Raw genomic sequence first — 50989 nt, forward strand, 5'->3', positions numbered from 1 at the left:
TGGAGCTCCACCGGTAAACGGTTGCACAGGTCTGGCGCGCCCACAGAGAACGCCCTCCCCCTGGGGGTCACCAGTCGGCATTCTCTGACCGGTGGCACATTTGTTGTGCAAATGTGTTTCTCATCCCATTGCAGCCTTTCTACACAGAAGCAATCGAGGAACCAAAGTTCAGTGTACAGAGATGTATATCGGAAGATCCAAATAATGATTAGCACACATAGTTGAGATTACATTTGCGCTGCCTTTTGGTTTTCAAAGTGGTATTTCCTTTATTTTAAAATCTGATGCTTCATCTAGTTTCAGAATATTTAAGCTGAAAACAGAACCCACTGAAGGATGGTCTCCTCTTTCCCTGGTTTGAAATGCTATACAGTAGAAATTTTAATTATTCAACATAGTTGCCATGTTTCAGTTTGGGATATTACTGTCATGATTCAGTATAATGTGATTGTTAAGGTGTTGAACTAGGACTGGGGCAATCAACCCAATCTTATTGGGTGTCTTTGAGACAGTTCCTCTCTCTCTCAGCCTAATCTTCCTGAGAGGTTTGTTACTTAGTAGATAACTTGAGGGTTTCATTTTGAACTCTTGGAGAAAAGGAGGGTGAAGTATCTGGTATTTCTGGGGAATGGTCAACGTGCTTTGGAACAAACATTTTTGCAATGAAAATATATAAATTGCAATATATAAACTGCAATAAAAGCGTTATTAAACCTTCATTCTTCCGCAGCAGAAGGATTGCTTTGATAAAAGTGAATTCCACTCCCAGTTCTCCCAATGTAAATAACTGCACCATCCCAAGTTAGATCAGGGACTTCTGGCAGTAAGTCCCCAACCTTCATGAAACCAATGGCTAATAAAGCAGACCGCGAAAGGAGTGACAGCCCCGTCTGTTTCTCGCCCCTTCCGCAGCCCACGGGCACGAGTGACAGTTGTGCAGAGGAGAAAGTGAGGAAGGTGTTCGTTCTCTTGCTCTGCCAGTCTCTCTCTCTCTCTCTCTCTCTCTCTCTCTCTCTCTCTCTCTCCCTCCCTCTCCCTCTCCCTCCCTCCCTCCCTCTCTCTCTCTCCCTCTCCCTCCCTCCCCCCCTCTCTCTCTCTCCCTCTCCCTCCCTCCCCCCCTCTCTCTCTCCCTCCCTCCCTCTCTCCCTCCCTCCCTCTCTCCCTCCCTCCCTCTCTCTCCCTCCCTCTCTCTCTCTCTCTCCCTCCCTCTCCCTCTCTCTCTCTCTCTCTCTCTCTCTCTCTCTCTCTCTCTCTCTCTCTCTCTCTCTCTCTCTGTGTGTGTGTGTGTGTCCCCGAGTGTGTGTGGCCATTCTACCTTACCCAGGGCGTGCTCAAGGCGGCAGCGCCTTAACTAGCCAAGAACCGCTTCTGCGGCTCTCTTGATGCAATGAGAGTCCTCCCCCCACTACCACCACATCCTAACGGGAAGAGACTCTTTGGACGTCATGGCAACATCATGGACACACATGCTGGGTTACCTTCTGGCCACCTCTCCCCAGCAGGCACAAAACTCCAAAGGCGGCACAAGCAGCTCTGTCGCGTTTTATATTTGCCACCCCCGACCCTTGCCCGTTATACGCTCTTGCTCCTTTCCCACTCGGCTGCTCCTCTTCCCCTCCGGGATCTCACCCGTGGGAACGCTTGGCTCCAACCACGCATCCACACCAACGCGCGCAGCCAGCGGGGGCCGAGCCCGCCCTTCCTCCTCTCCGGCCTCGGCCCCTGCTGGGCCTCGCTCTGATCCCGCTCTTCTCTCGTTGGTCCGCAGGGCCGCCTTCCCTCCCTTGCGGGCTGGATCTCGGGACCAGGCGGCGGGCGCGGCTTCCAGGTGGGCGGGTGTCAAAGCCGCCGTCAAGGCGCTCCAGGCGGAGGAGCGCACGACTCGGAAGCTGAGTGAGCCGGTGCAGCCGCGGCTCTCCGAGAGATCCCAACCGCGGACCATCAGCCACCTCCGCCACCACCATGCCGCCTCTGAAGGTCTGCATTATCGGATCCGGCAACTGGTGAGGATTACGGACGCCGGGGAAGGGGTGGGGGGTGGGGGAGGGCAAGGGGACAGACCTGTTGAGAAACACCCCCCCCCCGCTCCACCTGCGTTTGCCACTTCCAGGGAGCTCAGCTTGAGGTTTTCCGGTGTGTGTGTGGGGGGGGGGGACACGGCGGAGAAGGATCGCCCCTGGTCTCTTTATTTTTAATTTTTATTTTATTTTAATCCCATTTATATCCCGCCCTTCTCCGAAGACTCAGGGCGGCTTACAAGCTTAGCAGTAGTAGCTTTCATTCTATGTATATGCCTGCTTATTAGGGCTTTCACACACACCCCAAGCGGCATTATTACAAAGTCAGCTTAATTGCCCCCAACAATCTGGGTCCTCATTTTACCTTCTCGAAGAGCGAGAAGTGATCCCAGCGTCCCTGTCAGCAGATCGGAGGGAACGACGATGGTATCTTTTTTTTTTTTTTTATAAAGGGAGTCGCAAGTTATGTAGGCGGCCAGTTCTTGGTCAGACCGTTCAGTCGTCAGGCAGCGCCGGTCTCCCCTGGTATCATTACACAGCTGAGAAAATAGCGACACCCTCCCTACAATTCTCCTGGCCACTGCCACCCCCCCAGTTACCACGTAGGAGTAGCGTTTGGACAGCCTCCTGCGGGGTCCAAGGAGGGTCTGTTGTAGTAAAATCACCCGTGTTTTGTGGCATTTTAGGTTATACATTTATTAAGGCCTCTGCTTTCCTGGATAGGATGACTGACACCTGTCTTTGGGGGGGAGGAGGAAATAGGGAACTGAGGGGGAAATGAAATGTAGGAAGTAGAGTCAGGTATTAGCTAACTTAGAAATTGCAGCCACTCGAAATATTTTATTTTGAGGATTCACACATTCTCACCCACTCGCACTGAGGTTCATGAAGGCTTCTGCCGCTGCACGTTTTGTTTTTTTAAGATATTCCAAGACTTCTGGTAGTTAAATTATTCTTTGAATACCCTTTATCTACTATTCCTCAAAACAGGGCACTCAGGAAATAAATGTTCTTTCTAGCCTGGTGATCAGCATGGGGTTTTTAAACTTATTTTGGAATATTTCATTAAAATATATAGTAGTGTCCACTTTTCCTTCAAAAAAAATCAAGGACTTCTCTCATTTCTTCATAATTTTGTAAATTCAATAATCACATGAATTGAGTGAAACTGAAAAAGAAGTATTTGACACAAGATCACAATGAACTGGAAATTCAGTATAATGATATATATGGTAATGATACATAAAGACACTAGATAGAGATAAATATTAGATTTCCTCTTAAGGTGTTTGCAAGGATTGGAATTGTATACCAGATAATACATCAAATATATTCTTAAATAATTTAAAGAGAAACCCAGAGGAAACTGGAATGCAATCTTAGCTGTCTAGTCATAACAACATTTTGATAAAACTTCTTTTGCAAAAGTCAATCCAGTCCACATGATTTATGTAGGCGAAGGAAACATTGGTTCTGTTTTGGATTAACAGTGCTATTCATCTAGAAATACATGGGGGGGGAATCCAAGCAACTGAAAATTTACAATTTAATTTACAATTTTTTAAAAAAGGACAGGCAAGGATGAAATAAAATAAGAAAAAAAATGGACCATACTAGTATCCATAATCTAAGTCTCCTAAATATTAACCAGGCCCAAGCTTTCCTAGCTTCTGAATCCAGAAGTATGTCTTACTTCAAAAAAGGATTAGGAGGGATATGGTTGATTTGTTTTGGAGGGGGCTAAGTGGATTATTGTCAGCCACGATTTATATCATTTATTTCTTTATAACCTTACTGGTTAATTCTTAAAGTGAGCTTTTGAAGTTAGTATCTTAATAGAAAAATAATAGAGGAGTTCTAGCATTAGACAGAGCGAGGCCCCTTTCTCTGATATCTGCTTGTTGGCTCAAATTCCAGGTCCTAAAATGACTTGATTATACACTTTTCTCTCCCAGGCAACAAACTCCCCTGGGTTGACACTTATTGTATATGTTCAGATTATAATACCTGATTTACAAGCTGAGACTCTAATAATGTTTATGCTGATCAAATCCATTTTTCTCTTCAGTACCCCACCCTGCTTGTTTCATGAATTGTCTCTGTTAATCATCGTTCAGTTTATTTAAAGCTTTACATTTCTATTATGCAACAGAACAGCTTTGTTAACCAGACATCCAGTTTGGCCATTCTCCCAGAAATCCACATTCTGAAGGAAGCATTGTTTTGCTTGAATGACTTATTCAGTCTTGAACTGTATGCATTACGGGTGGCCGAAGGCTTTTGCGCAGCAGTTGATAGAATTTCTTGATCTGATGATTGCATATTCCAGTTTCCTCCAGTTTACCTGCTCCATGTTCTTCCAGTCTCAATAGTGATACCAGCTGCAAAGCTTCCTTCTTCCTTCTTTGGGTCTTTTCTCTTAGAAGCAGATTTCAGTACAAACTGAAGAGGCCGTCAGTGAAACCTCTAAAGCTGGCAATCCCTTGGTACAGCAGACAAGATCCATTTTAGAAGATTTTTAGAAGTTTCCTGAATGACAGAAACACACTGTTTATCACTGAGGTCATCAGTAACAATGAAGGGAACTACTGAGAATCTTTGCACAATCCTCAGGTGTGCAGAAGTGATTAGATTCTAGGAAAGTAAAGACAAGTTCTCCCTTGAGTCGAACAACTTCATTAACGCAATGATGCAATTTCCCTACAATCTCCAAGCATTGGCCAGGCCTAGCTGTGCTTCGCTTCCAAGTCCATATAGCACCAAGCAGGTGCTGTCATCTACTAAAACTAAATTCTGGAATGTACTTTTAAAAATGTGTCTGTACATTTAAGCACAGCATTGAGTGGTCTGTGGCCATAGATTCACATACTGTCTCTAGCCGATTTGTTCAGCAGAAACCATTGAATCATCTTGGGACCCAATTTTGGTGTTTGTTTGTTTTTTTTAAAAGAAGATGCATTAATAAGCGCCTTAGATTTCTAATAGTCTTAAGCTATTTTAATAAAACTCCCAAGCCCTCCAAATTTGGTAAAGAACTAAAGACTCAAGGGATGTGGTGGCTTAGTGGGTTAGGACGCTGAGCTTGTCGATCAGAAGATCGGCAGTTTGGCGGGTCGAATCCCAAGTGCCGCATAACAGAGTGAGCGCCTGTTACTTGTCCCAGCTTCTGTCAACCTAGCAGTTCGAAAGCACATAAAAATGCAAGTAGAAAAACAGGGACCACTCTGGTGGGAAGGTAACAGCGTTCCGTGCCCCTTTGGCGCCTAGTCATGCCAGCCACATGACCGCGGAGACGTCCTCGGACAAGCGCTGGCTCTTCAGCTTTGAAACGGAGATGAGCACCGGCCCCTAGAGTTGGAAACGACTAGCACGCATGTGCAGGGGAACCTTTACCTTTACCTTTACCTTTACCTTACTAAAGACTCTCCTTTGTCTGCTCAGGTATCACTGCCATCAGCTACTCAGTTTCAAAAGATTTTTTTCAAATCGCATTATCCAGGCACAAATTGGTGGCTTGCCCTTGAAAATTAGCATATGAAACTCTGTGGCTTTTATTATCTTGTCTTTAGGGAACAATCTGAACTTTTCCAGTAATATATAAAAGCTTAAGAACCAAGGTAGTGCAATGATGAAGTTGGGTCAACCTGAAACTAGTCCTAAATAAGCATGGAAGCTAGCTTGATGACTTTGGGCCAGTCACTCTTCCTCAGCCTAACCTGAGAAGTCATTAACAATCTATTAAACTGCACTGGAACCAGCATAATAGATTGCAGCCCAAAACCTTCAATGCAGGCTCTTCATCCTACAGTGGATCAACTCAGGCCGATTGTAATAATATACCAACAAGTGGATGTTTTGTGAGCTGCATTGAACTGTTCTAGGAGCTTTTAACCCTGGTCTCCTGAGTCTCCCCACCACCACCCCAAAGAAAAAAATAATGTGGCATGGAAAGATCATGCCTGATAATTTATTATCAGGGATAATGAATTAGTTAAAAATGAATCTGATGTCGAGTTTAATAGCCAATATTTATACATTGCTTCATGGTTAAATAATTAGCAGGAATACTAGAGTCAACCAGCAACTGTTTCTGAATATGAAATAGCTAATCTTGTATAAAGATCACGAACTTTGCATATTGTACCTTTTTAACAAGAGAACAGCTATTGAGAAACATGTGCAGGTGTCTTTGTGCAAGACAGGGTTGTTGTTGTTTTTTTACAACGTTTTTGAAAAGATTACTCAGCTATGCACTCTAACATAAATTTTGCTGGTTAAAGAAATATGGTTCCGATTCCAAGACATAATAAATTGGTGCATAGAGCTTGAAGTTTAGTTTCTCTTCCTCAGTTCCAAAAACTTGGTGTCCTTCTATTTCCTCTGCTCAGAAGGACATGATCTCATGAAGCTCACCCCATGAGCCCTGTCAGCATTTCCAACTTTGTAAGTTCACACTCCTCATTTCTGAGAGACTTTGACCAACAATCTTTTTGTATCAAAGTGGTTTCAATTATATGTATCACACTTGTCACCCTGACAAACCAGAGATTGGAGAGCTCACTTTGGTTTTGGAATGGCAAAAGAAATAATAAGAAACAAATGATTATTGTAACAATGACACAATGAAAATTATGTTGCTTCCTTTGGAAGTTGTTCTCCCCCCTCAGAAATCTGGACTTTCTTGAAAAAGAGGTCATAAATTTTACATATTGCAAACCGTAGAGCTTTCACAATGATACTACAAATGTGCTTGTGTAACAAATCCTTGAAATCTGGCTGTCCTATTGCCCAGTTTTATTTTGTTTGAGACATAATAGCCTTTGTTGAGAAATAGTTTTTGCTATTGGAAAGAAATAGATCAGGAGACTAACTTTTGAAAGCCAAAGGTTAGGGATATACTCCTGGGATATATTATGAACAACACGGGTGTCCTCCTATGCAGTTTAAAAAGTCAAGATGGCAGCCATAATAGTGCCTTAACTTATTTTTAAGCCCACTGTCAGAATTCCTCCAGGATATTGTGATTGCCATCTGAATTATTTTGACAATACCATGTGGACAGCCATGCCAGGATATTGCTTACTCAAGAAATATACTACATTTAATTGAAGGGAAAACTAATTTGTTCCCTAAATAATTTACTTTTAAATAGGAGAATTGTCTTAGAACAGTGAAGAAAGCAATAATCAAGGCAGATTTTTTTTCCTTTCTCTCTGGTAATCATTGGAGCTGATTGCCTGAAATTCAGGATGATTTTTCCATGCAATACAATGTTAAAATATGAAGAAGAAAATTGGCAATCTTGGAGAGATTCATTTCTTACTTCATTAATTCCTTCTCTATTATAACTGTGCAAGTTGCAGAAATTCAGCATAACACCGAAAAGCATCCATCTATAAGATGCTTTCCCCCCGCCCCCTTCATTGGTTTTGCATCATCATTCTCAATTACTATCCTCCACAATTCCAGATTCCTGAATTTCCTTTTCATTATTATCATATGTATAGAAGTTTCTCCTCAGAGGAGGACATAATGAAACCTAATGGGATTAGACTTATCCATTTAAATCAGCATTGGGGATCTAAAGCCACATATAGTAAAGCAGTGAGGGTGTCAATTTGAAGAGGGGAAAAATGAAGGAGGGAGAGAACTGTTTCCTTGCCAAATTTCTGTTGGCATCAGTGCCTAGTGGTAAGAAGTGCTGATGAGAAACGGAATGTATAAGGGACATCTAGATGAGAGAAGAGTTACGTAGATTCTTGGCCTTTGAATGCTTTGAAAATAATTTCAAAGAAGTTATTCAGATGTTCTGCAAGCTTAGCAACCCTTATATTAATCAAAGCAACCCATCCTCATTTTCACAAAAGCCTGGGGGAAAAGGGGAACAGTGACTCTTAGATTCACATAACTTTAATGATGGAAACTTTCAGATGGCATCCCTGATAGTCCTGGCTGAGGTGCCACAGGACCGCTCCAGGAGTTGTGTCTAAATCTAGGATGTGCAATGACATCAGAGATGCTTATTAAATATTTTGGAAATACAAGAATATTAAGTACAATTAATTCAATGTATTTAAATTGTTGTTGTTGTTAGCTGCGAAGTTGAATCCGACCCATTGCGACCCTATGGACAACGTTCCTCCAGGCCTTCCTGTCCTCTACCATCTTCTGGAGTCCATTTAAGCTCACGCCTACTGCTTCAGTGACTCCATCCAGCCACCTCATTCTCTGTCGTCCCCTTCTTCTATTGCCCTCAATCTTTCCCAGCATTAGGCTCTTCTCCAGTGAGTCCTTCCTTCTCATTAGGTGGCCAAAGTATTTGAGTTTTAGCTTTAGGATCTGGCCTTCTAAAGAGCAGTCAGGGTTGATCTCCTCTAGGACTGACCGGTTCGATCGCCTTGCAGTCCAAGGGACTCGCAGGAGTCTTCTCCAGCACCATAGTTCAAAGGCCTCGATTCTTTGGCGCTCAGCCTTTTTTATGGTCCAACTTTCACTGCCATACATTGCAATGTATTTAAATACACTTTATGAAATCAAAAGAAGGTTTTTTGTTGTGGCTTCCTCTACTTTTTTATTTGTCGCTCGCACTTTTTCAAGCAGTTCTGCCTGTGTCTACTACTTAAGTAACTAACAAATAAATATTGAAGTGTTTGCATCAAAGATGATATAAAGAAAAATATATAGTATTTAAAGAAATCACATCTATTAAATCTTAGTCTAGGTGGAACTTTTATTCTAAAAGTGCATTAAAAAAAAGGATCCACTTTGGATAGCTTAAAAAAAAACACCCTCAAAGGATATGTTTAAACTCCGCAAGTTGAAAATCCTTCCCCATCTCTGTCTCAGGCTGTTATTTATTAGAGTTATGTGAGTCTCATATTTTCTCCAGGAACAAAAAAATAGCTTACATGGCATTTCTTCCGCTGTAATTTGTTTGGCAAAAAGCATTTGCAGATTGGAACTTGTAATCAAAATGACAAATTTTGGGGTTGCATTATTGCAGTACAAAGTTCGTCCCTTTGGTACGTGCATCTGATAACATAATACACCTATCAAATGTTTTGTGTGACTGTTATCCAGTGTTCTTCCATGGCTCAGTTAAGGCATTCCAAGAAGTGAATATAAGAATAATCCGTTTCTTAGCCCTTAAGGTATAAATAGCCTGAACATTTCATCACCAGATTATAATACTAATAAGCAGAAATCATGTGTTTTCTTCCAAAATCCAGTTAATTGAAGATGCTCTGCTACCTTTTGAATGTGGAGAGTTCTATCACCAATAGTTATTGATTGATCGAGGAGAACAAGCTTTATGTTTCTTTTATGTCTGTTGCAAAGTCAGCCAAAAAAAATTCAAGTTCATCAGGCAACCTAAAATTCAGACTGGTTTCCAAGACCAGGGAAAGACTTAAACAGAAGTCCTCAACCCTTTTTGGATTGATGGCTTCATTTGGCATTTTGGCTGGGACTTTTGTTGTTGTTTTTAATGTTAAAAAATCAGCGGGTCAACCCTTTGAGGCAGATCAGGTCAAGAAATAGGCATAGCAAGGATTCCAGGAATACAATTTTATTGTTGTAAGGGTACACAGGTCGCCCTCCACATACAACCACAAAGGCGCCACATCCAAACAGCATTTAGATTTCTTTTTTCAATATAATCAGTCTGCTATATTTTTTTGAATTTTTTTTGTTTTGCACATGGCTGCCTAATTTATTACTCTGGCTATTCATTAAATATCTATTATGTTTTAGCTGTCTGTGTATAACTTTAAAGGGTGTCTTAAATTTATAGCTATTACCCATATATTGTCTTCAAGCTGACCTCTAGTCTCCTGAATCCTACTGAGGAACCATGTATAGGCTAAGCTTATAAACAAATCAGTTCTATAATATAAACATTGTAGAATCTGAATTCCATGATAAAAGATTTGATATTGAGAGTGGGGTCCCTAAATCTTTCAGTGTAATCTATTTTATTGTTGAAGTACCTGGCCTCAGGGGCTACAAGAAAGGTTGTCTCCATTCCTCAAAACTTTTGTCCTTTTTCAAGACCAAGGGTCAACTTGGCAACTTTAAGACTTGTGGACTTCAATTCCCAGAATTCCTCAGCCAGCTATGCTGGCTGGGGAATTCTGGGAGTTGAAGTCCACAAGTCTTAAAGTTGCCTAGTTTGAAGATTCCTAATCAAGATTGTTGCAGCTGGAGTGCCTCTATTCCACTCACACTCTCTTCCCCTTATAGGCACAAATGAGGCTGGGCACCAACTATTCCTCTTGGTGTTTTGTTCATTCCATCTTTTTTTTTCTTGAAAAAGACAATATATGGGCCAATCTATTTGTTCAGAGCATCTCCTCTGTTTGAGCAGAATTCAACCTAGGGAGTGAGATCATGCGTTCAATAAGTCCTCCTCCTCCTCCTCCTCCTCCTCCTCCTCCTCCTCCTCCTCCTTCTCCTCCTCCTCCTCCTCAAGGTTATCTAGATCAGAAGATGAGGCCGGAGCTTGGATTTGCTCCTGAGTTCAACTGAGTTGTGTGCCTTGTTTTAAGAGATAGAGCAAGTTATCATATATATTACAAAGTTCAAGTGGGAGGTAATAACTAATTAACGAATATTTATACTCTTCCTCATTTATGAAGCAAACTCTGGTTACATTGCTCAATCTGGCTGAGAGACAGAAGAAAGAGCCATAAAGAAAGAGATTTAATTCTGATAAACTTTCCTTTCCTTAGCTGAGATTTGCACTATTTGTCCTGAATTCTTCCTATCTGCCCCCTTAATGTATTAAACACATAAAATACACCAATATCTATCTGTCTGTCTGTCTGTCTGTCTGTCTGTCTGTCTGTCTGTCTGTCTGTCTCTCTATCTATCTATCTATCTATCTATCTATCTATCTATCTATCTATCTATCTATCTATCTATCTAAAACAAACTCTTTTATGACAAAAACAGTTTTAAAGACATGTAAGATGGGTACAGTATTACCTTTCTGCAACAGCAATTATTTTCACCATTCTTCTCAGCTTTTTGCAATAGATTTTTTTGCTAAAAGCTTTATTTTGTTAAGCTTTGTACATAGCAAAAAGTGACAGCTTCTACCTAATTTATGGGAATTCCATCAATTGCTATTGTTTTTTTTCCTTTTTTTACATATGCACCTGTAAAGCATGTGAATATTAATTCACCTGAAAGTTATTGAATAGATCATGTAAAATCTCCTTCTAGTTTTGCTCAGCTCCTAGTGATTCTAGCTAGATATGATCTATTATAGTACAGCAGACATGAGGAATGGAAAATGAGGTGCAACTCAACTGGCCAAGTGATTGATTAATTTTGGGGCATCATTTTATTTCCCTATGATGCTCTCTCCCTAATTTGGTCTTTTACAGCAGGGCTTTTCAACCTTTTCACCCATTGTACCACTTTTAGGATATGGCAACATCCGAGTACCATCAGTTGCCTAGCTCTAGCCATCTCTCGCTTAGGCTTGTGCGGTGCTGCCACCAATTCAGCTCATTCCCTTCGCCCGCTACCACTTTTCTAGGATGGTCGTGTACCACCTGCCAGGTACCAATGTACCACAGGTGGTACCCGTACCACTGGTTGAAAAGCCCTGATTTACAGTGGACTCATCACCACTGTAACCAAGTTCACCTTAATGCTATTCATCAAACTGGACAAACATAATTGTTATAGTCTATAGTATGGATGCTTTATAGAAAAGGTTAATGAATATAAGCTTGGGTCTCCTTCATAATTCTTTCTTTCTTTCTTTCTTTATTAAATTGCTCTGCTGCCCATTTAATTATGCAAAGTGATTCTATATTCATAAGAACTGAGTAATAATAAGGTGTCCTAGAGTCCTAAAGTTAGAGGGAGCCACCAAGGTCATAGAATGCAACTCCTGATCAATGCAAAAATTGAAATTCAAACATTCCAAAGTAGTTTCTAAGTCTTTTCTTTCTTTCTTTCTTTCTTTCTTTCTTTCTTTCTTTCTTTCTTTCTTTCTTTCTTTCTTTCTTTCTTTCTTTCTTTCTTTCTTTCTTCTCTCTTTCCTTCCTTCCTTCCTTCCTTCCTTCCTTCCTTCCTTCCTTATTTTGAAAGTACATCATATTGTTGGTAGAGTTGACTATATACACTTTTTTATTTAATACAATCAATTAACTTGTAAGTTAATTGAATGATTGTATAAATAGTTGCAATTTCACATTTTTCTCTTTGATTTTCTTTTTAAGGGGATCTGCCATTGCAAAAATCGTAGGCCAAAATACGAAAAGCTCCAATCAGTTTGAACCTGTTGTTAAGATGTGGGTATTTGAAGAACTAATTAATGGTCGAAAACTCACTGAAATCATTAACCAAGATCATGAAAATGTAAAATATCTCCCAGGGCATAAAATACCTACAAATGTGGTAAGTGATAGCAAAACATACCAGAATGCTTTCAGTTTTAAATTATATTCCAATTAAGTTCAAAGAAATTAGAACAAATAAGTAACTTAGATGAAAACAAATTACAGCTCCCAAATTCATAATGTGACGCTGAAATATAAAGGATATAGATGAGATGTTGCCAGTGGGCCCAATTGACTTAAGTTTATGGCCAGAATTTTTTAAAAAAATTCCAAGCAGATTGTGCCATAAAAATAAAATAAAATAGTACTTTAATTATTCATTGTTCTCATAATGTACATTCAACAGCAGCACCATGCATCTGATCTCTTCTCAGCATGTTACTTTATCTTATTTCATTATTTTAAACAATTTACACTACAGTATATAGCTATCGCACAACAGTGACTCTAAGCAGTGTATATTAAAACCAAAAACACCACCATGATGAAGGTAATTTTCTACTCACAGCCATTTGTTTAATGGCCATTTGAAGTTACAGCAGCACTGGAAAAAGTCACTTATGATTTGGTCCTTGTACTTACAATCCCTGAGTATTCCCACGGTCACATGATGAAAAATTGGGATCTTGGCAATTGGCATATATTTGTGATGGTCACCTTGTCCCAGGACCACACAATTGCCATTTGTGACCTTCCCAGCTGGCTTCCAACAAGCAAAGTCAGCGGGGGAAGCTGGATTTGCTTAACAACTATGTGACACGCTTAACAACTGTAATGATTCACTTAACAACCATGGCAAAAGTCATAAAATTAGGTGCAACTCACTTAGCAATTCCCTTGTTTAACAATGGAAATACTGGTCCAATTGTGGTCTTAAGTCAAGGACTACCTGTACATATGAAAATTAACATTCAGAAAAGAAATGATGGAAGTGCGAGATAAAAAAACAAAACAAAAAACCCTTCACTTCTAATTCCAAAAGTGGAATGAAACACATCAATAACTGGACTCACCATTTTGGTGCCCAAAATGGAGGAGTTGGCAATTACTGGTTGAAAAACAGGCTTGTTTTCTGCTGGCAAGAAAGAACCAAAATAAAGCGCCATCACACACACACACACACACACACATACTGGCCCACCAGAACTATAAAGGGCCTGCCTGCCTTCCTCTCACTTTGTTGCAAATCCCACTGACATTAACAGAACAATACACCGAGGTGTCTCAGGCCATTTTCTTTGGTGAGATTTAACTCTGCCTGTCCCTAAAGAATTTTGTACAGGTAGACCTTGACTTATGACCACAACTGAGCCCAAAATGTATGTTGCTAAGTGAATCCCTGCAGTTGTTAAGTTAGTAACACCATTGTTATAAGTGAATCTGGCTTCTCCGTTGACTTTGCTTGTCAGAAGGTCACAAAAGGGGATCACATGACCCCAAGAAACTGCCACTCTCATACATATGAACCAGTTGTCAAGCATCCAAATTTTGATCACATGACCCTGGGGATGCTGCACTGTTTGCAACTGTGAAAAACGGTCCTAAGTCACTTTTTCCAGTGCCATTGTAACTTCAAACAGTCACTAAATGAACTGCTGTAAGTCGAGGACTACCTGTATTGTCAATATAAAGCTCTGCAGTTTTTCTCTCTGAATTAACTGTGAGAGAAGCCCTTCCTTCTTTGTGGCAAAAATAGAATTCCGTATGGAATGTTCTTAGATAAATTACTATGTGGTCCAAGCCTCTTGTTTTGTTAAGGAACCTGACTCACCTGTTGCAATTGGAACAGTAGGAAACACTGGTGTTATGTGAACAAACACCCATATACAAACATCCAATAAAGGGCTAAACATCCAATAAGTTGGTGTTATGTTTAGATTCTGCCAAGCATATCTTCCAGCTGTCTGCATTTTTCATTTTTGTGCATACTGTTGGCAAACAAATATTTATGGCTTGCTATATGTTTTCTGCACCTGATTGTTTGGTTGTGGTAAACATCTCCCGCAGTGCTTTTCTCCTTCAGTATTCGGTAGGAGAATGCAGTAACCTGTTTTCCCCTCAGGTTGCAGTACCAGAAGTAGCAGAAGCAGCAGAGGACGCTGATATTTTAATATTTGTTGTACCTCATCAGTTTATTCCCAAAATTTGCGAGCAACTTACTGGTCATGTAAAAGCAGGAGCAATTGGGATTTCACTCATCAAGGTAAGGAATGGCGTTTTCTTCTTTAAGAGGGAAAGATATTTTAATAATGGTCTTTATTTGAAGTACATTTTAAAATATCAGTATAATTTTGTTATTTTATTGCTAACCCCCTTAAATGCTACTTCTGGGAGAAAGCTGGAGTATACAGTGATTAAAAAAATAAACAGTTAAATACCCATTCCCATTTGAAAAATAACTGATGCAAGTGCATGAAATATTGCTCAGTTTACACACTGCATTAAGCCATAGTTTTTGTAACCATTGTTTCTGGAACAAGTCAGAGTTAGCTGAGCTTATGGTTTATGCAAAATATAAATCACACTTTAAAAATCACAGTGGCTGAGTTCATATTCTATTCTAATCCAGAAAACAGAAAAACTACATTCTGCCTTCATGTGTGAAATTAATTCATGTTTAGTAAAGGATTTGGCATTCTGTATAACTTTTTTTTTTTAAAAAAAGCATTGTTATGCCTCACTGTAGAGGAACACTTTTAAGAAAGGAAAATACCATACTTTTACTCATTTTAAAACTCAGTCGTGGCTTTACAGAACCATAAATGTATAGACAACTACTTTGTTTCTTGAGTGCTGACCTATAGAAGATCAGTTCGTATACATATCAGAATTAAAGTAACAATTGGCTTCAAGTGAGCTATCCAGGCTGGTTTAAACATTAAGATTTTTTTTTAAAAAAAAAACCTGATTGGTGAGTCAGGCAGCAGATCACACAGTTCTTGGCCAAAGGTCACTTCTCCTTCCTCGGGCTTACTCAATGTATATGTACCATTTCTGTTCTTGTGAAGACCTTTCACCTACTTCAAGAAACTATAATGATGCTAATACAATTAAATTAGCAGCATATACAGCAATACCATGCTGGTATTGGTTGACATACGAGGTCTGATTAATTAGTTACAGCCAGTGCTTTTTTTGTAAAAGAAAAAGGTGCCGGAACTCACACATGTCATACAACCCACCTTGCCTACCCTACAAGGTTCCATCCAAAAAAGGTGCCGGAACTCCGTTCTGAGCGTTCTATGAGGAAAAAAGCCCTGGTTACAGCTAAATGGAATATTTCACTCTGAACAGAATTAGGAGGTTTACAGCACTCTCAGGGCAGTTTACGATGTCAGCATTATTTGCAGATTTCCCCCAACAATCTGTGTCCTCCCAATGGTGCTTTTTCAAGAGGCAACTGGACTTTCTTGTTTTTCTTTGAAGACGTTTCGCTACTCATCCGAGAAGCTTCTTCAGCTCTCATCCAAGCTTCCTGGAGGGGAAGCGAAATGCCATCAAAGGAAAACAAGAAAGCCCAGTTGCTTCTTGAAAAAGCACCATTGAGACAACCATGACCTGGGTGAGTGAGGATCTCCACAGACAACCTGGGTCCTTATTTTACCGACCTCGGAAAGAGGGAAGGCTGAGTCAACCTTGGGCCCCGTCAGGATTGAACTCCAGGCTGTGGGCAGAGTTTACCTGCATTACTGCACTTTAACCCCTGCACCATTATTCCACAGAAAAGCACAAATTAAGAGACTGTGCCGTGCCAAGCTGGATGGAGAGGGAGGAAGAAGTTCAGGATAGCCACATCCTAGAATCTCTCAGGATGTCTCTCAGGGTTGAGAGTTATAGCTTTAGTTTGGCAGGACTCTGTCCATTAGATATAAGCAGATAAAGGATTGGACTCGACTGGATTTTGCATCCTTGCGTCCGATGCAAACGAGTGCTGCATTGCTACAACAAATTATGGCCCCAAGCCCTAGAAACGAAGATGCTATGGCTTGAATGGATTGGCCATCTTTTACGATTTACCCTAAGAGAAGCTTAACTTCTTATTTTAAATGAAACTGAAATGTCACGCTAACTGAAAGCTCCGTGGAGGAAGGAAGAAAAAGCCTACCTGTTGCAACATGGGTTCTCCGGCAAAAAGGGCATCTCCATGTCTTCATTGGCCCAATTTTCATAGAAAACAACCGGTTCCATAAACTCATCTATTGCAATGCAGTTCAGCGTGGCTTTGCTTTGCTTTGATCCCTCTTTTTTCTGTTAAGTAGGGTATAGACGAAGGCCCTGAAGGACTGAAACTCATCACGGACATCATCCGAGAGAAACTGAAGATAGATATGAGCGTGCTCATGGGTGCCAACATTGCCAATGAAGTGGCAAATGAAATGTTCTGTGAAACTACCATTGGTAATTGACTCATAAATTATTGCTCTGTCTTGCTAGGGAAATAAATCTGCAGTGAACAGAAGGAGTCAGCCAGCTTCTTTTTATATCCAATCGTATCTTGGATAATAGTTGTAGATTTTTATCATCCAAGGCTTCACGTCTTCTTATTCTTTGCAGCATTACTTACACCCGCTCATCCATCTTTTAAATTCACATCCTGATTTTTGTTCAGTAAGCTGAAGGTGGTGGATGTGGTGCCTTCCTACTCTTTATCCACCCCACAGCCTGCTGGGAGGCAGTAATTAGTCAATGTCACCTGGTAAAATTCATGGCTGAATAGTCCTGAGTAATATCCGGCACTCTTAAATTAACTGTGGTTTGCTTAATTTTAGTTTATTCAGCCCATTTTTCACAGACAACAGGAGTCACTGAATCACAAACTGAATAGCTTGTTTATGAAGCCAGTCAGTGTATTGTAGGGATGCAGCTAGTCCATACTGCAGATCCAGATTTTTCTCATCATCCCTGTGTTTGCAGTGGCACACTAAATTAGTTTTAATCTTGATCTCCCACCATACAGCAATTCCTGTAAAAACTAGCCATTTTTTAAAATTTTCTTCTAGAGTCAAGTTGAAGTTCTTTTTTCCTTTAAGCAAATGCAGGAAGCTAATCCTGTAGGAAGTCTAGTCCTCTTGTGTTCCCACTATGATAGTTTCAGTAAATATATCCACCCCCCACTCCACCTTCCCCCAGGTGCTGCCATAAGACACCACACAACTCTTCTGTATTCATTCAGGGGCTGGTATTAAAAGAAAAAAAAATCCCATGGCATAATTATTTTTATATTAATATCTCACCACAGTTCAATTGACTTTGGGCCATTTTACCATTAAGAATATAATATAATATAATTGTGCTTTTTTTTTCTAAGAAAGTCTATTTCTGTTTCATACTTATTTTACTGTCGTTTTACCAACTTGGAATATTTTTCATTTGATAGTTAATTTTTACAGGAAAATTGTCTGTTTCAAATGTTTTCTGCATATTTTTTGATGCAAATGTGCATTTAAAAGACAAATGATACAGGAAATAATTCTATCAGGTCAAATACTTTTTTCTGTTGTCAGTTAAAATCCTAACACCTGTGCTTCTTTTCTTAGGTTCTAAAAATGCTAAAAATGGGAAGATCTTCAAAGAATTAATGCAAACTCCAAATTTCAGAATTACTGTGGTAGATGACTGTGACACCGTGGAGCTCTGTGGGGCCTTAAAGGTTTGTTATTCCAAGGAAGTAGTTGTGTTCCTACGATCTACTAAGCTAAACTATGCTTAAGTGTAATTTACCAAATAATATTCAACAAGCGAGAAGTATACTACACACTAAACCAGGCATGTCAAACTGCTGGCCCATGGGCTGGATGCGTCGTCCTGAAACTGCGCCCACCCCATTGCCGGCAATGGGGAAAAAGTCGTGATACGTCACGCGACGTCACGTGACGTCGTGTGTTTGACATGCCTGCACTAAACCATCAGGCATGATTTACCTACCTCATTGGCTTCATATAACTCAGACCTATAAAGAAAGTGATCACATTTTAGTGTTTGTGTGAATCCTACCATAGTTAGGCCAAATGCAGGTCTGCAGACTGGGTTTTCTGCTTAGTTGTTAAAATAAAAGCTTTACATACTGATTTTTAATTGAGTGTATAAACAGTAAATAGAAACAATATATCTTTACATTCTAAGTTAGAGATTAATTAAATACACCTATGTGGTCTGTCTCGGCTGTAGCTCTAATATTAATGAAAAATGTTCAGCTATAGTTACTAATTGGGTATCAAAACTGCATGCTTTCTTTTTTAAAAAAATAAGGATAATTTTTCATGATATTCTGCTTTAGCATCTTAATCCCTTAGTTCTGGCTAAGAAAGGTGAAGCAGAGGCCAAAGTTGTCTATTATTAGTATAGTTTTCTCTCCAAGTGAAACTTATCTTGGGCATGTTTAGATCAATTTGAGAATACATAATAAATTCAATCCTGAAAAGCAAGCAGTCCTTGACTTACAACCTCTACTGAGCCCAGAATTTTGATTGCTAAGCAAGACGGTTGTTAGGTGAATTTTGCCCCATTTTATGACCTTCCTTGCCACAGTTAAGTGAATCACTGCAGTTGTTAAGTTAGTAACACAGTTGTTAAGTGAGTTTGGCTTACCCTTTGACTTTGTCAGAAGGTCACAAAAGATGATCATATGACCCCGGGACACTGCAACCGTCACAAATACAAGTCAGTTGTCAAGCAGCTGAATTTTGATCACTGGACCACAAGGGATGCTGCAGTGGTCGTAAGAGTGAAAAGTGTTCATGTCACATTTTTCAGTGCTGTTGTAACTTCAAACAGTCACTATACAAATGGTTGTAAGTCAAGGACTACCTATAATTCAAATTCAAACTGAAGTGCACTGAAGGTGGCACCTCGGAATAATCTATTATTTTTATCCCATTATATTTTTCAATTAAGGCCAAAGCAGAAAAACAAATCAGATTATTGATCTGTAATATTGGCCAAATTTTTCTATGCCAATGTTTTTTTCAATAAATACATATTTTCTTTTCCTCTGGATGTTGATCTGGGCCATGTGGACTAGGAATTATGGAAGTTGTAGTTGAACAGAACTGGAGGTCAGCAAATCAATTTACATTGTCTGGTAGATATCTTTTATATAGAGAATGGTTCTAAACTGGCAATGCCAGTAGTTGATACAGGAATATATACTACCACACACTTCTCCCAGAAGAACGAAGCTGAAGCCACCAGCCTGAGGATGACGGATGAGATTTCGTCGAAACGTTGCTCTTATACCTTCAATTCTACGTGGGAAAAAACCCGAATGACCAAAGATTATATATATATATATATATATATATATATATATATATATATATATATATATATATATATGAATAAATAATCCTGTATCAGATAATCTGATTTATTTTGCTGACTACAAATTTATTGCCAATCTTAAGCATTGTTTTTTAAAATAGTTCTTTATTATTTTTCCAAAAAAATCCACTATTTTTATGTTTTCCTTTTTGTCCTAACCTTCTGAAACAGAATTATTACTACAGCTGAACCATACATTTTTAGCACTAATTACACTAAGTAGAACAGTTTAAGCTGTAGTATGTTCAGCCATAGTTTCAGTTAGTTTTTGCTAGCTGGGTTTGTATGTATTAAGCTATAAACCGTAATTAACATTTGGACTAGCCTGGCAGCTTGGTGGGCATCAAAGTGATAGTTATGCGTTTTGTGTGTGGGGAGACCCAACATCTGAGGGGTCCTTGGTACTTCCTGAGCTTGGTTGTTTTCTTGCAGACGTTCCATTACGCAACTAGGTAACGTCATCAGTGCTAGTAAGGAGTGGAGTTTGCTTTCAGTTATTAGAACCCAGTATTATTTCATGTCTTTAACTGTTGACTTGTTTTTTTCCTTTTTCCACTGGATGTTAGAACATTGTGGCTGTTGGAGCTGGTTTCTGTGATGGGCTGAGCTTTGGGGACAATACCAAGGCAGCTGTGATTCGCCTAGGCCTGATGGAAATGATTGCCTTCGCTAAAATCTTCTGCAAGGGCACGGTCTCGATAAATACATTTCTGGAAAGCTGTGGGGTTGCAGATCTGATTACCACATGCTATGGGGGACGTAACAGGAAGGTGGCTGAAGCGTTTGCACACGGTGGAAAAGTAAGGGCATGTTTTGCTATACTGCATGAGGAAGAGAAGTTGGCTGCATTTTTAAGATAAAATTACACAGTTCTCTAGTAGAGAACAATTTATGGGAAGTAGCCAAAGATGCTGCTAGCTGATGGGGGAAGGGTCAATGTGGTTTTGAGCTTGATTTGACATGTCTGTTAATATCCTGTGTATATATACACATGTCTGGACAAAATGGTAGGACAAAACATTTTCAACCATGGTACCTCAAGTGGGCTAACTTACAGAAAGCATCCAAAACCTGGGACCCACGACTCCTACAGAATTGACATTTGGTGAATTTTATAAAACATGTCATAAAATGATCATGAAGCATTTCATGACCTCATAAATTTATGACCATTTCCTGTGGTCCTGTTGTTCGACTGTTCAACATGAGCTACTTTCAAGGTAGATATATCTCTGACTATTTCCCTGAATTTTAAAGACGTTTTCAACTACAGGTAGTCCTCGACGTATGACCACAACTGAGCCCAAAATTTCTGTTGTTAAATGAGACATTTGTTAAGTGAGTTTTGCCCCATTTCGCGACCTTTTTTGCCTCAGTTGTTAAGTGAATCTGGCTTCCCCATTGACTTTGCTTGTCAGAAGGTCACAAAAGGGGATCACTTGACCTTGGGGCACAGCAACAGTCATAAATATGAACCAGTTGCCAAGCATCTGAATTTTGACTACATGATCATGGGGAATGCTGCAAAGGTCATAACTATGAAAAATCGCATAAGTCACTTTTTTCAGTGCCAGTGTAACTTTGAACAGTCATTAAATGAACTATTGTAAGTTGAGGACTACCTGTACATTGGAATCATATCTGATGGGATGGCTTTTGTTGTTACAGCTTTTTTTCCTAAGAATTATAAAAACTGCTAACTGCTGTATGAGTCCCTCCATTATATTTAATGACTACCTTTACATATTACATTATGTTACTGAAAGCAGTTGAGCATATTGTGCTCCCGCCAATGTTGTTTCTAAAAGCCTGGTTAATGACTTAGCATCATATACAAAATCCTAGCAGCTGTGATTTATTAATTAATCATATGCCACCCATCTCTCCTATAAGGCGACTCTGAATGGCTGACAAAGGTAAGAAAGATAAATATAAAAATAATTTAAAATGTTTAAAAAGTATATAAAAACTAGAACCAAGGAGACAGATTGTACCGGGACGAGATCTTCTTACCCTGTCAACCATCTCAAGTGGTGGAGTGCCTCCCTCGGGGCCGCAAGCCAACCAGCAAAACCAAATTTTGATACCCTTCTAGATGTCAGGCACAAGCAACTAGGAGTCGGGACAGAGTTCAAAAGCACTGCGAGTTTATTCCATGCAGCCTATACAAGAATCTGATCTGCTAATGGTCAAAGTAAATTGGTGGCAGATGAAAGTCAATGGACTTCAAGGAGGGTTAGACTTAGGTCTTTTTTTGGGGTGTGTGTATGTAAGGATTCCAGACTGATGATGCATTTGATCTCACCCTTGGGCTGTCTTATCTCCTACATTAGAAGGCCAAAAGGGTGTGCAACCAGTTCTCACCTCCATTGATAGAGTGTTCCATAAGGTTGGGGCCACAGTGAAAAAAGCTCAGCTCCCTTGACCCCACCATCCAGAATTCCTTAGAAGACCCCTTCCGCTGGAGGTAATGGGATGGGCTAGTCCCACTGGAGTGAGATGACTCCTCAGAAGGACCCATGTCATATGACTAGGACCCATGTCGTATAGGGCTTTAGAGATAATAATAAACACCTTGAATTGGATTTGGAAGAAAACTGGTAACCAGTGCACTTGCCCAACAGTTCCGCATGGGCCTACCCTTGAAGAGTATTCAGAAGCTAGAAATGGTACAGATACTACATATGTGCCACCCTAGGTGCTTCCAGAACTGGGTGAGCCGCTGCAATCTGTACCATTTCTAGCTTCTGAATACTCTTCAAGGGTAGGCCCATGCGGAACACATTGTGGTAATCCAATCAAGAGACGACCAGGGCACGAGTGACTTTGTGCAAGGCTTTATGAACTGAATAAAGGTTCAACTGGCGCACAACATGAATTTGCAGAAAGGCCTCCCTAACCACAACTGTCACCTGCTCTTCGAGCAGGAGTCATGATCCTAGGACAGGCGTGTTAAACTGGCAGCCCGCGGGCCGGATGTGTCACACGCAGGCCATGGCTGCCCAGGCTCCACAAAGGCAAAAAAGTCACAATATGTCACGTGACACGATCAAGATTGATACCCATGGTCTAGGAAAAAACCCCAGGTCGCACACCAGGTCTCTCTGGGGGTAGTGCAACCCCATCCACAATTAAAGGTGAGAAATAATTGGATCCTGAGGCCCCTTGAATCCACAGCCATTCCATCTTACCAGGATTCAGCTGGAACCTGTTGTCCCCCATCCAGATCCTTACAGCCTCCAGGCACTGCGAAAGGGCAACTACCACACTGCTTGGATCACCAGGGATGGAGATGGAAAGCTGAGTGTCATCTGCATGCTAATGATATCTCATCCCATGATATCGGATGATTTCACTCAGTTGTTTCATGTAGAAGTTACCAAGGAGTGGAGACAGTACTGAGCCCTGTGGCACCCCACAAAAGAATAGCTGTGGGCTGCACCTCTCACCTCCTATTAACACTGATTGGGACTGGCTTTGGAGAAAAAAGCTGAACCAGCACAATACTGCCCTACTCAGCTCCAAATCCAACAGACAGCCCAAAATTCAAGATTTGGTAAACTCGCATGATTCGTTTTTCTCACCATGCCTATGTATACATCCTAACTAGACTGTGTTGTTTCTCTGGGCTGCGTGTGTGTGTGTGTGTAATTTATTTTATTTTTTCATGTTTATGCAGTGTATATTGGAGGTGATTACTCTCTGAGAGCTGTATGCAACAAAATCTCATTTTAATGTATGCTGATTAGCGTACATTTAAAGTGACAATACAGCTATTCTATTCTTCTATTCTATTCTATTCTATTCTATTCTATTCTATTCTATTCTATTCTATTCTATTCTATTCTATTCTATTCTATTCTATTCTATTCTATTCTATTCTATTCTATTCCCATTTATATCCCGCCCTTCTCCGAAGACTCAAGGCGGCTTACAATCTAAAGCACAAATCAATGTGCTTAGCAATAGCCTTCATTCTATGTATATGCCTGCTTATTAGGGCTTTCGCCCCCCCCCCCCGCGGCATTATTACAAAGTCAGCTTATTGCCCCCAACAATCTGGGTCCTCATTTTACCTACCTCGGAAGGATGGAAGGCTGAGTCAACCTTGAGCCTGGTGGGATGCGAACCTGCACTAATTGCAGGCAGCTGGTGTTACTTAGGAAGGCATTAGCCCACTGCTCCACCAAGGCTATTCTATTCTATTCTATTCTATTCTATTCTATTCTATTCTATTCTATTCTATTCTATTCTATTCTATGCTATGCTATGCTATGCTATTCTATTCTATTCTATTCCATTCCATTCCATTCCATTCCATTCCATTCCATTCCATTCCATTCCATTCCATTCCATTCCATTCCATTCTATTCTTAGGATACCATGGTCGATGGTATCAAAAGTCACTTCAGGAACCTTTTCAGCTAAAGGAAAACAGGAAGTAATTAATTTATTTAGAACATTTGCATCTTAAAACAACTCTGGACAGCTCATAAACAGTAAAACTACAAACACCATAAAAGCTATAGAGACGTATTAAAAACTCCAGAGCCTCAGTCATCCAGGATGTCCCAATAACTATTCCCAAGTTCTCACCACTCTATCCCAGGGTCTGATTTTAATGGCTTTCTGGAAAACTACAAGGGTGGGGGGCTGCCAGATTGCCAGGAGGAGTGTTCCCTAAGGGGCTGATAGTATGCAGACTACAGGCTGACTACCCATAGCAGTCGCTGCATACCTACACTGTGAAGGGGTTAGCATAGGTAACATAGCTACAGACAGGCCAATGCAAACACCTCCCAAATCCCAGCTGTGCATTATGTGGAAGTACATGTCCCAAGTGTTGGTTGGTGGATCTGATTTCCGGTTCTGTTATTTGCTGTTTCAGTTCCCCCTACATTTGCAGAAATATAAATGGGATACCTATCCAACCATCCCTGAAAAACAGACACATACTTTCCCTGAAGTGCAGTGCAGGAGAAATATGCTTGACCCCTTAAAAAATTAGGATTTTCATCAGCCTCCAAAGTCTTGTGATTTCTTAAAAGTCAGCCCTTATACCGGTAATTGAAAAAAGAAACCCTCATCTTTATGAGTTTGAATTTAGCCTGCTTCCCCACATTGCACATTCCCACAGGGAGAATGCATCACCTCCTAAGCAGATTCCCCACTATTCACTTACAGGGTCTCCTAGCGTCATCCAATTACCATTGAATCCATATTTCAAAAATGAAAGATGGGCTTTATATTGTTTTCAACGAAGATTGAGCAATGTTGGAAGACACAGTAGGTCTCTGAAGGTAAATTAATTTGGTGTACCCAGCCAGTTGGTTCATTCAATGGTTAAGGTGTGAATGCAAGTTTAGCATCACATGTAGCTTAGCTCTAAATTATATCATAATAATTTCACAATTTTTTTAAAAGAAGTGACCATTAAGCTCAAAAGTTTAGAAATTGCTCCAAAATCCTACTTACCGTATTTACTTTATATGGGAAAGTTCAAAAGCAGGACAAGGGTGCCATTTCATCGCTAGTTTTAAGACATTCGGATTTGTTCATCAGTTTATATAAAATTTAATGCCATTTCCTTTCATTCTAAAACAAGCAATTCATACTTGGCTTATTTTAGACAATTGAACAGTTGGAAAAAGAAATGTTGAATGGGCAGAAGCTACAAGGACCTCAAACATCGGCTGAAGTCTATAAGATCCTGAAGCAGAAGAATATGGTTGACAAGTAAGTAGTTTGTTTTAGATACTAAATACATCTGCATGAGTCATGAGTCATTCAGAACATTTCAACTATAATCCTGCAGGTTTTCTTATTTTTGTTGGCTGCAAAAATCCAGAGCAATATTTTCACTAGATAATAGTGGAGAATCAGATAGGTCTCTCTTTCTCTCTTTGCTGCTCTCTAGCGGTCAGAACTTTTGCAAACCAGTTATGCTGGTCCTTATTTTTGGCATGATTATTATTACTTATTAATCTAAAATTTCAAGTGAAATGACACTACAACTCAAGCTAATAAAATTCATTTTTTGCTGTTACCCTTATTGGTAAAGCTATTTAGTTGTAGAATGTCCAATTATTTATACACCCAGTGATCATATTTGTACATGCATGTAAAAAAATATATATATCCAAAGATACTCACAAAAAGTACTTTTTCTCACCATTCTAACTTTTCATTCTTTTTTAAGTAGTGGGAAATTGTATTCCAACACTTAATTCCACACTTGTGGTATAAAACAACTACTTTCAAAAGATGGACCATTTCTAAATGTTTTAATTTGGTTTTCGTTTCCACGTGATTATATTATGATCGATCGTGGGTAAATTGATAATTCGAGTTTGTCCACAGAAAGGAACTTAGGACTTCAGTCTTTTTAGATGGCCATTCATTGTGAAGGACATTTAAGTGAACATTTTCAGTTGACTATAGCAATTTGTAAACAAAACTTGTGAAACAGTTTCTAATTTATACAACTTGTGCCCTTCAATCCTAACCAAATTGCTATCATCTATTCATGAAATAGCAGATGTCTAAATCGCAAGATCAAACAAATTTCCCAAATTATCTATCTAAACAGTCTAGTTTGAACTAGATTGTTAGATAGATAACTTGGGAAACAGGGATTGACTGCTTCCTTCTATAGATTCTTTTTTCATGCTTGCAACTAATACCTATCCAGCCATCTATGGCAGCTCCCAGTGTTTTGATCATAAGTATTTCTTCTTAAGGTGACACTACACTTTAGGGCAGTGTTTCTCAATCTTGGCAACTTTAAGATGCCTGGATTTCAATTGCCAGAATTCTAGCAGGAGAACTCTGGGAGTCAAAAGTCCAAACTATTTTAAAGTTGCCAAGATTGAGAAATACTGCTTTAGGAGTAATTAAGCAGCAGTTCCAAATCACGGATGGGCTTTTGGTTCTCCATCATTACGAGTGAAGTGGTAGCTTCATAATGTCTAAGGCAGGGGTAGGCAACCTTGGCTCTTTTATGACTCGCGGACTTCAACTCCCAGAATTCCTGAGCCAGCATAGCTGGCTCAGGAATTCTGGGAGTTGAAGTCCGCGAGTCATAAAAGAGCCAAGGTTGCCGACCCCTGGTCTAAGGGGAGGACTGCCTAGGTGCAATCTACGGCAACGATTCTGTATGCTTAAGAGCTAAGTAATAACAGAAATCCAATAGTTAAATCTGTCATATTCTAATACAGCAGGTTGAGAGAAAAACTATCTGGCTTCGCTATTCAGTGATGGATAATAAATGTGATGCTCTTTAATAATGCCTCAATTATAATTTCAATTTTCTCTAGTGTTTTCATTGTGAAACCAGTTCCTCTATCGGTTTTAAGATCAAGACTGTGACATGTGAAAATAATCTTTATTACAGCCACTTCCAGGGTATTAAAAAAATCTGAATGCTAAGGGCATCAAAGCTAATCTCAGCAGTTGATCTTGGTCTTGTACATTTAGGCTAGCAAAAAACATCGTACTGTTTTCCTCATAATGCTTCTCTTTGGGTTCCTGTTGCTTTACAAAGAAGCATTTATCTCTTTTTTTTTTTATGATGTTCAAAGGCCCTCATCAGATTTATGGGTTAAGCAAGCAGGAAACTTATAAGTATAACTTATACTTATCCTACGCTTATTCAAAAGTGTACTGGACACAGATAAATGACCCAGGTGCCTGGTGGCCTCCAGATATGTTGGATTATGAGAGTTATAGCTCAGAGTAACTAGAGACCACAAATTTGGAAAAGGCTGTTCTACAAAAATAAGTGTAACATGCTCATTAAAAGAAGATTGCTAGTTAAAATTACCTTAGTGAAACAGATCCTTGCGTACACATCAATGATTATATAGGGTACAAAACAACATACTGACCGAAGATTTACTTCAACTGCATTTCTCCTAGGTTTCCACTATTTGTAAATATCTACCTAATCTGCTACCAAGGAAAGTCAGTCAAAGAGTTCATCACTTGCCTGCAAAAGCATCCGGAACACATGTAAGATCCCATACTGCAACCCACCAATATAGTCTGTCAAGATTTGTCAGCCTGACATGGAGAATAAAAGCAAGCAAGCAAGCAAGCAAGCAAGGGTTCTGTCAACTTGATAATGAAGAATTAAAGCAAACAAGCAACATGCAAACAAACAAGCAAAAAAGCCCCTGGTATTAACTTCATTGTGGTCTTAAGGGAAATTACTCTGTATGCCTTTTTTTTTATCCCATTTATATCCCGCCCTTCTCCGAAGACTCAGGGCGGCTTACAATTTAAAGCACAAATCAATGTGAGTAACCGTCGGCACCGAGTGTGAAGATAAAATGGTATTACGCGTTTCAGTATTGACTTCAGGAACCAATTATAGAGGATTCTGAAGTGGGAATGTCATTTTCATCACTCACGTTCCACACAAAGCTGAAACTGCAGAAAGTCAGTCGTATCAGTATAGCTCTTGTGAGAATTGTTCAGACTTTTGTGCTGAACACCTGATAATTGCATAACTTGTATTACGAGCCACATTTCTTAATTCAGATTGAGTGACGCAGAATGTAAAACTAGGTGTTTGTAGCCAAAGAAATGACTACAGGTAGCTCTCCATTAAGACCGCTTATTCAGCAACCATTCAAAATTGTCTCAGTGGTGAGCAAGCAGACCTTGAAGTTCTGGCCATCCCAGCACTCCCAAGATCACATGAATGCAATCTGGGTGCTTGGTAACTGGCTTGCACTTGCAATGCTTGCAGCATCCCACGGTCACTTGTTCACAATTTGTGACTTTCCCTGCTGGCTTCCTATGAGCAAAGTCAATGGGGAAACTGGAAGAGAAGGTCGCAAATTGCTCTGGTAAGTCATTCCCATTCCCACCACTTTTGCACCCTCAAGGATTTTCTATTCCACAGTGTGTTTGTGTTGGGCTGTAGCAGCTGCCTTCCCAACTTCTTGCCCCTGGCAGCAACCATCCCCTACCTGGCAACATTGTGCTGCAGCAGTCACTCACTGGCTAACCCAGGGGTAGGCAACCTTGGCTCTTTTATGACTCGTGGACTTCAAGTCCCAGAATTCCTGAGCCAACCATGCTGACTCAAGAATTCTGGGAGTTGAAGTCCACGAGTCATAAAAGAGCCAAGGTTGCCTATCCTTGGCGCTAGCCTCTTGTAACCTCCTGATTTTGCCTGTGGGAAACTGGCATTAAGTCACAAGGAGGTCCTTACAACTGTCGCTTAATGAGAGCAATGGGACTGTTGGGATTGCTGTTGCTGAATGATGCAGTCATGTGACATTGTGCTTTAGGACCACATTGTTTGGGAAATTCCAGTCCCAATTACCTTTGTTAATGGAGGACTATCTGTAGTTGGTTAAACTCCATATTTGTCTCAGTTTATAAACAAGTACATAAGTAAATGTGTGCTTCATTTAAGAGAAAACATTAACACTTTTTAGAAATAAGTTTCTTTAATTGACACAACAATGTTCCCATGATATACAGTACACTAAAAGAACTTTCCATATATTTAACATACACAACGGAAATATTTTGAACATCAAATAATTCATCAGCTCTTAAACCAACTCACAAATAAATAGAAAATAATTCTGATTTACATCTTGTAGCAAATATTAATTTCAATAATCTGAAACAAGTTTCAGTTTGAGAAATGAGAATTACACATGTAAAAATTAACATTTGTATTTCAGAGCATCAAACTACACACACGTACAAAGTGATCTGACACACAGCATTTTCCAGAAATTCAGGGAAAATAAACAATCTCAATAATGTTATACTTTATTTGGGTAGACATGGGGTTTATTATATAAAAGCAACATTTCTGAATTGGTGAATCACTTCTTTGTTTTTCCAAACACATAATTACAATAGCATGAAATACTGAATTAAGGTTAAATTTAAGTTTCTTCAATTGAGTCCAAAATTCTGGGAATTAAGGATGGTGTATATTAAGTACCATTCTAGAGATTACAATGTATAACCAGGGAAGAGGTATATTATCATAATTTTTAACTGTAATAATTCTATCATTTAAAGTGATTTATTGATGGGAATTCACACACAATTTATAACCTTATTACATTTCTATGCCATTTTTATTCTTGAAGTCCAATATGGCGTACCTAATTCTAATTACAGTATTTTCCATTTTACTCTTAAAAAAGCCCTGTGGGGTTGTTTAAGGTAAGAGATTATGTGTAGCCCAAACTCATTCACAAAGCTTTATAGTGACCTAGTCGATTCCTCTATAATCACTATATGCCAAATTCTTTTTCACTTACATCCACTAATGGATTATTTCTGTTTTGAAATCACCACTGAATTAAGAGTTTGCTTTTCAAAATTTGATTACAGTTTTTTGATTTGTTACCTTTGTTCTAAAAAGGTAAAGGTAAAAGTTTCCCCTGTCCAGTCATGTCCGACTCTAGCGGGGTGTGTGTGTGTGTGTGGTTATCTCTAGCGGGGGGCCAGCATTGTCTGAAGATGCTTCTGTGGTCATGTGGCCAGCATGATTATATGCTGAGGCTCACGGAACGCTGTTACCTTCCCACCAAAGTGGTACCTATTTATCTACTCCCATTTGCATGCTTCCAAACTGCTAGGTGGGCAGGAGCTGGAGCAAGGAACGGGAGCTCACCCTATCATGTGGCGCTCGGGTCTCAAACCTGGGCTGCCAGCTTTCCAGCTGACAAGCTCAAGGTCTTTAACTCCTAAGAACTTCAAATAATCAAATATTCAGTGCAATTATTCATTTTAAAATCTAAGCTGCCCGAAAAAATTGATGTGCTTGAAGCAAAGTTGGCAATTATTATTAAAATGTTGGCTTCACTGTAGGAAGCCGTTAGTCTGACGAGATATTCAACTTATATAAATTAATTCCTTCTTTCTCCCACCCCCCCTTAAAAAAAGCCATCTCTTATTAGACACAGCACTGTTTTTCCACATGGTCTCACACCTGGTGACACTCTGGGGCAGGATTTTGAAAATTGTGTTTTATAGTACTTAAGCATTCTGTGACTAACTTGAAGGGGTTCTGTGAGAAACCAAGAAGGGGAAGAAATCCACTTAGTACAGCAGTTTTTTTGCTTTTTGGTCAGGGTTTAGGGATATTTGTTTTTTTTTTAAAAAACATACAGGTAGTTTTGACTTACAACTGTTTGTTAAAGATAGTTCAAGTTTACATCGGCCAGGGAAAAAGTGCTTTATAACTTTTATTTGCCCTTACGACCATCCCTGCAGTCACATGATTGTAATTTGGGTGCTGGAAAAGCAGCTCATATTTATGACTGTTTGCAGTATCTTGTGGTCACATGATTGCAACGTGCAACTTTTTTTTAGCTGGTTTCCAGCAAAAAAAGCATCCGTTGGAAAAGCCACACTCACTTAATGATTATTTGCTTAATGCCTATGGTAAAAATGGTCATAAAATTAGATCCAGTCACATGATGACTCAATTTTATGTCTTCCCCGATTTAAGATGGAAATTCCAGTCCCAATTGTGGTTATAAATTGAGGACTACCTGTAACACCTTTGCTGTTTGCTGGAATATTTCTAACGCAGGAAAGTGGTTTAAGTTTGGGATTGGAACATTAACTGCTATCATGTTCTCGCTCATACAAAGAATCTCAGATAAAAGCAATCACATGTCTGTATCATAAATTGTATCGATATACCCATGTTTACATATAAGAGTAAAACAGTTGAAATCTCTTTAAATGTTGTGTGCTCTACATTATACTTTCTTCCTAGCCATTTCTCAAAAGAATCAACTAGAATCCAGCAACAAATTAATCATTTCTCAGTCAAGAATGCCATGGCATTATTTTCATAGCAACATTACATCAATATAGATATAAATACTTACAAAACCAAAAAAAAACCCCAAATGCAGTGCAATTGTTTTACTTCAAGACAGACAGGGAAAAAAGGTTCAAGTATTTAAAGCATCCTTTCAAGGCGCTCTTTAAGTTTTACATTGCACATATAAAAATAGTTTCTCTTCCTTATTTTTACAGACATGTTTCACACTAAAATTGGAGCTGTGTAACCATTTAGATTAGAAAATGAACTCCTATTCCTCATTCAAAGTATACACATTTCTCAATCCTAATATTTTATTGCTATGCTCAGGACTTTCATCCCACCCTCCTTCCCCTTTATTTAAGGCTAATCAGGGTGTGTAATATAAGCAAATTCTGTCACGACATTCTTCAGTCAGCCTTTGCATGTTGTGGAGCAGAGGTCCCCAACCTTTCCGGCTTGGCAGCCCAGCTGGGGTGGGAGGGAAGAAGGGATGGTTGGCGTGAGTGGTAGGGGAACACGCAGCTCCATTTCTGCAAGCAGCAGGCACATGTGCCTGCCATTCCTGCAAACGGAGGTTCGCACGTGAGTGCCTGCTGCTTGTGCAAGTGGAGCCGCGTGCGTGCACTCGCCCATCGCTCGCGCAGCCCGGTTCTGAATGGGCTGCGGCCCACTAGTGGGCCACAGCCCAGAGGTTGGGATTCTCTGTTCTGGAGAGAAGCCACTTAATTTTCACCATTTTCTTTCTAAAAATAAAGACTACTGTAGAAAAAATGTCATCCAACAGGCACTATTATAGATTTTCCTTTAGGAGCCACTATACTCTGCTTTGATAGAAGAGTTCTTAGGATGGGCCCCATCTAAGATTCTTATCTAAGTCCCATGGTCTTGCCTGCTTCTACTGGAACATTTCACCAGAAGCTTTAGGAGCATTCCTAGTCACCACTTCTTATTAGTCACAGCTTTCAGTGAATATGAAACATTATGACTACATAGCATTTGCTCCCCAATCTGAGAAAAAAATAAAAAATACCACAACTAGGTCCTTGAACATTTTTCATTCTCCAAGAAACTGGAATATAAAAGTTATACACTACATTTTTATATAATATGCAGTTTTCTGTGACACGGTAATTTATCTGTGCCCTCTAAAAAGCATATTTAAGATCCAATAGAAGACAATATACATAGCCGGGGTTGAACTGTGAAGTCCTTAGTGCTCCCTGCGTTTGGTTGTTTCTTTGCAGTTGTTTCATTACCTGATTAAGTACCATCATCTCTGCTAGTCAGTGAGGGGTTTGCTTTGTTTACACACAATGTATGTGTAAGAATGGTAACAGCCAGTATGTAGGGCAGACAGGTAGAAAACTAGCAGAGCACATCCATGAACACCAACTAGCAATTAGAAGACATGATGAACACTCCTTAATCTCATAGAATATGGGCAAACTCAACCGTGGTTTCAACTGGGAAACTCTGAGCATCCCAGAACCATCTAAAATCCCAAAGGACCGGAGATTTCCTGCATGCGTGGCATTCAAAGCCAATTACATTTATCCACATTCAAGACAATAAAAAAGCTAAAAAGGAAGCAACCCATCCATGAACACATCCTTTCCAATAACCAACACCCGTCTTATAAGCAGGAATTAATACCAGACAAACAATAAATACCCTAATCAAGGAACCACACCCCCACAAACCCTTGTAAGGCAAGATAGTGCTTATAAACAGGGAGAAAACCCCATACTCTTTAGCATTGATGATGTTATCTAATCAGGTAAGGAAATGTCTGTGAACAAACAACCAAGTTTACAGACCACCAAGAACTCCACAGTATATTTAAGCCCTTGTATTCCCTAACATAAATTTAAGGTTAACTGTTCTTTCATCCAACAGCCAAATGGGGTCGCTTGGTAATAAAATTGTATTTTTGCTACAAAGGAATCTATGCATTATCTCTAAAGGTTTCCAATTTTTATTACCTTTTCCTTAAGTATTGCGCACTACAATCCAATGGCGAAATGTGTCATCATTTCAATCTTGTTTTAAGTCAACTGGGAAGGGGCAGGTATAGATTACCAACCTTTGCATGTTTCGTAACACAAGGAAAATATCTATGAAAACAATTAAATTACTCAAATTACCTGGTAAGAAACAAAGTATGTAGCCCAACCAAATTAGGTACTCAGAAATACTGTACCGTAGGTTCAACTGAGTCCAAGGAAGCTTACATCCCAGCAAGCATACTCTGTTTCTAGCCTTTGAAGAAAAAAGCCATCGAAGAATAGTTTTGCTTACTGTTAAAATGAAGATATAAACGTTTTCATTCAAATATTCTAAAAGTGCATATTGTGCAGCTGTTGAAAAGCTCTTTCATATTTTGAGCAGCAAAAGCTTCACAGAAGAAATAACTTGGGATCACCAGTCTACTGAGTTAACTCTGGAAGCATCTTAACACCAAAGCCAAGACGCTTTTAGTTTCGAATTCTACGCTTAATGCTGACTTGTTATTAACAGTAATGGCAACTGATTTTTATGGCTTTTGACTTAAGGAAACTGAGGTATATCTCCGTCAAAAGAGGCCAAAACAAGAACCCAACTACAAAATTATATCATAGAGAATTGCACGTAATAAAAAGTTCACCCAGAAGAGTGGCAACCGAAGGCGTTAAATTACAGTGGCAAATCTGTTCCTCCAAATTTGTTATCAATCTGAAAATTAGACATTTCGATCAACACTAGCTCGTCATTGAGATAACCTTCTAAATATTGTCTCTATCTTTCTAGAAACCTTAGTCAAGACATTCCTAGTTGGACTCCTTGCAAAATGTAGACTGCCCTTCTGGGCGGCTCCTTCAAGAAGGGATTAGCTGTAGGGGACCTTTGACAAACCTTTGACACAATATGCACGCTTTAAGTCCATGCACACAGAAGAAATCCAGCTAGTAAAGGAAACAAATTCACCATCAGTAGCCATAGAGTTATTACCAGGCTGGGAGAACAGGAACACAGATCTGAAATAGAAGAAAATAGTACAAAAGACAAGATAAATAGTAATTGTACAGATGCTCTTCATGTACTCTGAAGAGCATTTAAAATATTTCCTATCACCCACCCCTCAAAAAAGAGTCGGAAACAGAGATGTTTCACGAATTTAGGAATTAATTTATCAAATGAAAGAATGGAAAAAATCATAACCGATTATTTGTGTGAATGTGTCATAAATATTTAGAGCATTGAAGAATAGCCACAATAGTTCTTATCCTCTGCCTAAGTGATTGAAGCTTATGCCATTATTTCTGTTAAAAATCAGAAATAAATATAAATGGAGCAATTCTAAAAGTTTTATTCTGATTTTTACTTACCAATAGGTACAACTCTTGTTAAATTAGCAACTGGAGGGGGATCTTGTTCAGGTGGACAGAAATTGCAGAAATCCAAGCACGCTGGGCAAATCAGATTCCCCATATGTAGCCATCCGTTCATCTGAATGTTCACTGTGAGAATTTGTCCTGAGTGACTACACAAATATGCCATGTCCTTGACCCAAACAGTCAGTCCACGGGGAGAGCAAGAAACCTTTGGAATAAAACCAAATATGATATGTTTACAAAGTAGATTGCACAAAGAAGCTATTTTATTACAGCAGCCTCTTTTTTTAAAACCTTTCATGATGTACTTTGTTTACAATCTCATTGTGTAAAGAAAAATGCAAACTATATTAGTACTTTCCAAACAATTACTCCTAAGAACAATGATGAACCTGCTCTATCTTTTCACCTTAGTATTAGTAGCTACTTCTAAATTCTTGCCAAGGTCTGATGATCCAAACATGTTATCTCCACATGCATTTGGTAAAAGGATTATGAAGGTTCAATGACTACGTAAATCTATGTGAGAAGAAAATCTTTTACAAATTTCTTCATCAGTAAATTGATAATTGTGTAGTTTTTTTTCCTTCAGCATTCTTAGAAAAGTCTAGTCATGTAACACTTGCCTCAGTATAGAAAACATGCAAATAATTAAATTAGTAATCTAATTATTTTAATATAACAGCAGTACAAAGTGCAAAATTAAATTGTGGTTCAGTTACCTGATAACACCCACTACCCCAATCAGGATAACTCAGTTTCTTTCTGCACTGTTCCATAATGAAAGCTGACTTTTGAATGAGGCAAATGGAATTTGGCCCGTATTTCTCTGCACCATAGTTTCTGAAAGGATCTGCAAAAAATAATAATTAAAAAATGCAGTTTTCTGCTAAGATCTATCAGACTATAGAGACAACAAAATTATCAGATATTTACTAGGACATTTACATCATAAGCAGAGCTGGCAGTAAATTATTTTCCTAACTTGTTCACCAACTTTATCATTTATTCAGTGTATATGGCTGTCCACTAGGCAGGCAACTCAGAAAAATGTGACATTTTGAAGAAGGCATACATGATTTAAGACTGGCATGTAGCAAATTTAAAATCAATAGCACTGAATGGTTATTAAAACAAATATATTCCCATGGTGAGCCATATGTTCAGCATGGGCAGGCATTTCTATGTAATGATGATCGATAGCCGTTGTCATGTTCTCTGCGATGCTTGCACTAATTGATAAAACAAGTTTTAGTAAATGAGCAAGCAATGCATAAGCATTCAAGATATAAATGCATTTGTTCCAACTTCTGTTTAGAAGGCATCAAGAAGACATACTGTTTTCTGCCGCACCTTTATATAAAAAGAATTTTAAATAACACAGATTGGTATCAGACAAATACTATTTTCAATTTATACCATCAGTGGTGCCAAAAGGCAGAAGCTCAGAAGCCTTGGTGGAACAGTGGTCTAATGCCTCCTTAAGTAACACCAGCTGCCTGCAATTAGTGCAGGTTCGAGTCCCACCAGGCTCAAGGTTGACTCAGCCTTCCATCCTTCCGAGGTAGGTAAAATGAGGACCCAGATTGTTGGGGGCAATAAGCTGACTTTGTAATAATGCCGCTTGGGGGCAGGGGGCGAAAGCCCTAATAAGCAGGCATATACATAGAATGAAGGCTATTGCTAAGCACATTGACTTGTGCTTCTTAGATTGTAAGCCACCCTGAGTCTTCGGAGAAGGGCGGGATATAAATGGGATTTTAAAAAAATGACAGAATGTGATATAACTTCAGCCCTGATGACAGAATAGCTGTTTAATCAGTATGCATATATGAATTGGGGTATATACAAAACAGGGAAAACCCATCACAAAGCATAATGCATTCTGTGCTTTTGGGGACCAGCTGTCCTCTTAGCCACCATGAAATTTCAGCATAGCTGCTTCCCATAAAAAATAGACTCGTTCGATTCTGTGCACAGAGCAGAATACCTGATTGCCTCTTCCAATTCAGGTCACCCAAATCCAGATATTCTACCCACATAACAGCTCATGCATGGATAATTTTGCCCTTCCCCACTTATGGAATGGTTAGGACAGGGTGAAGGTGTGGGCAAAGCAGTGCTGGATAGAAGAACACCTCTGCCAAATCCTAAACATTTCAAAAGCAGTACTGGTAAAAGAAATCTCAAGTAATATTTCAGGGAAGGAAAAAATATTAAAATAGTAGGTCCCCTAAAGATCTATGCAGCCACCATGCACTGACCATAAAACACGACTGTTACAATTCAAATAGCATATATATTTGAAGTTCTTGCTGTCTTGTAGCTCTAAGGCTTCCTTCAGGGTGACCTGGGATCACCTAGGATTTTGTGTTAAATTTGAGTCAAACTTAAGCTGCTGGATATGACCAAAGGTGGAATCAAGTATAAAACCAACTGACCTGGTTGGTTTTCCAGTATCCGACAATCTGAACTGCGCTGAAATTCACCGCTTAAGTGCCAGCTAAATTCTTGACTAAAAGGGCAGTAGTCAGCAATTTCAACCGATCCACCATAATAAGGCAAATCTTTTGGCAACACCCCATTCAGACTATCAAAATACTGTAAAGAAAAAAAAAGTTATCATAAGGACAAGGAAAAGTTAAATTACAGTAACAACATTTCTTTATTCCTAATGGAGATGTTATATTCACCTGCAGCGGTTTCAAATTAAACTAGCTAATACATTGTAACTGCAATTGTTACTAGAATTAAATCTGTCTCGGGATATGCTTTTTGATAGTAACGGCTGTTGACAAATACATTGTATTCTGACTTTAAATATGCAATTAAAAAAATACAAAAGAGAACAAAAACATTTAAAAATGTAATATACAGCTAACAAATACATTGTTATACTACCAAAAAAAAACAACAAAAAAACAACAACAAAGGAACAAACAAGTTCCCCAAGAAGTAATATATTGAATTGACATATGTATTTAACATTATATCAAATTACACATAAAATTTTCTCTATTTTTATAAAATAGTGTGCAATCTATGCCAAAGGAAAACATATTGTCATATTTTGATTAGTAGCTAAAATGATCTTTTTAGTAATTATTTATGTTGTGACATATAAGCTTGTGCTGTTGCAATGCTCTATGCTTAGAAAGTGACATAATTTGTTTACTATCATCTCATTAACACGTTTTCAAGAAAAATATCAGGAGTATAACATTAAATTTATATACAGTAGTACAGTGTGATATTATTTTACAATACTGTACGGTGCTCCTGTTCAGTTTGCCCAGTCTGTAACTGTATGCCTGCTTATTGTGAAAAACATCTAGAACTATGCTAATTTCAGCAATAATTGTTTTATCAAGGCTATTACATTTGTGTTTCCCCTCTGGCAGGGAGGTGCAGCCTGAGACTTATAGATTAGAAATAGCCCCAGAGCATGGAGACTTCACTGCTGAAATGCAAAATATCCAATTTAAAAGTGTTTTCTAAAGCTAAAGAGGAATGAGGTTTGAAATAAAGGTTCCCTATTCCATTTTTTTTACTTTAAAACCCTTAAAATTGGCCCAAATTAAGCATGTAATGTTGAAATCTAAATGGTAATATTGATAAAAAAATCTTTTCTCTATTAAAAGCTATCTAAATAACAGATTATTAACTTTAAACACACTATACAAACAACAGTGTATTGAAACAACATGATGTACTAAGATTTATAACAACATAACAAATGGGGGGAGGGGAGAAGAAATATTTCTACCTCTTCCAGTAATATTGTTGTGCCACCCAATGACCTGCCAGAGCCCTCGAAAAGTTTGAGAAACTGAGCTACCTATCCCTGATCATATATTCCATTAAATCATGTACTGTTTAGTTAGGGTTTGTTGAAGAAGAATGAAAAAGTGGATTCCTTTCACAGGATAAGTCAAACCTAACAAAGTGCAAAATGGTTTAGCACAGACACGTCAAACTTGCGACGTCACGTGATGTCGTGCAACGTATCGGGACCGTTTTGCCATTGCCGGCAATGGGGTGGGCACGGCTTCTGCGTGACGCATCCGGCCCACGGGCAAGCAGTTTGACACCCCTAGTTTAGCACAATGTGAGAATTCAGCCAAATGCTGTATATAATTCTAATCATGCTCGGTAACTCCTACCTTACCTCCCTCTATTGCTGTTGAAGCTACAAGAATGCTTCCACAGCTGGCTGACCTTTAGATATGATTAACTTCTACTTAAGATGCAGTTTAGCTTTAATAAGATTAAAAGCTAATGGATGATATATGTTCGGTGGAGAGGTTAAGACATCAGGCTAGAAAACTGGGAGACAATGACTTCTAATCTTGCCTTCGGCACAAAGCCAGCTGGACAAACGTGAGCCTGTCCCTCTCTCTTTCAGGCCTAACAAGGCGGCTGTGGCAAACCCTTCTGAAAATCCTGGCCAAGAATATTTCAGGGACTTACTTAGGCAGCATACATATATATTCAAATGTTTAACTCAATATTATGATGCTTGTAAGCTGTTACTTTACTCAGTATGTTTCATTTTTTGGATTTTTTTTCTCTTTTTCATCTTTTAAAAGAACAGTATTTTTTTTAAAAAAAGAATGCATTCAATTTAACTTCATTGCCCATGAATAAGATTCAGCTGTTTTCCTTCAAATATAATTATGCAGATTTCAGTTCCTTTTAAGTTCAAAAGAAGTAAGTTGGATTCATTAAAAAACACTGATCTAAATCTAAACCCTTTTTTTGCTATGCTGAAAGAGTAGCCAAGAGGCAGGGATGGTAAAGATAAAAGATGCCATCATAATATTATTAGAAGACAAAGGATGTCCTTATAATATTAAACCTGGATTCACACAAACACGTTGAATGAGGATGCATGGCTTTTCACACTGTTTAAACCTAATCAATATAGTTTATAACAGGAGATGGTTATGATCTTCTTAGGACTTACTATTACCTTTTTTCTTCCTGCTCTTTAAAGCAACAAGGTATCTCTCTAGGATGTTTTATTTCCTATTTGGGGGATTTAGGTAGTTTTAAGAGGCAAAATGGTTATCTTAAGTCTTGCAGAACCTTAAAGCATCTATCTTGCCTCCTAACCCTTCCCCACTTGACAGAATCAGTGCAACTATGAGTATACAGAAGAGCACTAGGGATGCTTTAAGCCTTTGCAAGACATGAGGCAATGATAAAGCCAAAGTACCTATTACCTAATACAATCCTGGCATAGCGCATTGAGGGAATACTGCCTTTGGCTTAACACCGCTTCTGAATAAGGTTATTAATTCAGAAGAATGAGACATGCTTTTGTTTCATGTGTCATATAACATACCTGATATTCCTGAGGCAACTGTTGAGAGAATTTCTGTAAATTGCACACTGCTACTGCTCTTTGGTCCTGCCTGCATGTTAATTGTAATGGATTACTTCTCAGAGTGTCACAATATGGGGCTACTGGTTCTTTTCTTAAGATTAAAAACAGAACAGCAGTTAACATATTATGTATATATATATGTGTGTATATATATATACATACTTCGGTGTGTTAATAAACACTACTTATTATTCACAACAGTTAATTTGTAAGAACAATTTCAGGGCCATCACTGAACATGCAGCGCACATATATTATGCTTACATTCTCCGTTGCTGATTGATCCAAAACTTGCAGCTTTTCATCACAAAGTCGCAGCCTTTTCCTCGGCCCCATTCTAGTTTTTCTGCCAAACTATAATTGGCTTGATACCAGCTGCAAAAATAACAAGTGGAAATGGTTCTTTAGAGTCCAACTTTCTGAACTATTAACAACAAAGAATCAAATGACAAACATTAGTTTGTCTGTTTTTTTGAGCTATGAACCAGAGTTGCCAACCCCTGGGTCTGTGGCCGGGGGCTGGGCTGCAGCCCGTTCAGAAGAGGCCACGGAAGTGGTGGGTGAGTACACGTGTGCGTGAGGTTGCATGGTCTGCTGAGCTGGAAAGGTTGCTGTAATTTAGAAAGCACTACACTAGTGTCTAAGGAATACTGTGTAAGTACAATGTATCTTTTTTACCCAGTGTCTTCCATTAATGCCAGAGTAATCCGGGAGAAGACCCTGTTCTGTGTTTGTGATCCAGTCATTGCTTCATTCTGGAATTAACCAACATCAATAATGGTTAGCCGCAGCAAAGAAAGCAAACAGAGAAACAGCCTGCATTTCATGGGAAGCACACTACTTTTGCCAATAGTGAAAACATATTTCATTACTTTAACAACCACAGTGAAATTAGGAGTTACTCTTGGAATGTCAGGGAGCTATCTATAAATTACATTCATGATTATTTTCTTATAATAAGAAATAGAACAATAGGGTAACTAAATGGAAGAATGGAGAATCTAAATTTACTGTAATTGCTACCATGAATTATAAAATATAAATGAACCTTCATTTCTGGCATGGTATCTTGACAAAGATATCTGCGTCTTTCCTTTGCATACTAAACAACCAATTTTGTATTATTTACAGTCTAATATAGAATTCTTCTCTACCACCTTCAAAATAAAGGAATTAACTAAGTCCAGGTATGTAGGAAAAGAGTACAATATATTCTCTGGTGGCTTTTAGTTTTTAGCTAATGATTTATACCTATATTCACTCTGGCTGTGTTGATCAATAAAAAAATCATTCTAAACATCCTTGAGTTTCTCTATTACTACTTGCTAAAGACAAAACCAGTTGAGATTCCACAGGATAACTTTTGTATTGAAACAATGCTATGTATATCTATATATTAATTGACTACTAACCTCTAATAATCGTTTCTCCCAGTGATTAAGCTCTGTACCTATGCCTCCTTGATTTTCCAGTTCCATTCCTTCTAAATTTGGACAGTCAAAGTGTTTTCTTGCTTCCTTCTTTAGAAAGGTATTAGACAAATCTCAGCATTGTTTATTTCAAAATAACACCTACTTCATTTTACACATAAAGTTTACATGATATATAAAATGATACTTTATCTAGGAAAGATTTTTTAATGAGAGAACCCTAAGATGCTTTCATACTTCAGTGACGTCAAGAAATTTCATTTAAAATTAATAGCACTTGGAAACCAGCAAAAGGGTAAGTACTTCTGTGACATATCATGCAACCTCAACCCTTGCAGTACATTATTATGGAGCATTAGCAATGATTCATTTTTTTAAATCATTACATATTTTAGAGAGCGGGGAAAAACACAAAATATTTTAATAATTTAAACACAGTTGGAGACTTCAAGAATTCCCCATAAAGTGGAAGAAGAAGAAATAGTATGGTACCCAGCATTGGAAGTGGAAGAATTTTCCCAGAACCGTTTTCAGACATAACAGTGTGTGGCAATTTAGATATTACTGAATTTAACTCCCAGGAGCCCTAGGCAGCAGAGTACGATAAGGGATAGTAGCCAAACTAAATTAGCAACACCTAAAAGACTGAGAAAGGTTGAGGGCAAGAGAAGAATGGAACGAAAGAGAATGAGGTGGATAGATGGAGTCACTGAAGCAATAGGCATGAGCTTAAATGGACTCCAGAAGATGGTAGAGGACAGGAAGGCCTGGAGGAACGTTGTCGCGATGGGTCAGACACGACTTCGCAATTAACAACAACAAAAGACTGATAAATTTGCTTGTTCTGCTTTAGAAAATTGAGGGGGGCAGAATATTGAGGCATTAATGTTCTTTCACATCCTATGGCAGTGTTTGAAGGGCACTGGAGTTTGGAGAATATGCAACTATAGATATATTTCCTGGTTTATCTTCTCTTGTCAGTCAGAGGACCCACTAACTTCACAGGAATTGGTCTGCAAGCTAAACTGGTTTTGGGAGTAAACTGAAAATATGAGGAAACATTTTTGTCAGCAGGGCTGAATCTTAACATGTTGAACATGGCTTCCATTTTTATTTGCCACTAAGGGTCTAAACAACCAGATCAGATTTTTGTGAAAGAAAATAAAAATAATACTTACAACTACCTTAGGAGTTACCAAAAGGAATACATTATGAGGCAAAATGTTATTATCCCGCACATCCCATAATCTTACAGCTTTACGTATAACTTTATCACTCCACTGATACACACCAAGGCTGAAAGGAAGACAATTCAGTTGTTACAACTGGGAACCAGGATCAGTTCTTAATATGATCAATAAGCTGAGTCTCAACTATTGAATATACGAGTAAAGTAGCTATTGTATCTTCAAGACAACTGACTTCCAATGCAATTACCACTGAAAACTAGGAAGTAATTATGCAATTTGCATAAAAAACTGTGTTTAATCATGCCCACAAGTACTGTTCAGTGAAATCAGTTTTGTAAAAACTGCAAAGATCAGTATATACCTTTCATTAAATAGTGGCAATCCATTTGCATATCTAGGAGTCAAAGGATTTCCATCATCATCACGATAAAATGCAAAAAGTCCAGCGGAGAAACCCTTAAATAGAACCCCAAAAGTAGTTTACCTTATGTTTATTTAGCCCACAACAAGTTCTGATAGAAAATTGCTAGGAAAAGAGGAAGAAAGATACAAACCCACATCAAGGTTGCCTTCAATTGGGATCGCTAATAGCTCCACTAATGACATGACTACTAAACAAGACGTCACTTGACTGCACTAAATTTAAAATCCAATTTTTGGCACTACCATTAAATGAATCATCAGTCGTAGTCCTTAAATGAGAACTTCACACGATCGCAATTTGCAACTTTACTAATAGCTTTTTTATTGCCTCTGTTGGTTGGACGCTAACTCTGAAGCATGCAAGTGGCAATCACACGACTTATGACGCTGCAGTAGTCCTAAGTGTGAGGATCAGTCATAAATTTACGTTTTCAGCATTGTAACTTTGAATGGTCACTAAATAGGGTAGTCATTAAGTAAGGATTACCTGTATATGAAATATTCACAAAAACACAACCATCACAAAAATTTTAGCATAGCATAGCATCAAGATAATATGACTAATATGCTAAATTCCAAAGCAAGTATTAGGGCAATGCCTTATTTAGCCGATCTCAAAGACAAGGCATTGAAAAAAACGGTGAAGGAGAAAAGGTATAAAGACCAGTTAGGGAATTGGAGAGGACCACAAATACTAACAATATGGAAGCTTAAATGTTTATAAACAGTCTTGATCTGCACCCTTTTCCTGTGGTGAACTACTACCATCTTTTCTTCTTTGTCTTTTAATATTGTGCCTGCTATAGAGATTTAGAGATTGTGATCTTGTATACTTTATAGGTTTTTTGAGCCCTACTACATATTTTTATAATTTTTTAAAGAAATTTTTCTTCAGGATTTTAAAAAAACATAGCATCAAATACCAGCTCTTACCAAAGCATGAATGATTTCATGTTTCACTGTAGACAACATGCCAATAAACTCCTGTGGTTGACTTGAAATCATATTTGGACACAGATTAGCATATCCTGCAATTGGTCTGGAAAAATGGTGATACGTTATACAAAATGAGGAACTTAAAAATGTCAAGCTTCATTATTACATGTAAATTCTTTGTATTATCATAGTCTACAAATGTCCTATGTACAAAAATGTCCCTGCACTAACCTTTTCTCGTGCAAATATTAAATCTGTCGGATGTAAACTCAGAAAAGGGAAAAATGTTCTCTCTCAATTAGTGGTACTTATGCACGGACAACTATAGTACCTGTACAGATTTATCTACGGACTTTCCTATCAAATATCCATTTTTTTCCCTTAAGCTCACTTGAGATACCGTACTCACTTTTTACTGTGCTGAGAAAAACCTCAATACTAGTCATATAACCAGCAACAAAGGCTATACAGAATATCTAGGATTTTCTCAGCTACGGACACAGCCTATGATCCCGAGATGACAACTCTTAGGTAAAACATTTCTCTCCTCAGACTACAGATCTTTAATAATTAATGTGTTAATGTCATGTATTTCCTCAAGAAGCTTTAAATAGTTTTCACACATTCATTTCTGATTTATTTTTCTCATAACGACTCAATGAAGTCCAAGTAGGAGACCACAAACATATCACTGGGCCTCAAACGTTTTGGTCTGTGGGAGTCTTTAAATATTGACATGATATTGTTACTTTTGCAACAGAGTAACCATAAGTAAATTGAGCTTGTGGGATATATAATGCTACCTGAATATAGCCTCGCCTTGCAGGATACTCCTTATCACTTTTGTCTTTTCTAGGCAGATAAGCGTATTTCTAAACAAAGACTGTGTTGCAGCCAACTATTATGTATACAGTATCCATCTGAGGGCCAGCAGTTTCTGAGAATAAAAATTGGTCTACCTTTTTGTTAAAATGTTTTTTTAAAATGTTTTGAAAAAACACCTTGGGATAGGAAGCATGAAAGATACCACGGGAGACTCTGCAGGCCAACTCCCCTCCTCCCTCCTCCGGAGCATGACAAGGGGAATCACTGTGGCATTAAATTATAAAATGTGGCTTCCTATGTAAGCCGTTTAGACCATTGCAGGGATATCATTCTCCTATTATTCTAACATGGGGAAAAACTCAGCCAGCAGGACTCACTTGGAATCCTGTTTCCTGCTGCTCTCTTCACTGAAATTCTGTGTGACCTTTCCTGCAGTGTAATCACAGAACAATGCATTATCAACTGAAGATCAGCATGGAAGAAGTGATTGTGGTAGGATATTTATGTCTTTCTGACTCTTTGGCCCACCCTTCCCTCTCTCACTGCTTAAAACGGAATGCATGCAGATAAATCTTCACTGGAAATACTTGAGGTCTGTGGCTCCCCACAGTTCACCTCCTGAGCCAAACTTTCTGAGATTGGGAAACAATGACTTTAGAAAAAAAGAGCCAGTTGTGAAAACTAGTTGTGCCGTCTAATGACAGATCATTCACTATACTTGCCCCTTGGGAGAAATCTGGTCAAACCCTGGATGGTAAATAAGCCTTTTCAGAACATTTCATCAGATTAGTTAAAGTTAGCTTGGAGATTACCTGTCCATATCTGCTTCTAGCTGACAATATGCTGCGTATGCGATGATGTTTTCTTGGCCACATCTTTCAGTAGTCAGAGCACTAATATACAGTATAAAATCAGCATCTCGAACGCCTTCCTGGTCTGCTTTGCCAACAGTTTGACAATTCCGTCCATTTGTATTACATACCCTACATTGCTAAGACATTACATTTCAAGAAATCAGGGTCATATAGTCTTCAAATATTTATTTAAATTATAGTCTGCCTTTATGACTTTTATAAATAACTCAACGTGAGGAACGTACCTTCCTGTTCCTATTTTCCCCACCCTATCAGGTGGGTTGGGCGGAGAGCAAGAGAGGCTGGCCCGAAGTCACCCAGCAGGGTTTCATGCCTAAGGAGGGACTAGAACTCATGCTTTGCTGGCTTCTAACCCGATGGTTTCACCACTAGACCAAACTGGTTTCTCTCTTTTAACTCTGAAATGTACACATTTCCTACTTTCCTTTCTTAGGCTGAAGAAACATTTGAATTAAGTTTCTATACTAATTATTTTTAAGGTTTTATACTACTGCTTGTGGCACAGAAAGAGTTTGATAGCTTTCAAAATATTCTAGAGAGCAACATTTCCAAATTCTAAAAGAGCTTTGAAAGGACCCAAAGTTCATAAAGAAATCTGAAAAAGAAGGAATACAATATTCAAATACAGATTTATCGCATTTTTTTTCTAGGTTTCTGGGGTTTTTTGTAAAAAGAAAGCTTTAAAAGTTTCAGATGTCATAACACAGCTGTCTTCCTTTTGTAAGAGTAAATTGCCATATTACAGATGTTTAAAGTGCATCAGGCAAATCAAATTGATATAATTTTAATTTTATTTTATTTTATTAGATTTATATACCGCCCTTTCCCAAAGGACTCAGGGCGGTTTATAGGTGCTTTAGCATTTCTTTAGCAAGTTTTGCCAATAGAAGGAAATGTGGTGACTACTATATTTGCATATTTTGTTGGCATAAATATTCCTGTGTGATTTGATTTACAAATCATAAAATAAGTCTGAGTTACCTGCAGATGTTCTTCAGGGACTATAATTGGCCCACACTTGGTATGTTCTGCACAGGCTTCTCGACAGTATCTGTGAGGATCATCCTTCTTCCTTAAATACTGGTTTGTTACACACTGTCTTCAATTAAATCATAATCACATATTTGTGAGTGAAATGAATGCACATAACAGTCACACACAAAACAATACTCTAACTGTAAAAGCTATTAGCATTGCCAAAATGTTAAGCTGCTTATTAAAACTGAGCTACTGTCTTTGAGAGATGAAAAATAATATGCTGACATATGGAATGTACTTGTAAAATAGATCTCACTGATTCTCCTTATAATTGCTGAAAAATATACATACCTACTTAACAGGACAGTACCCATGGGTTTCCGAACTTGAAATGCCTTCTCTAAATAAGAAATAGCTTGTGGGAAAAGCTTGTTCTAAACAAAAGAAAAATAAAACAATAAAAATTGACACTTTTTAAAAAAAATCCTTCTAAAGATTTAATTCAAAACTGTAATAACTTTCTAATCATATTTTCACAGCCATAAACTCAATAGAAAAAGATAGCTTTATTTAAAAACTTAGAGTAACTCCTTGCCAATCCCAAGGATTCCGTTCTTGAAAACTGTCATAGTTGGATAATTTGTAGTTGGTAAACTTAAGATCTTAGGAATGGGAAACAATTCCACCTGATAAAAGACCTCAAAGATATTATGTCACAACTATAATAAAGCAAAATAGTAAAACCAGAAAACAAGAAGGAATTATAAAAAAACACACCAATAATCCAGAAAAGCATACTGTATGCTTTAGAACAGGGGTGTCAAACTCAATTTCATTGAGGGCCGCATCAGCATTGCAGTTGCCCTCAGAGAGCCGGGTGGGTATGGCCTGGGTGGGCGTGGCCTACTGGGTGGGCATAGCTACTGCGCGTATGGCCTACTGGGTGGGCGTGGCCAGCTCTACATCGTTCGCATCAAGGGTGCCTATGGGGGCCTGGGCAGGAATGGGACAGATCTGAGGGTCTCTGGCAGGAGGAGGGTCTCTGGGCCAGGGCCAAGGCAGTGGGGGCCGTTCCCTCACTGTTTCCAGGATGGCTTCATGGGCCGCATGAAACCACTTTATGGGCCGAATCCGGCCCCCGGGCCTTGTGTTTGACATGTCTGCTTTAGAACACTGGCACTTCTGAAAAGATTATTCCTTTACTGATGTTATTTTTTTATGCTGAATCTACTACAAGTGGACAGTTGAGGCACAGATTCTGGTGTTGAAATAAAAGTTTTGAAAAATGAATAGCTGCCTATCTACTTTTGTTCATCAGCCAAACTAGTTGCATGCTGCAAATATGTAAGGGCTGAACCTGATGATGTGGGAATTCACTTCCTTAATCTGGCAGAAAAGGTCTGATTATTTCATTGAAATCTGGTCAATTTCATGCTGTAAAAATTAGACCATTTCTTCAAGCTTTCAAACTAACCTACTAGGTTCCATCTAACATCTGAGTTAAAATGAAATCAGCCATACAAGTCTGATAAGAACTTTTGCATCCATTATGTATCATCTCAGATGGATGTTTCATGACTTTGCAAATAGTCAAATTTTGGAGAGTTGTTCAGGAAAAATTCCTACAGACACTGACACTTGCATATGATAAACTTACAGATGGCAAGAGGTTACTGTATTTATATTATCTATAGAATCAAACTTTTTTGTGGGGAAGGGAACTTCAGAAGAATTCCTAAAAGTTCTTTTTAATGTTAGATTCAGCTCTGGGATAGAAATAAATTAATCCTAACATATAGTGAATTTTGCTAAATCTGGACTTAAACAAAATGGAATTTGCATAAGTGAGGTGTAAAGAAAGGAAATGAGAAAATAAGAGCCTGTATCTTATTGCTGACATGTTAATCATGATTAAGGAAATATAAATCTGTGCTTCATTAGAGTGACCTAATCCATGCATTGTTTTAAACCAAAAACAAAGAAACCACATTATGACTTAGCATTATGGTAAATTATATCTGCCCTAATTTCCTCGTACAATTATAGATATTAGGCAAATTAGAATGCAACCTTGAAAGTGTACATCACACAGACCTTTAGCCTAGAATAATTAATTTCATGTAAGAAAACAGAATGCAAGAAGTAAATTACCTTTATAAGGTGTTTTTTTTCAGGGAGCAATCTATGAATAGAGAGAGCAGTTAGTAGACATTTTTTAATCTTCATAAAACACTGTTACTACACAAATTACTTCAGTTCCTATAAAGTCAGCTGAGTCCCATTCCCTTTCCCTTTCCCTTTCCCACTGGTTACCATGTGTTTTAGTTACTTGTTCAAACAAGGAAACTGAAAGCTATTCCTGTTAACAATAATAATTTTGGAAGGTTGTTATTATACTTACTCTTCAACACTTCTGTCATATACAGTCTTAATTCTTAGTTGTTCATTAATGTTTCTTTTCATAACGCGATTTTCTTTAAGATAAACTTTGTAAATAACCTGTTTGGAGAATAGGTTCATTTAATAAAAGTGCTTTTGTAACTAAACTTTTACAAATCTTAAAATCTATCATGTTTACATCTGAACTGAAGCATAGATACAGTACAACTGATTTGTGTTCAGTTCCTAATAATCTCAGTGAGTCTTATTCCTCAATAACATTTGAGGAATATAGAAAGGTAAAAATATTTAATATGATAGATTGTATGTAAAGGCTTTATTTTATTATTTGGTTGTGCATCCTGAATCTTCTATTATTTTATTTTATATTATTCACCACAAGTATATAGGCAACGTTTCTGAAACAGATCTATGAACCATTTTCACATTTACAATTTTGAAGTTACTTGCCAAGTTTCTAAAAGGCATTCTTTTTATTTTCAAAATATTTTTCTCTGAAACGCCTGCAAAATGTTCAGAACCATAACCTGGCAAATAAAAAGCATACTGGTGATTCAGAATCCGACAATGAAAACTACTAAAGATGTAGCGGGGCTAACTTTCAGGTAAACTGGTTTGGGATTATTCCTTCAACAAGCAATTTACCAAGGACTGCACTGATTTAGAATAAACAGTTAAAAACACGGTTTCTGCCTTTTCTTTCGCAACCCATATGTATCACGAACCCGGAAACGCTGTTTTGAAATGTGGCTGTACTTCTGTTAGTGACTTCCTCCCCCCAACCGCCCAATTTGACTCAATAATCTGTTATTCGGTCAGCTAAATCACAGATACGATGGAAGCAACTCTGAACATTGCTACACTTAAACGAGCAAGCAAAAAAAACATATAAAAATGGAATGTATGACTTAAGCACCGCAGTTCAGCCCATCTTTTCCCTTCTTCGGACTATTTTGCCTCCCTCTATCCCCAGGATCCTCACCTCCCTGGCACTGGGGATGTGGTGGTGACAGAAGGGAGAGGCGATGTTAAAGGCGGGAGCTTGAGCCAGCAAAAGCAGCTCAGCCAAAAGAAGGAAAGCTGAGAACGGGCTGGCAAAAAGGAAAACTTCCCCGGCCGCCGAGGCGGCCGCCATCTTAGCCTCCTTCTTCCCGAGTCCCGTATCACCAAGGTGTCGGAGCCGGAGCCAAAGAGTGCAGCTTCTAACAGCCAATGGGAAATCACGGAATTACGGTAGAATTAATCCTATTGGTCACACCTCGACACAGAGAGGCGGAGATAGAAGGAGCAGGGCTTCCAGGGTGCGCGAAGAAAGGCCAAGGTTAAGAGCCACGTCACGTGCACTCCTGCTGTCAATCAGATTGCTGGCGGTATCTGCAGATCTGTTCGATTGAACTGCCCTGAATGGGACAGGCAGAGATTCAGTAGCAAATGCACACAGGAGACCGTTGCTATGCAGGGCAGTTATGTAGTTTCTCACTTACAATGGACTTTCCAGTACAAATTAGTGTAGTTAAATGAAGATTACCAGTAGCTTGGAGCCAAATGATGTAGGCAGGGCTTTAAAAACTAACACCAAGAGTTGAACTATATTTGTAAGCCTATTGGGAATGAAGATATTATACATCTGTAGCAGCTCTCATCCACAGCATGGAAGC

General features: G+C 38.7%; 2 protein-coding genes across 3 annotated transcripts; one reads left to right on the forward strand and one right to left on the reverse strand.

Moving 5' to 3' along the window:
• The first annotated feature begins 1780 nt into the window (after positions 1–1780).
• On the forward strand, positions 1781–27912 carry LOC310648752 (glycerol-3-phosphate dehydrogenase 1-like protein). Its single transcript, XM_083376777.1, has 8 exons — positions 1781–2003; positions 12254–12431; positions 14436–14576; positions 16633–16771; positions 17911–18023; positions 20260–20493; positions 25323–25429; positions 27611–27912. The coding sequence occupies exons 1-8, from the start codon at positions 1963–1965 to the stop codon at positions 27705–27707; spliced, it is 1050 nt and encodes a 349-aa protein (XP_083232903.1). The 5' UTR covers positions 1781–1962; the 3' UTR covers positions 27708–27912.
• A 2782-nt stretch (positions 27913–30694) lies between these two features.
• On the reverse strand, positions 30695–50481 carry LMLN (leishmanolysin like peptidase). 2 transcript variants are annotated; one of them, XM_083350703.1, is made up of 17 exons: positions 50314–50481; positions 49333–49430; positions 49083–49113; positions 47283–47365; positions 46935–47052; positions 45891–46069; positions 44251–44356; positions 43256–43350; positions 42883–43000; positions 41687–41794; positions 40953–41029; positions 40539–40649; positions 40233–40365; positions 37327–37486; positions 35608–35738; positions 34880–35093; positions 30695–34528 (listed from the first exon to the last, which is right to left on the reverse strand). In XM_083350703.1, the coding sequence occupies exons 1-17, from the start codon at positions 50464–50466 to the stop codon at positions 34428–34430; spliced, it is 2016 nt and encodes a 671-aa protein (XP_083206829.1). In that variant the 5' UTR covers positions 50467–50481; the 3' UTR covers positions 30695–34427. The 2 variants fall into 2 exon arrangements, with proteins under 2 accessions (XP_083206829.1, XP_083206828.1); XM_083350702.1 differs by lacking the exons at positions 42883–43000; positions 43256–43350.
• Between the last annotated feature and the right edge of the window lie 508 nt (positions 50482–50989).

The sequence above is a fragment of the Vipera ursinii genome (assembly GCF_947247035.1).
Source record: "Vipera ursinii genome assembly, chromosome: 1".
Lineage (NCBI taxonomy): Eukaryota > Metazoa > Chordata > Lepidosauria > Squamata > Viperidae > Vipera > Vipera ursinii.

What these genes read in the sequence shown, in the direction of transcription:
- LMLN (XM_083350703.1), bottom strand. Translation starts at nt 50,466, where the DNA reads ATGGCGGCCGCCTCGGCGGCCGGGGAAGTTTTCCTTTTTGCCAGCCCG. An exon ending in ATCAATCAGCAACGGAGAAT is followed by an intron (nt 40,366 to 40,538) that starts GTAAGCATAATA and finishes TTTAATCTTAAG; the next exon opens with AAAAGAACCAGTAGCCCCAT. An exon ending in AACAAGAGTTGTACCTATTG is followed by an intron (nt 34,529 to 34,879) that starts GTAAGTAAAAAT and finishes CTTCTATTTCAG; the next exon opens with ATCTGTGTTCCTGTTCTCCC.
- LOC310648752 (XM_083376777.1), top strand. Translation starts at nt 1,963, where the DNA reads ATGCCGCCTCTGAAGGTCTGCATTATCGGATCCGGCAACTG. An exon ending in ATTATCGGATCCGGCAACTG is followed by an intron (nt 2,004 to 12,253) that starts GTGAGGATTACG and finishes TTTCTTTTTAAG; the next exon opens with GGGATCTGCCATTGCAAAAA. An exon ending in CAGAAGAATATGGTTGACAA is followed by an intron (nt 25,430 to 27,610) that starts GTAAGTAGTTTG and finishes CATTTCTCCTAG; the next exon opens with GTTTCCACTATTTGTAAATA.